Source organism: Dendrobates tinctorius, unplaced genomic scaffold, assembly GCF_039654945.1.
Source record: "Dendrobates tinctorius isolate UK_male_01 unplaced genomic scaffold, ASM3965494v1 ptg000031l, whole genome shotgun sequence".
In the NCBI taxonomy this organism is placed as follows: domain Eukaryota; kingdom Metazoa; phylum Chordata; class Amphibia; order Anura; family Dendrobatidae; genus Dendrobates; species Dendrobates tinctorius.
This window is the reverse complement of record NW_027361699.1, coordinates 8,759,316-8,831,404: the sequence shown is the minus strand read 5'-3', so window position 1 is coordinate 8,831,404 and position 72,089 is coordinate 8,759,316.

The window sequence follows — 72,089 nt, the reverse complement described above, 5'->3', positions numbered from 1 at the left end:
GGGGTGGAGGCGGGGCTAAGGTGAAACCTGGGTGGAGTCTAAACGGGGCCCCGAAAATTTTAATTTTACCAGTATGGGGCCCCGAAATTCGTAGTGGCAGCCCTGCTTGCAGCTGTAAAGCCACAAAAGGAGGCTCTACAAAATAGTGACTGTAGGGGGGTGAATAGTTATACACACTGAAGTTTTCAGTTATTTTCTCCCATTTGCTGTTTGCTTCACAATAAAAAGAAAACCAAATGTTCACAATTGTAGGCATGTTCTTTACATGAACTGATGCAAATCTTCAAAAAACGCATTGAAATTCCAGGTTGTGAGGTATCAAAATGCAAAAAAAGCCAAGGGAGGTGAATACTTTCACAAACCACTGAATCTCTGTATAAATCATGCATCTCATAGTAATTCTGTCTGTGATGATAATGAGATATGTAACCACTGAAAAGTATTTTCTTCAGAACAAAATTAGTAATCCTAAGATTAGATTCATTTAAGATTAGTGATCAGATTGAAAACTGATTTTTAGGATTTTTTTAAATCTAAATACTGACAAAAATACAATATAAAGTCTCTAAAAACATGTTTAATGGAAAAACTTGAATGGAAGTTTTTTTTAATAAAACACATTCCCTTGAACCGCTTTTCCTCTTTTACTGCTCCTCTCCGCTGCTTAAACCCCTTGTATTCTACATAGATAATAAAAGAAGTACGGAATGTATCTACATTAGGGCCGACCCTGGAACGTTTTTAAAAAGTACAAAATAAATTTCTACAACATTTAAAGACGAGATCGTATTATCTTGTAACCATGTTTTTGTACAATGTTTACTAGTGGTAAATGGTCAGTCTATGATGTCATTGGTTATGTTGACACTACTATAAATGCAACAGTCAGAAAAAAAATTTCCAGCATGTATCCGGGATTAATTATTTGAAACTTTTTGTGCTCCTAAGTACATTTCATTTAGGATATTCATAGAATCTGGATGATTGCCTGCGCTGCTTAACATTCAGTACATTGCATCTGCCTGGGCAGCCCACAGTACTCAACTTCACAAGCGATATCACATTTAATACTGTATCGTATAATTCCATTTGTCATGTTGTTCATGGGCACTGATTCTTAGTAGACATTTGGCAATCAAAAGAAAAATATCCATTGTTTACATCATTATCTGTTGCAATCTTTCCACAATTGTCGTGATGAGAAGCCGGATCGGCCTTAACAATTTTCCAGACTTTTAATAATTTATTTTGCTTAATTCACTATCTCAAAACAATGAAGAAAAAAATAATACAATAATTACCGAGATAAAAGACAATTTGCATTTATTCATTTATTCGGAAGCTCTGCTTCATAAAAGCATGACATCTTTTCTTTTATTTCTGGAAAACAAAACAATGTGCAAAAATGATTAACCTTCTAGTTACCCCTAATGTATTTTATAGTTTATCTTTGACCTCATGTTGCATTTTAAAAATGGCTCTTTCCATGACCCTGGAGGAATTCTGAATTATTTTACGAAGCATTTTTAACCCTTCCGTGCCTTTAGGTATTAGCGTGGAATCATTTAATTTGTATTGTCCTTGAAGTTTCTAGAAATCTTATTTATTATCTTTAATCAGTATATTTGCTTTATATTAATGGCAGCTATGTTCGCTCTTGCAGAGTTTTTGGTCCACGTGTTGTCTTGTAGGAAATCCTTTGAAATTTTCCAGTGTGGTCCTGTAGAGGGCAGTGCGTCATCTGCTTCCTCGGATGGACATGTCATATTCACCCTAGCATTAATGAGGGCCTTTCTGGGTAGTAAACATTCTGCAGCAATCCTGGAAACCTGACACTGCAGACAGGTACATATTGCCTGCTGTGAGAGACCATTAGAGAACTAATAAAACTTTTCGCTGCTGGTGAAGCAATGGGAATCATTAGCACATTTCTGCTAGTAGCAATATTATGGTATTCAAATCTTTCCTTGCCTCTGGATATATTGAAACGTTATTAACCCTTCTAGTTTCTGCTTCCTAACCCTGCGTTTGTACGTATTTAGGAAACAGAGCTACATTTATACGTAAGTTTAAGTAGATGTTTATCAGAATACACGGTATAATTGGACCATAAAGATGTAGTACATGTGGTTAAATATGCAATAAAAACATTCTTGTCAGACTAAATTTACGTAATTAGGGCTCTGATATGAGAGCAAGCATAATACATGTTTGATACGAAAAAAAAAAACGAATTATATCACCTCTACTTTTTCCTATTTGGTAGCTTACAATAGTTCCAATTTAATTTCAATCACTTTCTGCTTCATAAATTATTGTTTTCTACAAAAGAAAATTACTTTTTGAATAATTACATCAAGAAAAAAAACCTTATAGGTCATATACAACACATGAAACAGTTCAAAGCTATGCCCTTCTTGTTCCTTAACCCTTAACCCCCAAAGGTGATTTGCATGTTAATGACCAAGCCAATTTTTTACAATTCTGACCACTGTCTCTTTATGAGGTAATAACTCTGGAACACTTCCATGGATCCCGGTAATTCTGACAATGTTTTCTCGCGACTTATTGTAATTCATGTTAGTGGTAAAATTTCTTGGATATGACTTGCGTTTATTTGTGAAAAAAATGGAAATTTGGTGAAAATTTTTAAAATTTTGCAATTTTCCAACTTTGAATTTTTGTACCCTTAAATCACAGAGATATGTCACACAAAAAACTTTATAAGTAACATTTCCCACATGTTTACTTTACATCAGCACAATTAGGAACCAAAATGTTTTTTGTTAGGAAGTTTAAAGGGTTAAAAATTGACCAGCGATTTCTCATTTTTACAACACCATTTTTTTTTAGGGACCACATCACATTTGAAATCACTTTGAGGGGTCTATATGATAGAAAATACCCAAAAGTGACACCATTCTAAAAACTGCACCCCTCAAGGTGCTTAGAACCACATTCAAGAAGTTTATTATCCCTTCAGGTGCTTCACAGGAATTTTTGGAATATTTAAAAAAAATGAACATTTAACATTTTTCACAAAAAATTTCCTTCATATACAATTTGTTTTATTTTACCAAGGGTATCAGAAGAAATTGAACCCCAAAAGTTGTTGTACAATTTGTCCTGAGTATGCTGATACACCATATATGCAGGTAAAACACTGTTTGGGCACATGTCAGAGCTCGGAATGGAATCAGCGCCGTTTGACTTTTCAATGCAAAATTGGCTGGAATTGAGATCGGACGTCATGTCGCGTTTGCAGAACCCCTGATGTGCCTAAACAGTGGAAATCCCCCACAAATGACACCATTTTGGAAACTAGACCCCCTAAGGAACTTATCTAGATGTGTGGTGAGCACCTTGAACCCACAACTGCTTCACAGAAGTTTATAACGCAGAGCAGTGAAAATAAAAAATCATTTTTTCCAAAATAATAAACTTTTCACCCCAAATTTTAATGTTTCCCAGGGTAACAGGAGAAATTGGACACCAAATGTTGTTGTACAATTTGTCCTGAGTACGATGATACCCCATATGTGGGGGTAAACCACTGTTTGGGCACATGGCAGAGCTTGGAAGGGAAAGAGCACCATTTGACTTTTTCAATGCAGAATTGGCTGGAATTGAGATGAGACACCATGTTGCGCTTCGAGAGCCCCTGATGTGCCTAAACAGTGGAAACCCTAATCCCAACCCTAACCTTAATACCAACCCTAACCATATTCCAATCCCTATCATAATCCAAACCCTAACCCTGACTCTAACCCCAACCCTAACCATAACTTTAACCCCAACCCTAACTGTAACCCTAATTTTAGCCCCATTCCTAACCCTAACTTTAGCCCTAACCCTAACCGGAAAAGTGAAATAAATACTTTTTTTTAATTTATTATTTTTCCCCATCTAAGGGGGTGATAAAGGGTGATTTGATTTACTATTTATAGCGGGTTTTTATAGTGGCTTTTTATGTTTGGAAGCTGTCACACATTAAAAGAAGCTTTTTATTGCAAAAAATAGTTTTTGCATCACCACATTTTGAGAGCTATAATATTTCATATGATGTCTTATTTTTTGTGGGACAAGTTGACATTTTTATTGGTACCATTTTCGTGAACATGACATTTTTTGATCTCTTTATTATGATTTTTGGGAGACAAAATGAGCAAAAACCAGCAATTCATGAATTTCTTTAGGGGGGGCATTTACACCATTCCACGTGTGGTAAAATTGATATGGCAGATTTATTCTTTGGGTCAGTATGATTATTGTCGCTGTTTTGGCGCTTTTATATAATAAAAACTATTTTATAGAAAAAATAATTGTTTTTGCATCGCTTTATTCTGACAGCTATAACTTTTTTATTTTTTTTGCTGATGATGCTGTATTGCACCTTTTTTTGTGGGACAAAATGACGTTTTCAGCAGTACCATGTTCATAGCAGTATGATGATAAAGTATTGTTTCTTGCTTTGTTTTTTTCTTTTATGGGTTCACTAAAGGGGTTAACTAGTGGGACAGTTTGATAGGTCGGGTCGTTATGGACGTGGCAATACCAAATATGTGAGACTTTTATTGTTTAGATTTTTTTTCATTCAAATATTTATTTAGTGATCAAATAAATATTGATTTTTTATTATTATTTTTTATATTTTTACAATTATTAATAAACATTTTTTATTTCATTCTAAGTTTTACACTTTGTCCCACTATGGGTGACTCATTTTGTGCAGGCTGATCGCTCCTAAAGCATGCAGATCTTTATACTATAGAAGATGTCAGCGCTGCAGCTTCTATTACATTGACCTGAGAGGCTGCCTGGTCATCACTGCACATGACAGGAAGTCTCTCAGGTCTGGAGACCCAGATGTCATCATGACAACATCGGGTCTCCATGGCAGCGATCGGGACCCTGGATCATGCCGCGGGGTCTTCGATCCAAAGGCAGAGGGGCTACGAGCCCCTCTGCTGGCTCTGGAATGCTGTGATCATGTTTGATTGCAGTGTTCCGGAGGATAAAGTGCCGGGAGTGGTTTGTAACTGCTCCTAGCACTTAGTGTCAGGTGTCAGCTGTGAGAATCAGCTGACACCCGGCCGGGATCAGCCACGTTCTCCCCGTGAATGCGGCTGATCGCACATGATGTACTATCCCGTCCATGGGCATACGGACCCAGGGCACATGGACGGGATAGTACAGCTGATGTCTGAAAAAGGTTAAAGGCATTGACTGCATTGTGCCTGATGTTCCCCGCACTACAAATGAGCAGGAACAGCCAGTGTTTATATCAGAATTATAAGACTGGGCTCACATGTAACATAGTCACATAGGTTGAAAAAGACCTAGGTCCATCAAGTTCAATCTTTCTCCATCAATTGTACAGTTTATCACTGATTTAACTATAACCCCTACTCATGTACTCATCCTTTTTCTTCCTCCAAACACAGCGAGTAGAGTTCATACCCAAAAGTTCTATTTTGTTCTCATCTGACCACATGACCTTCTCACATGTGTTGCACCCGCCAGCGCTCACCTGGGGTCCTCCTCCTGCCGGTGCCCCCCCTCTCCGCTCTCACGCCGTCCCCTGTCTGGCTTTGCAGGGGTTCGGCGCGTCGGAGGTCCGCGCATGCGCGCTCGCCCTTCCTCGGCCTCTGTGCATCCTGGGGGCACGTGACCCGGTGGCTCCGCCCCCATCATGGCGGCGCCCACCGGGTATTTAAGCTGGGCATCTGGACAGGTAAGATGCCTGTTTGTCTTAGCCCGTGGTGCCCGCTATCCTTGCGCAGCATCACCCTTGGCCATCAGGTCCCCGCGCACCCTCTGTGCTGCGCTCTCCTGTATCTCTGCCTTGGTCCCCGTCTGTAGCCTGCTCCCGTGTCTCCCTGTCTCTGCCTACCATCCTCCTTGGTTCCTCTGTTTCCTCCTCCTGTGTTCCCCTGTGCCGGTCCCTCTCCTGTACCTCTGCCCTATTGTTGCTTGCCTCCTGTATATTACGCTCCTTCCCCTGTCTCATTCCTTGTCTCATTTCCCAGGCCCAGCCTTTCCTAACCCCCTTTCGCTCATCTTCCTTTCAGCTTCTGGTCCCGGTTCTGTCCTGACCCTTCGGGCTTCCACAGCCTGCCTCCTGTTACTTTGGATCTACTCTATCCCTCGTATACCTTCCCACACTCTGATCTGCTCTCCTGTATTTACCCTGGGTCATCCCTTTGGTTCCGGCTATCGTGGTTCCATCTCCCTTGGACCTGCCCCTATCACTCCCTGTATAGGGGGTGGTCATCACCTGGTCCGCTCGCCCTCGGGGGCTCTGGAGCCACGACCCAGAGGGTCCACTCTCGGGTTTTCTACCTAGAAACCTTAACAGAACAAACAGGCCATGGACCCCGCCGGAGCCGCTGCGGTTCAAAAGGAGCTGCTCCTTTTACGGGAGAACCAAACCCGTATCATGGCGTTCATGAAGTCCATGGATTCCCATCTCTCTGCGCTCCAGGCCTCCGACCCAGGGAACCCTTCCCAATTGGCTGGACTGCAACAAGAGCTGGCACAGCAGAGAGATTCCCAGGCCCATATTCTTAGTTACATGGCCTCTATAGACGACCGCTTACACTCCCTGCAGGCGGCCGCCGCGTCTCCCATCTCAGCTTTAGCTCCTCACCCACCGCCCCGCCTAGCTAGGCCACCTCGTTACAACGGGGACCCCAAGCTGTGTCGGGGTTTCCTGAACCAGTGCCATCTCCACTTCGAACTCCTGCCCCAGCAATATCCCACTGAGCGGGCCAAGGTGGCTTTTATTGTCTCCCACCTCGAGGGAGACGCTTTGGCATGGGTTAACCCTCTCTGAGAGCAGGATGACCCTGTGGTCTCCCAGTTAAGTACCTTTTTTGAGACGTTTCGTGGAGTATTCGACGAACCGGGCCGTCTGGCCTCTACCACGGAATCCTTATTCAACCTCCACCAAGGGTCCCAAACCGTGGGTCAATATGCCATCTGGTTTCGGACCCTATCCTCGGATTTGGGGTGGAACAATGAGTCATTGGTAGGGGCCTTCTGGCGAGGTCTCGCGGGTCGTATTAAGGACGAGCTGGCTGGTCGTGATACACCCACCGCCTTAGAGGAACTGATTTCACTGGCCACATGTATCGATCTACGATTCCAGGAACGTGCTCGTGAGAGGAGGCTCCCGCGTTCTTCCCCAGCCGTCCGTGGACCACCCTGCCCTCAGTCCGGGATATTCGCTTCAGCTTCTATGCCAGAACCCATGCAGGTAGACCGGCTTAAACTATCGGGACAACGCCGAGAGGAGAGGCGTACCAATGGTCTCTGTTTCTATTGTGGCAGCGACTCCCATCTGGTCCGTGCCTGCCCAGAACGTCCGGAAAACTCCTCCGCCTAGGTCAGGTAAGAGAGGCCTCCCTAGGTGTATGTGATACCTCTCCACCCCTCACTCTGTCCGTTTTGTTGCACGTTGGTGGTAAACGTTTTTCTTTGGCGGCCTATGTAGATTCCGGCGCAGCAGGAAATTTTATTAGGCTTAAGGAGGTTCTTAAATTCTCGGTTCCTGTTAAGACCCTAGAAACTCCACGGATCCTCGCTTCCGTGGACGGTAAACCTCTTCAAGAGGCAGTTACCCTAATCACCCAGGAGGTAGAACTCCAGGTAGGGGCCTTGCACAAAGAGATCGCCTTTTATGTCCTGGTGGGCATCTCGCACCCTATTCTTCTTGGTCTTCCCTGGTTACGGGCCCACGAGTCTACCTTAGACTGGCATAAGGGCCATATCCTTCGCTGGGGAGAGTCCTGTGGGGCAGGGTGCCTGCTGCCGGTGCGTCCCATGGGTGGTTCCCATTCCCTTCCCCCTGGTCCCCAGGTTGCCCATCGCTTACAGCTCTTTTTCGGACGTCTTTAGCAAGAAGGAGGCCGAGAACCTCCCGCCGCACCGACCCTACGATTGCCCCATCGACCTCGTCCCTGGAGCTATCCCTCCGAGGGGTAGGATTTATCCGCTCTCGCCGGCAGAGACGCAAGCCATGTCTGAGTACGTTCAGGAGAACTTGGCCAGGGGTTTCATACGGAAGTCTTCCTCTCCTGCGGGCGCAGGCTTCTTCTTTGTCAAGAAGAAGGACAGGTCGCTCCGCCCGTGCATCGACTACAGAGGTTTAAACAGCATCACGATAAAGAACAAGTACCCATTGCCCCTCATCCCCGAACTCTTTGATCGCCTTAGAGGAGCCCAGATATTTACCAAACTTGATCTCCGAGGAGCCTATAACTTGGTCCGAATTCGCGCTGGGGATGAGTGGAAGACCGCGTTCAATACGCGTGACGGTCACTACGAGTACCTTGTTATGCCTTTTGGCCTCTGCAATGCACCTGCAGTATTCCAGGAACTCGTCAACAATATTTTTCGAGACCTCCTCTATTCCTGTGTCGTGGTTTACCTTGACGACATCCTTGTCTTCTCCCCGGATCTCTTTACCCATCGGCGGGACGTTCGGCAAGTGTTGCTACGTCTAAGGGAGAACCACCTGTTTGCCAAGTTGGAGAAATGCGTCTTCGAGCAACCGTCCCTGCCGTTTCTAGGATACATCATTTCGAGGTCTGGTCTGAAGATGGATCCTGAGAAAGTGTCCACTGTCCTGAACTGGCCTCGTCCCCTTGGACTCAAAGCCATCCAACGCTTCCTCGGCTTTGCTAATTATTATAGGCAATTTATTCCTCACTTCTCCACCTTAACCAAGCCTATCTCTGCCCTCGTACGCAAAGGGGCAAAACCCCACCTCTGGCCTCCTGAGGCAGAGGACGCCTTTCAAGCTTTGAAGAAGGAATTCTCTACAGCGCCTGTTCTCCACCGTCCGGATGCCGATAGACCCTTTATTCTTGAGGTCAACGCATCATCTGTTGGAGCTGGAGCAGTTCTCCTGCAAAAAACCTCCACTGGTCGGACTGTCACATGTGGATTTTTCTCTAAAGCCTTTTCCTCGCCTGAGCGCAATTATTCCATTGGGGACAAGGAACTACTTGCGATAAAACTGGCTTTAGAGGAATGCCGTTACCTTCTCGAAGGAGCTGTCCATCCCTTCACCATATTTACCGACCACAAGAATCTGGCCTACGTCCAGTCTGCTCAAAGGCTCAACCCCCGGCAAGCCAGATGGTCCTTATTCTTTGGAGGCTTTGATTTCGAGCTCCACTTTCGGCCGGGTAATAAAAATACCAAAGCAGATGCGCTATCGAGGTCATTCCTCCCTATGGATGAAGAGGAGGTTCCTGCTCACATTATCGATCCAGCGAAGGCCGTCACTTTAGCTCCTCTAAGTTTGGTTAATCTACCACCAGGCAAGACCTTGGTATTGGACCATGACAAAGTAAGGATTCTGCGTTGGGGGCACTCCTCTAAAGTCGCCAGGCATGCTGGAGCCAAAAGGTCTCTGTCCCTCATCTCCCAACTCTATTGGTGGCCATCGCTCAGCCAGGACGTCTTGGAGTTCACCGCTTCGTGTCCCTCCTGCGCCCAAAATAACGTTCCAAGACAGTTACCCTCTGGTCTCTTACATCCGTTGCCTATACCTTCGGTCCCTTGGAGCCATATCGCCATGGATTTTATCATGGATCTACCTCCATCCTCCGGCTGCACTGTCATTTTAGTGGTGGTGGACCGTTTTTCCAAGATGGCCCATTTTATCCCTCTGCCTGGCCTGCCTTCGGCACCCGAGTTGGCGAAGATCTTCTTGCAACATATTTTCCGACTTCATGGTTTTCCCCAGCACATCGTGTCTGACCGTGGTGTTCAATTCACCTCCCGTTTCTGGAGAGCCCTCTGCGGCTCAATGAAGGTAGCCCTGGATTTCTCTTCTGCCTACCACCCGCAGTCCAACGGCCAAGTGGAGCGATTCAACCAGGTGTTAACCTCTTATCTTCGGCATTTTTCTAATGCACACCAGAGCAACTGGGTCTCGCTGCTTCCTTGGGCTGAATTCGCCCACAACAATCACCCCAACGAATCTTCTTCTAAGTCCCCCTTTTTTGTGGTTTTCGGACAGCACCCGGGCATTCCCCTTCCCGTTTCCCTCACCTCGGGCGTGCCGGCAGCAGACTCCTTGTCCTCAGAATTCTCTAAAATTTGGGAGGAGACAAAAGGGGCCCTTGAGAGAGCTAGCGATCGGATGAAGAGGTACGCCGACAAGAAACGCCTTGACGCTCCCCCTTATCAGGCGGGCGATAAGGTCTGGCTATCCTCGCGTTTCGTTCGCCTTAAGATCCCCTCTTATAAATTGGGTCCACGTTATATTGGTCCTTTAGAGATTTTGAGTCGCATCAACGACGTGGCCTATAAACTAAAGCTACCTGCCTCTCTGCGAATTCCCAATACCTTCCACGTCTCGCTCCTCAAACTTACAGTATTTAATCACTTTCACCCAGCCTCATCCCGCGCCCATCAACCTAGCACTGCAGAAGACATCTTTGATGTCAAGGACATCTTGGCAAAGAAGACCGTCAGGGGTAGGACCTTTTTCTTATTGATTGGAAAGAGTTCGGTCCTGAGGAGAGGTCGTGGGAACCCCGAGAAAACATCAATGCCCCTCATATCATGAGAAAATTCTTGTCCCGCCTTAAGAGGGAGGGGAGTAAGAGAGGGGGTACTGTTGCACTCGCCAGCGCTCACCTGGGGTCCTCCTCATGCCGGCGCCCCCCCTCTCCGCTCTCACACCGTCCCCTGTCTGGCTTTGCAGGGGTTCGGCGCGTCGGAAGTCCGCGCATGCGCGCTCACCCTTCCTCGACCTCTGTGCATCCTGGGGGCACGTGACTCGTTGGCTCCACCCCCATCATGGCGGCGCCCACCGAGTATTTCAGCTGGGCTTCTGGACAGGTAAGACGCCTGTTTTTCTTAGTCCGTGGCGCCCGCTATCCTTGCGCAGCGTCACCCTTGGCCATCAGGTCCCCACGCACCCTCTGTGCTGCGCTCTCCTGCATCTCTGCCTTGGTCCCCGTCTGTAGCCTGCTCCCGTGTCTCCCTGTCTCTGCCTACCATCCTCCTTTGTTCCTCTGTTTCCTCCTCCTGTGTTCCCCTGTGCCGGTCCCTCTCCTGTACCTCTGCCCTATTGTTGCCTGCCTCCTGTATATTACACTCCTTCCCCTGTCTCATTCCTTGTCTCATTTCCCAGGCCCAGCCTTTCCTAACCCCCTTTCACTCATCTTCCTTTCAGCTTCTGGTCCCGGTTCCGTCCTGACCCTTCGGGCTTCCACAGCCTGCCTCCTGTTACTTTGGATCTACTCTATCCCTTGTATACCTTCCCACACTCTGATCTGCTCTCCTGTATTTACCCTGGGTCGTCCCTTTGGTTCCAGCTGTCGTGGTTCCATCTCCCTTGGGCCTGCCCCTAATACTCCCTGTATAGGGGGTGGTCATCACCTGGTCCGCTCGCACTCGGGGGCTCTGGAGCCACGACCCAGAGGGTCCACTCTCGGGTTTTCTACCTAGAAACCTTAACAACATGCCTACCCTGGATCATCCAAATGGTCAATGGCGACCTTCAAACAGGCCTGGACATGTGCTGGCATGAGCAGGGAGACCTTGCATGCCCTGCAGGATTTCAATCCATGACGGTGTATTGTGTTATTAATGGCAATGTTTGAGGCTGTGGCCCCAGCTCACTTCAAGTTATTGACACAGCCTCTCATTCTTACCCCACGAGGTGCATGAAGACCCAGACCAAGAAAGACTGACAATCGTCTTTTGTTTCTTCCATTTTCTAATAATTGTGCCAACAGTTGTTGCCTTCTCACCAAGCTGCTTGCCTATTGTCATGTAGCCCATCCGAGCCTTGGGCAGGACTACAATTTTGTCCCTGATATCTTTAGACAGCTCTTTGGTCTTAACCATGGTACAGAGTTTAGAGTGTGTGGACAGGTGTCTTTTATACAAGTAACAAGTTCAAACAGGTGCAATTAATACAGGTAATGAGTGCTGAGTATGAGAGCTTCTTAAAGAAACACTAACTGGTCTATGAGAGCCAGAATTTTTTTGGTTGGTAGGTGGTTAAATACTTATTTCATACAATAAAATGCAATTTAATTATTTAAAAATTATACAATGTGATTTTCTGTGTTTTATTTTTAGATTCTGTTTCTCACAGTTGAAATGTACCTATGATAAAAATGCAGACCTTTCCATTTTTTGTAGGTGGGAAAACTTGCAAAATTGGCAGTGTATCAAATACTTAGTTTTACCACTACTAAATAAGGAGATTATTCTAATAATGTGTCCAATATGGATATCCCACTTGGGAAAGCTATAAGAGGACCACATGTTGCATTAAAATGATGTTCCTAACCTATATCATACCTTTATATCCTGTGAATTTAATAATTGTATATGGGAAATGCTGTGGGCCATCAAACAGTGTGGAGGGAATAATGGGGGCCATCATACAGACTGGGGGGGCTATTGAGGGCCATCATACAGTGTGGGAGGACTACTGGGGGCTATCATACAGACTGGGGGACTATTGAGGGTCATCATAAAGTGCTGAGAGACTACTGAGGGCTATCACACAGTGTGTGGTAATGCTGGGGCCATCTTACAGTGTGAGGAGACTACTGGGGGCCATCATACAGAGTGGGGCGCTACTGAAGGTTGTTATACAGTTGGTACAGTCGGGGCTACAGGGGGCTACCATACAGTGGGTGGGGGCTATTATGGGGTCCATCAAGATGTGTATAGAGAGCTGTGGGCCCAATATGTTGTGTATTTGGGAGCAGTGGGGGCATCACGTTGTATAAAGGGGAACTATATTTGGGGGACTCGGGACATTATTAAATGCGAAGTAGATACTTAAGAATCTTAATTATTATGGGGAAATTATAGCTCAATCAGCCTGAAATGGCCTTGTCCATTCATGCTTTCCACACTTCTCCCCAGCTGCATGTTTTTTTACAGATGTAATAAAAGTCTTTTGACAGGAATGGTGAGTACTACTTTTTCTTTCTTCTCATGAACTATTATCATGCGTTTTTCTCGGCGAGCACCCCGTCCCTTGTAGATACAGGTGCAGACCCATTTGACTGCTCAGGAACTCATATACTGTAGCAGTACTTTATGTTGATGTCGGATTTATTCCCTTTTTCCTATGCAAACTCAGATGTCCCCCCACGAGTTGAACTAGCTACACAGGAGTTTTGTGAAATACTGTAAAGGTTGTGGACAGTGCTGATATGGAGGAGTTGAAAGACTAGAAAGTAACTGTTGATGAACTTTGCATGAATGGGAGATCCCCTGTTCTATCTGCGCTAAACACAGTTCACAGATAGAAGAAGAAATGTCCCTTGACACTTCATGTTGAGAGGTAAATTTATCGAAACAATTATGACCATATAATGTATCATAAAATTCACAGGAAGAGCAATATAGTGCTAATTGTGATTTTTTAGTTGCTAATGTTATATTTTTTTCTGCAAATTTGATTTTATATTTTTGATCTGTAATATGATCTGTAAAAGCATACTATTAAAAAAAGAAAATAATCTATTTTCATTTACAACAAGAAAAAACTTAATTTTTATCCTAAATTGTTATCTATTTAATACCATAATGTAAACTAGTTTCTAATATATTTGAATGAAAAATTCCTTATCCTTCAATGATTACACTATCTGTGTTTCTTTTTTATTTTTCAATTCTTTTTTGATGATGCTTTGCTTGAGAATCCAAATTCATGCTGGGACACTCAAAGTGTCAACAGGTGAAATGACATGTCATCAGTGATGTTTGTTTCAGGGGCTGGGCTACACCCTGCATACTGTGCACTGTGCACAATGACAGTGCACTCTCTGTTGCTTCCTCAGATCAGCAGTTACAAGCCATCAGGAAAGCGCATTGTCAGAATACCCACCTGTGATGATTCCTGCCAGGGCCGCGTGGGTCTCTGCCTGCTGGGTATTCAGACAGTGTGCTCAGTTGTCAGCTCATTATTGCTGATCTGAGTCAGCAACAGAGCGCGCACTGTCATTGTAGACATTGCACAGTGCACTTCATGCTGGGACTAGCTCAGCCCGTGAAATGAGTGTCACTGATGACCATTCGTTTCATGGAGGGAGCAGGGGCTGCCTTAGTGACCACAGCCTTTGTCCATTGAAGGCGCTTCATTTGAGTATTCCAGCATCAACTGTGATTTTCAAGCAAAGCATCATCAAAGAGGAAATAGGGAAAAGATATTGTCTTTTGAGACGGATAGGGACTTTTAATTCAAGTATATTTGATAATGATTCTTGAATTGGTCTTCAGGCCACCCCTTTAAATTCATTTATTTACACATAGTAAAAATAAATCTAACAAAACAAGACAACCTAACCCAATAGATCAATTGGCTATATGTGAAATCATCCAATAAGACTGAGATATAAAACTTAGATTGTGAATAGAGATGAGCAAATATGTTCGGAACCCGACTTCCTGGATCATGCCGGCTGAACAGCAGATCGGCGCCGCAGCAGCTGCATATGTTGCGGCTGTGTCAAAGTCACAGCACATGCGACAGTGAAACAGCCGAGACACATGCAGCTGCGGCGCTGATCTGTTCAGCCGGCATGATCCAGGAAGTCGGGTTCCCTCTGCAGCTTATTCGGCAAGCGCTATAGCTTGCTGAGTAAGAGAGAACATGAACATATTCACTCATCTCTAATTGTGAGTTCCTTTGGGGGAAGGAATAACATGTATGATAACAACCACTGCATACTGTAGCACTGAAAAGTGTTGTACATGTAAGTGGAAATAAAATAAATTATTTTTTTTAACTGTATAAGTTTACAATGCAGACTCACAGACTTGGAATTGCTTCTTACATTTGCAGCTTCCTGTCATGAATCCTCTTTATTGTCTCTTTTATGTACTTTATGGAATTGTTCATAGCACATTACTTCTGTTCACTGCTGTGGATGAGATGCGGACTGCAAGCAGAGTTCATAATATTGTATCTTCTTCCCAGATTTACTACTTCCCGTGTATACCAGTAGGAATATACACAAGGTTAATCAACCATGTGAGTATAGTCCTTCCAGTATTAACAATCCCTATTTCCCTCATTATTTTGGTGTGGTATAAATGAATTAGAAAAACTTCTCATAAAATCTTACATATGTGCAAAGCAGATGTGCCGTATGTTTATTATACAGTCTAGTTATGAAGAACACTTACTATTTTAGGATTGAGTGTTGAATTTTTAACAAGACGCCCAGTTCATTGGTACATTGATGTTTATTTAAACATGTTGCTGCACTTGTGAGAGTCCAGATCTTCCTTTCACACGCTTTTACTTAGATATTTGGTTAATGTCATATGGTAGCAATAAGAACAAAGAAGCTTTGTTTTTAGACTGGAATTTTTCCAGAATGTACAGTATTTTAAATACAGTGAACTGTCAACAAAGTGTTTGGGCACCACATGGTTTTACAAAAAGAAGCTACTGTCCTTGCATGATTTGTCTATCTTTTTGGCCGAGCACGTAATTATATCTTTTTTTATTTAAAAAAATAGGAATGAGCAAACAATTATCACAGTACTCGGATGTACTCGTTACTTGGCGAGCAATGGGTGGTGCTCGAATTCAAACTCGAATCCCCGCCCCACATCTTTGGTGACTGTTACGCAGCAAATAAAATGTGAATTTAGCCTAGGGAGAGAGAAAAGAGTCACAGGAGCAGGATGGGTGACAGAATCCAGACTGTAGACAGGGATTAGGCCTGTGCATTTTGGTTGACAAATATATAGCTTCAGGGTTTTTTTTAAAGGGCTCAAAAAATGAATATATTTTGATCCATCAAGTATTACATGCATTGAGGTCCTTTTTTGTGTTTTATTCAGTAAAGGAAATTATTGCTTGCTGATTTTGTAAGTTTGCCCATTGACAACGACATGAACAGTCTATAATTTTAAGGGTAGGTTAATTTTAACAATGAGAGATAGAATATCAAAAACAAAATCCAGAAAATCACATTGTGTATAAATTATATAAATTATAATAAGTATTTGATCTTCTACCAACCATTAAGAGTTCTGGCTCGTACAGACCAGTTACATGCTCCTAGTCAACTCATTACCATTAAAGACAGCTGTCTTACATAGTCACCTTTATAAAAGACTCCTGTCCACAGACTCAATTAATCGGTCAGACTCTAACCTCTTCAACATGGGCAAGACCAATGAGTTTTTTAAGGATGTCAGGGATCAGATCATACACCTTTATAAAGCTGGAATGGGCTACAAAACCATAAGTAAGATGCTGGATGAGAAGGAGACAACTGTTGGCGCAATAGAAAGAAATTGGAAGAAACACAAAATGACTGTCAGTCAACATCGATCTTGGGCACCATGCAAAATCTCACCTCGTGGTGTATTCTTGATCATGAGAAAAGGTGAGCGATCAGCCTAAAACTACATGGGGGAACTTGTTAATGATCTCAAGGCAGCTGGGACCACAGTCACCAAGAAAACCATTGGTAACACATTACGCCGTAAACGTTTAAAATCCTGCAGTGTCCGCAAGTTCCCCCTGCTCAAGAAGGCACATGTGCAGGCCCATCTGAAGTTTGTCAATGAACACCTGGATGATTCTGGGAGTGACTGGGAAAAGGTGTGGTCAGATGAGTCAAAAATTGAGCTCTTTGGCAATAACTCAACTTGCTGTATTTGGAGGAAAAGAAATGCTGCCTATGACTGAAAGAACACCGTCCCCACTGTCAAGCATGGAGGTGGAAACATTATGTTTTTGGGGTGTTTCTCTGCTAAAGGCACAGGACTACTTCATTGCATCAACAGGAGAATGGATGGAGCCATGTACCATAAAATCCTGAGTGACAACCTCCTTCCCTCCGCCAGGACATTAAAAATGGGTTGTGGCTGGGTCTTCCAGCAAGACAATGACCCAAAACATAAAGCCAAGGCAGCAAAGGATTGGCTCAAAAAGAAGCACATTAAGGTCATGGAGTGGCCTAGCCAGTCTCCAGACCTTAATCCCATAGAAAACTTATGGAGAGAGTTGAAGCTCCAAGTTGCCAAATGACAGCCTCAAAATCTTAATGATTTAGAGATGATCTGCAAAGAGAAGTGGACCAAAATTCCTCCTGACATGTGCGCAAACCTCATAATCAACTACAAAAAATGTCTGACTACTGTGCTTGTCAACAAGGGTTTTGCCACCAAGTATTAAGTCTTGTTTGCCCGAGTGATCAAATACTTATTTCTCACTGCATAATGCAAATAAATTTATATAATTTAGACAATGTGATTTTCTGGATTTTATTTTTGATATTCAATCTCTCAATGTCAAAATTAACCTACTTTTAAAATTATAGACTGTTCATGTATTTGTCAGTGGGCAAACTTTCAAAATCAGCAAGAGATCAAATAATTATTTCATTCACAGTAACTCACTCAAAAATCATTGAAACATTTTCCTGGGCAACATTTCTCAGCCATACACGATTCCATAGAGTTATTATTGCACAAAAAGGTCCTTAAGCAACCCCAGATAAATTAGTCCACTCAGAACAATTTATATAACAAAATCAGATGCTTCAAAAAACTATCCATTTGTTTTTTTTGAAGAAAAGAGAGTGAGACATATATGATATAAAAATATAAATCTAAATCTTTATTAATCCATCCATATACATGTTAAAAATAAGAAAGGTTTAGGAACAAAAAGAAGAGGGACAATGGGTCTAAGATAATTTATGCCACCTGGTAAGTGCCATGTTCAAAAATAGTTCCATGAGTTCTAATTAGTATGTAGAGTAGCCATAGAGTAAATTTAAAGCAAAGTGACACATTTACCATTTAAAAATCTATAACAGATTAACATTAATCAGGTATCTCAATGCCTTGAAATATATTATACCAAAAATTGCATCATCGCACACTATTAGATATCCATTTCTACTGTGCATTTAAATAGATTACTAAGACTCATGACTAACCGCTGTATCTCTCTTATAAACTAGCACATAAACGCTCCCATAAGCATGGGGGAATTAATGATCACGGACACATTACCTGGATCCTGGTGGCTAAATAATTGTAAACGAAAGCCCAGTCCCTCTGCCCCAGAGGGACTGGGCTTTCGTTTACAATTATTTAGCCACCAGGATCCAGGTAATGTGTCCGTGATCATTAATTCCCCCATGCTTATGGGAGCGTTTATGTGCTAGTTTATAAGAGAGATACAGCGGTTAGTCATGAGTCTTAGTAATCTATTTAAATGCACAGTAGAAATGGATATCTAATAGTGTGCGATGATGCAATTTTTGGTATAATATATTTCAAGGCATTGAGATACCTGATTAATGTTAATCTGTTATAGATTTTTAAATGGTAAATGTGTCACTTTGCTTTAAATTTACTCTATGGCTACTCTACATACTAATTAGAACTCATGGAACTATTTTTGAACATGGCACTTACCAGGTGGCATAAATTATCTTAGACCCATTGTCCCTCTTCTTTTTGTTCCTAAACCTTTCTTATTTTTAACATGTATATGGATGGATTAATAAAGATTTAGATTTATATTTTTATATCATATATGTCTCACTCTCTTTTCTTCAAAAAAAACAAATGGATAGTTTTTTGAAGCATCTGATTTTGTTATATAAACGATTCCATAGAGTGCAAGGAAATTTCCGTGATCTCTAAGAACTGCGAAAAAGTTTTCAAAATTTTGTAGGCCTCGATTTCTCAGACATACAGTATTACTTTGTCTGTGAATATTTCTGTGATCTCTAAAAGTGAACAAAAGCTTTTAAAAATTTTGTAGGCTTCCATTTCTCAGATATACAGTATTACATGTTCTGTGAACATTTCTGTGATCTGTAAAACTGCTAAAAATTATTTTAAAAATTTGTAGGTCTTCATTTCTCAGATACAGTTTTACATGGTCTTTGAATATTTCTGCGATCTGTAAACGTGAACAAATGCTTTTGAAAATTTTGTACACTTCCATTTCTCAAACATACAGTGTTACATGGTATGTGACTATTTTTCTGATCTGTAAAACTGCTAAAAAGCTTTGAAAAATTTTAAAGGTTTCCATTTCTCAGACATAAACAGTTATTTTTCTGTGAATATTTCTGTGATCTCTAAAAGTAAACAAAAGCTTTTAAAAATGTTGTAGGTTTCCATTTCTCAGACATACAGTGTTACATGATCTGAATATTTCTATGATCTGTAAAACTGCTAAAATGCTTTTAAACATTTTGTAGGTCTCAAGTTCTCAGATATACAGTGTTACATGGTCTGTAAATATTTCTGTGTTCTCTAAAAGTGAACAAAAGCTTTTAAAAATATTGTTGGCTTCCATTTCTCAGACATACAGTGTTACGTGGTCTGTGAATATTTCTGTGATCTATAAAACTGCTTAAAAGCTTTTAAAAAATTTGTAGACCTCCATTTCTCAAACATACAGTATTACGTGGTCTGTGAACATTTCTGTGATCTGTAAAACTGCTAAAATTTGTAGGTCTCCATTTCTCAGACATACAGTGTTACATGGCCTCTGAATATTTCTTCGATCTCTAACAGTGAACAAAAGCTTTTGAAAATGTTGTAGGCTTCCATTTCTCAGACGTGATGCCATTGTCAGCGCAACTATCCTGCTTCTGTATCTACTTAAACAGTCGCTGCTCACAATTAAGGATGAGGCTTTTCATGTGGACCAGGTGGAGGAAGACAAAACACAGAGAAATTGTAGCCAGCCCAGCCTCATCTCATCTGCTCTTCGCAGATTAGGTTACAATGAGGAATTGGACCCTGAGGAGGAACAGGAGCTGGTGGTTGGTTCAACAGAGGCTAGTAGCCACACAACCTTCATCCCGTTTCTCTTACATGGATGGGCTGAGGATGGGAATGAGGAGGAAGAGAGGGAAGAGGAAGAGGAGAAGAAGAGTCATTATCGCATCATTGTAGTGGAGAAAACAGGGAAGTGTTGGCTGTTTGTAGCTTGGCATATATGGCTGATATTATGTACTGCTGCCTTTCTCATAACCCTCAGGTTACATTCATCTTAGCCTAAAAAGAGTATTGGTTGTTGACCCTGCTAGACCCATGCTACAAGGAGAACTTTGCATCTCTTCTTCCTGAGGTGGAGAGGTTGTCATGGTTTGCTCAGCTTGTGGGATTAGGTAGTTCAGGACTAATGTGGACAGCCTCACTCTGAGATTCTGGGAGGCTTTTTATAGCCTCATTGTGGGCTCATTCCTCGTCACTTATACTCAGACCCTTGGCCGAGTGTGTGACACTGGTGTGCTTTGTGACTGTGATACTTTATGCTTGCTTGGTTTTGATCCGGTTCTGTCCCTGTTACGAGTTCTGCCTGTTCCTTTTGTACTGCTCTGCTATTCCCATGTATGACTCTTTTGCCTTGGACCTGACTACTCTCTGACTGCCTCCCTTGTACCACGTTGCTATCTCTGTGTATGATTCTTTGCTTACGTTTTGACTATTCTCTGCTTGTCTCTCTGGTACCGCGCCGCCCTCCCCGTGTATGACCCCCGCTTGTCTGACCTGAGTTTCCCTAGCCTTTACTCCAGGATTCTTGTAATAGAACCCTATAGCCCTCTACTGCAGCAGGACGCTAAGCCACGCCCCCTGTGGTCACATGATCGTAGGTCCTTGTACTGCTAAACTACTTTCAGTGTCGCAGGTCCTGTTATCTGAACTTTCCCTGCAGTATCGGACCCCGGGTCCTCCCGTAGCCTGGGTGAGTTACCCTGTTCAGCCGCGGCAGTCCGCCGGCGCTGACAGGACCCTGATATTATAAGCGACCGCACATTTATTAGGGTTGGGGAAAGTTGTGTATATTTTCTGGGCAAATTAGCACTATGGATCCCCTGCAGGCTTTGGCTGATCAGGTCAAACAGCTAACCCAAATGTTCCAAAAACTCAATGTGGAACAACGCACGATGGCCCATACACAACAGCAGTTGATGGACACCGTGCAGGGGGACATGGCAGCAGGGTCTCCTGGTCCCGGCAATAGGGACGTATCTGTGGGATCCCGTGAGTCTCCGGTCAAACTGCCCGACCACTTTTCAGGGGATAAGAAGGAGTTTAGGTCCTTCAGGGAGGGATGTAAGCTTTTTTTTTCTTTGAGGCCCCGTTCCTCTGGGGACGAGTTCCAGAGGGTGGGGATATTATTTCTCTGCTGCGGGGTGCCCCCCAAGCTTGGGCTTTCTCTCTGTCTCCCGTCGCCCCCGAGAGAATGACAGTGGATGCCTTCTTTGATGCCCTGGGCCACATATATGATGAGCCTGACAGAGTACGTGTGGCTGAAGATATGGTCATGAGTGTGTGTCAGGGTAAACGCTCGGCTGAGTGGTTTTGTGTGGAGTTCCAACGCTGGGCTGCGGAGGTCTCATGGAATGATGCCGCCCTTCGGGGCTTATTCCGCAGAGACCTGTCTGAATGCCTCCAAGATGCTCTGGCCCTCCATTTCCGACCTGACACCTAAGAGGATGCCATTACTCAGGCCATGCGTATGGACCGCAGACTGTGGGCTAGGGGTGTCATGCATTCCGAGACATCCCTATTATCCGGCAGCAAAGAGACCAGTGCTGCTCATGAACCCATGGAGATCAGCGCCACTTCGGTCAAAGAGAAGGAAAGGAAACGCCGTAGTGAGAAGCAGCTTTGTTTTTATTGCGGGGAGTCTGGTCATTGGAAAAAGGATTGTCCCTCATGCCCATCATCCTCCAAGGCGACGGGAAACGACTAGGTCTGGGTAGTGATCGAGAAGGCTGCCCAGACCTTCAGATACTTTCTTCCTCATGTTCTAAAGTTTTGCTAAGGGTTGAACTGTTGATAGACAATGTCTGTTTTTGTTCTACAGCACTGGTGGACAGTGGTTCATCATTCAACCTGGTCAACTCTGAGGTTGCTTCCCAATACCAGATAGGAACAGTCAGGCTTTCCACACCACTTAAAGTCGTGGCTATCGACTCATCTCCTCTTACCCGAACTGTTACAATTTCGGTTTCTGAAAAATTTACGTTGAAAATCGGTTCTTCCCATGTGGAAGAAGTTAAATGTTTTGTCATGGACAAATTATCAGCAGGACTGGTGCTGGGCATGCCATGGCTTCGTTGCCATAACCCAGTGATTGACTGGGAATCTGGGGAGATTGTTAAGTGGGGGTCCAAGTGTGCTGATTGTTACCATAAATCAATATGTTGCATGAAAATAGCAAAACCTGTCTCTGTGTCCTCTACTAGTCTGGAGGGTATTCCGGAGTGCCTGAAAGACTTTGAGGACGTGTTTTCTGAGAGCGAGGCCGAGGCATTACCCCCTCATAGGCCATTTGATTGTGCCATCAATCTGATTCCTGGAGCCAAATTGCCCAAAGCTCGCCTGTTCAATCTGTCAGGCCCCGAGCACCTATCTATGAAACAGTACATTTCTGAAAGTCTCCATAAGGGGCACATAAGACCCTCGGTTTCCCCGGTTGCAGTGGGATTTTTCTTTGTTAAGAAAAAAGATGGCAGCTTACGTCCCTGCCTCGACTTTTGTGAACTAAATAAAATTACTGTCAGGAACACATATCCCCTACCGTTGATTCATGATCTCTGTAACCAGCACTCCGGTTCCAAATGGTTTTCTAAACTGGATCTGAGAGGGGCTTACAACTTAATAAGAATACGAGAAGGGGACGAATGGAAAACTGCTTTCCTTACATCTGAGGGGTTGTTTGAAAATCTAGTAATGCCTTTTGGTCTCACCAACGCACCCGCAGTGTTTCAGAATTTTGTCAATGTGGTATTTTCGGATCTTATCGGCCGTTTTGTAGTGGTATGCCTAGATGATATCCTGATATATTCTGTTGACAAAGTTTCCCATTTCTTGAATGTTAAAACAGTGCTTCAGAGGCTCAGAGAAAACCAATTGTTCGTCAAACTCGAGAAATGTTCATTTTTTGTTCAGGAATTGTCATTTCTAGGTCTGATAATTTCACCGCAGGGGTCTCACATGGATCCCAAGAAGGTGCAAGCTATTGTGGAGTCGGTCCAGCCCCAGGACCTTAGGGGACTCCAGCGCTTCTTGGGATTTGCTAATTATTATCGCAAGTTTATTAACACTAGAACTACTGTACTCGTGACACCTACTAGAGCTACTGAATGTAGTCATTTTGACTACTGACTTGTTTTCGTTTATTATTAGAGTTTCATTTGTGGTTATTTATTAATAATTATATTTTTTTAATGTATTATTATTGTGAGATCCAACAGTAATGCTTTGGAATGTTTTTTTTCTGATTTTTTTTCATATTTTTCTACAGGAAATAACAAAAGTAAACTAAGTAAAACAATAATAATAGACGTTTTAAAATAATTTATTATTAAAGTGCACACATATAAACAACAACTCAAGAACAACAAGCAGAGAAAATGTAAGTGAAGGAGAAGAAAAATGAAAATATGGCGCAGAATCTCAATAAAACCGACCAACCGTTATTATGAAGTACAACCGGTAACTTTCTAAACATTTGTTGATTCGCATTTCTGGCATCGTCTTTCAATTACAGCGGTACATTGCCCACACAAAGACTTATGGCAAGTCATACAATTTCCAACAGATCGATTATTTTTGCATTTTGCTTTAATCTGGCAAAATTTTTTTTGAGACATCACATCTGAAGATGTAGCAACTTGGGACATGCCACCCTTTCCCCTAGATACAACATACGAACCACTCACCTCTGTGACAACCTTTTGCAAAAATGCCTTGCGTGACATTTGTCCGGTGGTCATCTCCTTGTATAATATCCAAGCATTTATACTCGCTAAGTTTAAGGTATTTTCAAATGCCTGAACAGGCCATCTCCTAGTACCTGTTCTTGTGCTGTTGAAAAAAAACACGTAATTTTTATCGTTTTCGCCTCATAAACCATTACATTGCATATTGCCCATTTGCAGATAAAAAAATATTCTTTCTAGCTGTAAACTATAACTAATAACATCAAGCTGTATGCAAATTAGTTTTTCCCCAAAAAATTGCTGCTATACAGTACAAAATAATCGAATAATATGACAATAAAATGTATATACCTGTAGGAGTTTTCAGAGCTCTTATGTCTGCATCTGTTGTCTTTGTCTCTCCAAGTGAAATGAAAGTAATTTACTATCCAGACTTACTGTCTACTGCTAGGACCAGAGAAAAACACCTCCCTTCGTTAGCATAAGATAAGAGCCTACAGTTTTACAAAAAAGCTCTATTCAGATCAGCATTACACAGTAATACAACCTGGTAACACAATGAAAATGTGAAAAGTTGACATCTGAATTGAACTACATCTATATGAACATCAGGGTAAATAAGATACAGTGAAAAAATTATGCACAAAACTTTACAGCAACTTTTTGTGACAAAAGGACAGCAAAATATAGCAGGTAGTCAAAATGACTACCTTTAGTAGTTATAGGTGAATGTTGAAATAAATGCGCAATTTTTGCACCTAAATTATTTATTGCCACAAAATCTTTTTTAACATCCTATTTGAGGAAAAGTCACCGAGTCTCAAGCCGGAATTCTGAAAAATGTAGTCACAGAGGAGAAATACATAGTGCGAAGTAGTCAAAATGACTACCTCAGTAGTTCTAGTGTTAAAGGGTTTTCTCAGGTAACTAACCCTCTCATGGACCTCACTTGTAAGGGGGCAGATGTCAGAAACTGGTCCTCATCAGCTAAACAGTCCTTTCTGATGCTAAAAAACTGTTTCTCATCTGCTTCTATCCTGGTCAAACCGGATCCTTCTAAACCATTCGTGGTCGAGGTGGATGCTTCCGAGGTGGGGGTGGGGGCAGTTTTGTCACAAGGACCAGCTTCTCTGACAAATCTCAGGCCCTGTGCCTATTTTTCTAAGAAATTTTCTCCAGCGGAGAAAAATTATGACGTAGGCAACAGAGAGCTTCTGGCTATTAAATTGGCGTTTGAGGAATGGAGGCACTTTTTGGAGGGGGCGGCTCACCCTATTACAGTTATCACTGACCATAAACATTTAGAATACATCAAATCGGCTAAAAGACTGAATCCCAGGCAAGCCCGCTGGTCACTTTTTTTTTCCAGATTTCAGTTTTCAATTACCTTTCGGCCAGGGTCTGAGAGTATAAAGGCTGATGCCTTATCACGTAGTTTTGAGCCGCTATCCGCCCTCGATCCGCTGTCCCCCATTCTTCAACCCAGTCTTGTGGTTGCCGAGGTGTCGTCGGAATTGGAGCGAGAGATTGTGGGAGCTCAATCTTTGGCTCCAAGCTCCAAACCTGTAGACAAATTGTTTGTCCCGCAGCATTTGCGCAACAAACTCTTGTGGGAGTTCCATGATTCAAAATTGAGTGCACACCCTGGTATAGCTGCCACACGGGAAGCAGTGGCAAGGGTCTTTTGGTGGCCTCAGATGTCAAGAAACATGTTGCATCATGTGGGATATGTGCCCGTTCTAAGAGCTCGAGTTGCCGGCTGGCCGGGGAATTGTTGCCTTTGCCAGTCCCAAGAAGGCCAGGGACTCACTTGTCCATGGACTTCATCACCAACCTTCCATCATCCCGTGGGTATACTATTATTTGGGTTGTGGTGGACAGGTTTTCTAAATTGGCACATTTTGTACCCATGACAAGTTTACCGTCAGCAGAAACGCTCTCCAGACATTTCCTGTCCCAGGTGGTACGCTTGCACGGGGTTCCCACTAATATTGTGTCAGACAGGGGGACTCAGTTTGTGTCTAAGTTCTGGCGGGCCTTCTGCAAAAAATTGGGGATATCTCTGTCTTTTTCCTCAGCGTATCACCCAGAAACCAACGGACAAACTGAACGCACCAACCAGTCGCTTGAACAAATTCTTCGGTGCCTGACTTCTACCCTGCAGAACGACTGGTCTGATGCCTTACCATTAGCTGAATTTGCCTTCAACAATCGGGTAAACCAATATAATGGTAGGTCACGATTCAATACTAATTATGGGATCAACCCTCATTTTGGCGAATTTTCTCGGATAGATTCTGGTTGTCCAGGGGCAGAGGACGGGGTTCAATCGTCTCAAGGACCTTTGGACAAAGGTTCATGTAAATATTTCTAAGGCTCAGGAGAAATCTAAATGTTTTGCAGATAGGAAAAGGGACGCTGCTCAGACACTGGCTTGTGAGGATAAGGTGTGGCTGTCCACACGAAACATAAATCTTCGATTGCCCTCCGCCAAACCGGGGCCTAAATTTATTGGCCCCTATGAGGTCATCGAAGTGGTGAACCCGGTAACGTACCGCCTCCATCTTCCTCCCTCCTTAAAACTCCATAATGTTTTTCACAGGTCTTTACTTAAACCCTTGGGGTCGGTGAGGGAAGGTACTGACACTGTTCCTTCTCCAGTTTTGGTTGAGGGACATATGGAGTTCGAGGTACAACATATTGTGGACTCCAGGCGGGTTCGGGGCTCTTTGAAGTATTTGGTACATTGGAAGGGGTACGGTCCGGAGGAGCAGTCATGGGTACCAGCCAGGTCAGTACACGCTGACCGTCTGGTTTGTGCGCTTCATGCCCGGCATCCTGGGAAACCTGGGGGTCCGGAGGCCCCCCGTTGAGAGGAGGGTACTGTCATCGTTTGCTCAGCTTGTGGGATTACGTAGTTCAGGGGTTAATGTGGATGGCCTCAATCTGAGATTCTGGGAGGCTTTTTATAACCTCATTGTGGGCTCATTCCTCGTTGCTTATATATGGTTTTGATCCGGTTCTGTCCCTGTTACGAGTTCTGCCTGTTCCTTTTGTACTGCTCTGCTATTCCCGTGTATGACTCTTTTGCCTTGGACCTGACTACTCTCTGACTGCCTCCCTTGTACCGCACTGCTATCTCTGTGTATGATTCATTGCTTATGTTTTGACTATTCTCTGCTTGTCTCTCTGGTACCGCGCCGCCCTCCCTGTGTATGACCCCCGCTTGTCTCACCTGAGTTTCCCTAGCCTTTACTCCAGGATTCCTGTAATAGAACCCTACAGCCCTCTCCTGCAGCAGGACGCTAAGCCATGCCCCCTGTTGTCACATGATCGTAGGTCCTTGTACTGCTAAACTACTTTCAGTGTCACAGGTCCTGTTATCTGAATTTTCCCTGCAGTATCGGACCCTGGGTCCTCCCGTAGTCTGGGTGAGTTACCCTGTTCAGCCGCGGCAGTCCGCCGACGCTGACAGGACCCTGATAGAGGTCTTCTAAAATGGTGCTATACCAGAAGGCTACTGTGGAAAATATGTTGAAATAAATTCCCAGCAGACAATAATAGTAGCAGGTGGCAAGCTTCCCTGACCAACCAAGAAGGATAGGCCAGGGAGAAACATAGCAGATGAAGAGGTATACTGTCAAAGGCATGGGCCAACATAATGATACCAGCCCAGCACCCAGGACCTGATGACTAGGTATTTTTGACAAGTAGAGAACATTTTTTAAAGTTGGTCAAGCAATACCTGGCTGACCATACCAGCGTACTCCCTAATTCCGCTGCGACTTTCAACTATTGGGTCTTAAAGCTGGACACCTAGTATTAGCTGTCCTTCTACACCTTGAAGGTATTGAGCTGCTCTGCCACTAGCATCTTGTTTGTGTAGATTTTTAGTGCCTGGGGGGGTCATAAAAGACAGGTGCTTTTGCCTGTCAATAAAGAATGCAGACAGGCTCACTCTGATAAAAATGAATAAAGCCTAGATTAGCCCACACTTTTCTAGACTATCACATGATATCAGCACATAAACTGTTAGTGATATTCAATATTTTAAAATTGACATGCCAGTTGTTGCCTTTCAGGCATCTATGGATGACCCTAGTCATAGGGTTCTGTTTGGCTTTGCACTTTCTGCAAAGCCTTTATGACTTTATAAGTACATCAACTACACTTTCAAAATATTTTCTTTCAAAATATTGTTATGTATTCAATGACTCATCCATACAGTTTAACACTGTTATTGGTGCATTACGATGTTATGTAAATCTTACAAAAAGTGTAGAAAAATAGTTCAGGATTAGATTATTCATTCATACAGTACTGCGTGCTTTCTATCACATGTAGTATAGTGGACGTAGTGTATATGGACTTTTCAAAAGCTTTTGATACGGTGAATGAGAACAATGGGGATAGGGAAAAATATGTGTAAGTGGGTTAAGAGCTGGCTCAGGGATAGGAAACACAGGGTGGTTATTAATGGAGCACACTTAGATTGGAATCAGTTAGCAGTGGGGTACCACAGGGGTTAGTATTGCGCCCACTTCTTTTTAACATATTTATTAATGACCTTGTAGGGGGCATACAGAGTAGAATTTCAATATTTGCAGATGACACTAAACTCTGCAGGGTTTTTAATACAGAGGAGGACAATTTTATATTACAGGAGGATTTATGTAAACTAGAAGCTTGGGCTAATAAATGGCAAATGAGCTTTAATAGGGATAAACGTAAGGTCATGCACTTGGGTATAACAAACAAGATGTATAATTATGTGCTCCGGGTTCCGGAGTTCCATATTAAGGAAGGATATGGGTTCTTGAAGGAAGAGTTCACCGCTGATCGGGTCTACATCAGCCGTGACACAGTAAAATGAAACTATCTGCCCTTCAACCTGTACCCAGGGGAGATAGTTTATTTTGCAAAGTGTGAGTGCCAGAAGGGGTGGTACGCCGCAGCTTTGGAGTGGCCATATACGTTGGAGGGTAATCAATACAGAGGAGGACAATTTTATATTACAGGAGGATTTCTGTAAACTAGAAGCTTGGGCTGATAAATGGCAAATTAGCTTTAATGGGGATAAATATAAGGTCATGCACTTGGGTACAACAAACAAGTTGTATAATTATGTTCTTAATTGTAAAACACTGGGCAAAACTGTCAGTAAAAAAGACCTGGGTGTATGGGTGGATGACAAACTCACATTTAGCGGCCAGTGTCAGGCAGCTGCTACAAAGGCAAATAAAATAATGGGAAGCATTAAAAGAGGCATAGATGCTCATGAGGAGAACAGAATTTTACCTTTGTACAAGTCACTAGTGTGACCACACTTAGAATACTGTGTACAGTTTTGGTCTTTGGTGTATAAGAAAGACATAGCTGAACTAGAGCGACCAAGGTCATTAGAGAACTAAGGGGTCTGCAATACCAAGACAGGTTATTACACTTGGGGTTATTTAGTTTGGAAAAACGAAGGCTAAGGGGTGATCTTATTACAATGTATGAATATATGCGGGGACAGTACAAAGACCTTTCTAATGATCTTTTTACTCATAGAACTGAGACAGGGACAAGGGGGCATCCTCTACGTCTGGAGGAAAGAAGGTTTAAGCATAATCACAGACGCGGATTCTTTACTGTAAGAGCAGTGAGACTATGGAACTCTCTGCCGTATAATGTTGTATTGAGTGATTCCCTACTAAAATTTAAGAGGGAATTGAATGCCTTTCTTGAAAAGTATAATATTACAGGTTATATACACTAGTTTCCTTGATATTGCGTTGATCCTGGCAACTAGTCTGATGCTGTATGTAAAGTTGGGAAGCTTACTGTTTGCCACATGGGTTTTTTTTGCCATCCTCTGGATCAACATGTTAGGGCATGTTAGGTTAGGATATGGGTTGAACTAGATGGACTTAAAGTTTTCCTTCAACCTTAAAAACTATGTTACTATGTTAGATTTTGGAGGTATAGAACAGTAAAAAAAAGTGTTTGACAATATTGTTTGTTTCTTCACATTTCTTATCCATACAGTAATTTTCTATCTGGGGTCTATTTTTGTGAAATATAAGACTCAAAAAAAATTTAAAAATTTTAATGGGTTCTCAGTCATACAGTATTACATATTCTTGGGCACATTTCGTTGGTATATAACCCTACAAAAACTTTTTCAAAATTTTAGCATTGTTATATTGATCACCCATAGACTATTCATGGTCTGGAGTACATTTCCTTGTTCTATAATCTTCAAAAACCTTGTTCAAAATTTATCGGTAATATATTGCTCATCCATAGGGTATTACATATTTTTGGGTACATTTAATTGCTATATAAGCCTCCAAAATCTTGTTCCAAATTTATCGGTATCGTATTGCTCACCCACAGGATATTACATCTTCTTGGGCACATTAGGTTGCTATATATACCGCAAAAAACTTGTTAAAAAATCTATGAGCCTTATATTGCTCACCCACAGGGTATTACATCTTTTTGAGTACATTTAGTTGCTGTATAAACCTCAAAGAACTGGTTACAAATTTATCAGTATTAAACTGCTCGCTCATAGGGTATTATATCTTCTTGGGTGCTTTTCGTTGCTATAAAAGACTAAAAAACTTGGTAAAAAATGTATCGGTATTACAATGCTCACCTATAGACTATTCCGTGGTATGGAGTACATTTCGTTGGTATAAAAGCCTCAAAAACCTTCTTCAAAAATTTATCAGTATCATATTGCTCACCCATAGCATATTACATCTTCATGGATACATTTAGTTGCTTTATAAGCCTCCAAAAAAACTTGTTCCAAATTTATCAGTATCATGTTGCCATCCCCATATGGTATTACATCTTTTTGGGTACATTTAGTTGCTATATAAGCCTCCAAAAACTTGTTACAAATTTATCAATATTATACTGCTCGTCCACGGGGTATTACATCTTCTTTGATACTTTTCGTTGCTATAAAACAGTAAAAAACTTGGCAAAAAATGTACTGGTATTATAATGCTCACCTATAGACTATTCCGTGATATGAAATTTCAATGGTCTAAAAGCCTCAAATACTTGTTCAAAAATTTATCAGTATCATATTGCTGACCCAATACATCTTCTTGGGTACATTTAGTTGCGATATAAGCCTCCAAAAACTTATTCCAAATTTATCAGCATCATGTTGTTCACCCATAGGGTATTACATCTTCTTGGCTACATTTAGTTGCTATATAAGCTTCAAATAACTTGTTCAAAATTTATCAGTATCATGCTGCTCACCCACAGGGATTAACATCTTTTTGGATACATTTAGTTGCTATATAAGCCTCAAAAAGCTGGTTACACATTTATCGGTATCATATTGCTCACCCATAGGGTATTACATCTTCTTGGGTACAGTTCGTTGCTATATAAGCCTCAAAAACGTGTTACAAATTTTAGGCTGTATGCACACATTGTAAAGTGGGTGCATTTTTTTCAGCATCAATTTCATAGAGTACTACTGGTAGAAAAATAGAAGGATAGTAACTGCAGGCCTGCTGGTCTGGGAGCGCTACTGCTATATGCAACACACAGGAAGGAGACTCAACTTGGAGTACAAACATTTAAAAAAAATATTTCCACACAACACTACAGTGGCATCAATTTCCCCAGAATAGAAATAGTATAAAGGGGCTCTGACATCCCTTCCACTAAAAGGCACCCCACCCACCAGGTGGAGACCCAATTTAGATTCTCCACATTTCAAAAAAAATATTGTCACACACCACTAAAGTGGCATCAATTTCCACAAAGTAGAAACAGTATGATAGGCCTCTGACATATCTTCTTCTACAGGGAACCCACCAAATGGAGAACCAACTTGGAGTCTCTACGTTTCAGAAAATTATTTGTAACATCAACAGCAGTAGCAACAGCAGGCGCAAAAGCCATGAAAAAAGTGTTACAGACTGAAATAACACGAGATCAATGCATGACACTAAAAACAACACTATCGTCTAGTTTGCACTGTCTGCGACTGAGGTGCAAAAGTCATTGGAGATTCATGACTTCTTCATTTTAGTGAACGTTAGGTAGTCTGTACTTTTAGGGGAAAGTCGGATTCGCTTATCCGTCAGGACACCACCAGCAGCGCTAAACACATGTTCTGAGAGAACAAGAGCATGACAAAGCCTCCAAGGCATGACAGCACAGGTGAGCTCTGGCCACTCTTTCATTTTTGAAGACCAAAATGCAAAAAAGTTCAAAATTACCCCTGATGGCAATGATATTGAGATTGAGATGCTCCTGCACTCTCTCCTGTCGTTCACAACATGTCAGATGTGTGAAATGACTCACAGAAATTGCTTATGCCACTTGCACAGCTGCTGCGGCTGCTAATGTTTTTGAGGTGATGCCTTGATGTTCCCAGGGTTGGAAGTGTAGAACTGCGATGCACACTGTGTGCCTCACTGCTACCTTGGGGAAAATCACTCTTAAGATTGTGTACAAGCATCTTTCGATGCTTCAGCATGCGCACATCCCTTTCCTTGGGGGAAGCATCTGGCAAAATTTACTCTTTACCATGGATCTAATAGAGTGGAAACCCAGTAGTCAGCACTATTTCTAAATATAACAATACTCTTGAGCTGTGTGACTGTGATTTCCAAGGAATATTAATTTTAACACTGCCTGATTGCGGTGAGCCCTGACTGCACAGTATGGAGGTGGGAGATTCTCTCTGCATTGTTGGAACACGTGTCTCATTAAGGGAGAGGTTGAGGGTGCAGGTGGAGGCCCAGACGCAGTGGAGGAAGTGTTAGATAAAGAGGTTTGTCCTGCAAACCTTATCCCAACAGTCACCAGAGTCATCCAGTGCCCAGTCAGCTAGATGTAATGCCCCTGCCCATGTTTGCTTGTCCAGGTGTCAATGGTGAAATTCACCCTGCTAGACATAGATTTTTTTTCAAGGAGCTGGTCATGATGTCTGCGACATGCTGGTATAGCGCAGGTGTAAGCAGATTGCGGGATGCAGTGACAGACTGAATGCAGAGCAAGGGTTAACAAATTCAACAGTTTTAGTTTAACAGGGGGTTAACTCCACACAGGGAAATAAATGGTTAAATGAGGGATAAACAGTTCAATGGCAAGCTATAGGCAAATTTAATGAGCAATAAACAATATAACGGCAATTCTTTAAATCACTTATCGTGTCAGTGGCTTCCCAGTCCACAACTGAAGCTTTGAAGGTAGTGGCGCCAACAATGGCTGGTGCGGTGCTGTTCCAGTGGGGTCCTGCAAACAACGGTCGATCTTCTGGCAGCAGCGGTTGTTTCCCTGAGTCCCTTCTCCATAAGTTGGTGCGGCCAAAGCAAACAGGATTGCAGCACTGACAGAGTCTAACGTGGACTGGCAAGGTAGGCCGCAAATGTCTGTCTAGTACTCAGCTTTCTCTATGCGGCATGTGCACTGTACTCACAGTCATGGAGCGCATGTGTCTCTCTCTGAGCAGCTGCCATCACCTGAATGGCTGCTCTGCATGGTTCTGCTCATTTTGCGCTGCTCTGGACATCCACCGATACCAGTAAATCTCTCACACAGTAAGTCTCTCACACAGCTGTCCCAGATCTGTGCCCTCGCTCGGAGTACTCTGACATACACGGGTGCTGCTATGCGTCTATCAGTCTTGGGGAACAACCATCAGGATCCTGCACCCGGCCCCTGCTCCTCCACGCGAGCACCGCACTCTGCACAGCCGAGCACACGGCGCTCTGCACACACACTGTCTCACCGGAGCACCCACTGAAGTTCTGCTGGAGCATGGCTCCGCGGTGCCTCTCTTGCTGCGGAGCGTGCCGCACACCTGCCTCCGCTCTCACTGCCGGTGGGGAACTGACTCTTTCTTCGCGTGCTTTCTCCTCACTGCCTGGCTAAGCTACACCCCCTCTTCCTGGGTCATGGGGCCTGTCCTGTCCCCTATTCTTTCCCCCAATCATCATGAGATGCATCCTCAGCAGTTCCAGACCCAGCATGATGCAGGCACCTGCAGCCTGGTCTTAATCGTTACACAGGCACAGCTTTCTTAGAGAAGTAATTGCGACCTGGCCACTGGTACTGGGGGACTGCGATGGCCATCACTTTTAGGAAACCGTTTGTATCCACCAGGCGGAAAGGCAGCATTTCCATGGCCAACAGATTAGAGATCATGAAGTTCAAGCTCTTAGCCTTGGCATGTGTAGGAGGAAACATTCTTTTACGTGACCACAACTGTGGGACCAAGACCTGACTGATGTGTTGAGAGAGGGTGGAGTAGGATCGACACGACAAATTGCTAGACTGTGAGAGAGGTGCAGGTGGAGATGTTATGGTGGATTGAGAAAGATGTGGTATGCTTGGTGAAACGAAAACAGCAGGCATCTCCACTTCCATAACAGCTGACAGGCTCTCAATCACCCCGACTGTAAGGAGTAAACAAGTGGAGCATCTGCAGCCAGAGACCTGTGTGAGAACACTTGGCACGGTGATGGAGGAGGAAGAAGCAGCAGATGTGGTTGATGGGACAGCCAATAGTTGGCGAGGCCACAAGTCCACATTTTAGCTCAGAGAAATTCACAGACTAAGGCATGTTGATCCTGCGTATGCTGGTACATGCATGTTGTTGTCAAATCATAGCAATTTTTTTCTATACAGAGTTTTCTTTTTGAAAATTTGGCAGATAAAGTAAGTTGGGTCAACCCAGCGGTCTCAAAAAAAGCCTAGGCTAGGCAACCATGAGTTGTGGCTAAGGATGAAGTGCTTGTCATGGTTGCATCACTCTTTGTCTGTGCAAAAAGCCACATTGTAACCACCTAGTCTTCCTTCTCCTCCACCTCCTCTGCTGAGCTACTCAGCTGCATACTTCTGGGATCTACAACCTGATCGTCATCATCTTTTTTCTCCCACTCCTTGCCCTGAGAGTCACCTTCCTCATCTTCCTGCCCTGACCCCACAGTATATTTTGCGTGCACTTCTGGTTTCTGAGTCTCATCAGGGTCACCTCCACCTCTGGTGTTTAACGTCTGGTGATGAGGGTCTGGATTCTGCTTGGGTCTGGCCCCGGATCCAACATGAAAACATTTTGGGCAGATGCTGTCCTTCTCTGGATTCTGTGAATCTTTGGAGCAGACCTCTGATGCCCATGGAATATAATGTATGAATAGCTCTGCAGAATGGCCAATCTGTGGTTCCCCACAGTCAGTTAGGCATTTGTAAATTTGTGACGTGGAGGGAAACAAGAGTGATTGGGGTGCTATATCTGAGGCTTGTACTGTGTGTGATGTTAAGGTGGAGGAAGAAAAGGAGAGGCCACTTGATGCAGCAGTTCCCATCCACTGGAGCACATGCACTTTCTAAGCCTCATGTACAAGATGTACTGCTGTGCGGCTGCCAAAGAAAGGGCATTAACATTAACACCAAACCCGTGTACACATCGAACACTAAGCCAATTCCCCCTTCCACCATAACTTCGCTTTTTGCCATGGATGTTGTATGTACCCTTCCCCTCTTTTAACCTGCTGTTTCACAGCCTTAGGCCCACACCTGTCAGTCACCTGTCACTAAATGAACAATCATTATTTATTTTCTTAGTGTCTCTGAAAAACACTCTTATACGTAACGATTTTGATGAGCAAATGCAGCCTTCTGATTCCTCATTCCAACACAGTTTTTGCACAAACGATTTGGAATAGTAAATGGGGCCTCCTGACTGTGATAAGCACGGCCTGGCAGCCAAGCACCAGCACATCAGCGTACGTCTCTGAATTCTTTATCGCCGACATCACGACACTACACTGACTGCAACACAGTTTTAGCACAATCTAGTTAGATGTTGGAAGATCAATTTCACACAGAACAGGATTCTATCTACCTAACTGACAAGTTCACTTTCAGCAGCAACTGGAGCTGCCTCTCTGCGCTATTACACTGAGAAAATGGCACCAGCAAAACAAAATGTCACTTTTTTAGGGACAGGTGACTTTGGCAGCCAATAACAGAAGACCTTGTGTCATGACGTTGTGGATCGTTTCTGCACCCTGATTTGCTGCCGGAATGTACACTCATTAAGTTATTAAATAAAAAAAATTCACTCTGTTGCTCCTCTAACCTAGACACATGCCCTCCCCTCATAAAACACGTCCCCCTACTCATCATACAGCACCGCTAGCCTAGCTAAAGTGAAAACTCATGCATTAGTGGAAACGCGATCATTTACCGATATTTGACCGAATTTTGTCAGATACGAATCCCAATGTGCTACCTTCATGCCGAACTTGAGATTAATAAACGTTTTCTGAACAATTTTGCTCATCTCTAATTAGGAATTACTCCTTCAAGCAATGAGCAACTGTGCATTTTAGTGCTCGTTCATCCCTATTAAAAAAACAATACGCAAATAGAAATGTTTCCTATATTTTGATGAATTAAAAAAGACAGTCAGTATAGTAAGGACCTGAGTTGAGTCCAAATGTCCAGTTTGTAAAATTTTGGTATGCTCAGCATCTTCCCTCAGGGCACCTGTCATGGGTTTACAGAGACAGAGTGGCCAGAAGACTGCGGTGTCTGATTTAACATACTCCTGAACTGATTAGAAGCAATTCACCATCATATTAAGCAGTGCAGGTTTCTGCTAGCAGTGCAGAGGTCTGTGTTCAGTTGAGAGATTCTGGAGCTTTCCTGCTTTGATGGTCTCAGCTGTTCAGTGTTGGCATTTGGAGTGTTGTTCAGAAGACTGTTGCTTGGTGATTTGTCTATGTGCATATACCCATCCTCTCATATTTGTTTTTTCCTACCTGTACTTCCTGTTGTTCCACTCTGTTGTTTGTGAGTGCATATATGTATAATTTAAATTTTTATTTATCCCCGTACGTCTTCCCTGGTTTGTGTATTCTTTTACATTACAACTCCCCAGTTTCCTGGGTGGAGATGTGGACAGATAATGGTTGATTTTGGAGCTAAGCAATGCACGTGGGCCTGGCGTCTTCTCCATTAGAAGTAATCCGGGGACCAGGGATAGTTAGGGTGCCTCTAGCTTTAGGGATAGGGTCCCTTAGCCTGGGGATATCCTGCAGAATTGCTATGACATTAACATTGGCCCAAACCATTTTTTAGCCATCATGAATACAGTGGTCTCTCTGGCAGGGCAATTGCATAAACTCAGCCTGGAGGTGGCAGACCTATGCAGTGTCTTGTTGCAACACTCAAACATGTCTGGTTTAGGGACCATAACTCCCAGGCAATCCCTGGTAGAGCCCAAGATTTCTTTGCATTATGGGTTCTCTGGGGATGACACAAGTTTTTTATTTTCATGGAGGCCTGTAAGCTTTACTTTAAATTACATCCTCACTCCTCAGGTACAGAGGAACAACGGGTGGGGATCATAATTTTTCTCCTTCAGGGTAACTCCAAGCCTGAGCACTTTCTCTCCTGACAGACTCTCATTTGCTTCAGATGGGTGAGGAATTTTTCAGGCTCTGAGTATGGATTAGTGAACTTGCTTGTTGATACTTGAATATTACTCGAGTATCTTGGTGCTCGGATGTGCTTGGCAGTCGATGGGCATTGGCTGGTGCTCAGATTTGAAGCCCGAATCCCAGCTCCGCATGTTTGGCACCTATTACACAGCCAATAAACATGTATGGATTGCCTGCCTGTCACTGTGATGTCGTAGCCATCTATGTAGTGACATTGCTGTGATGTTCTGGCCACATGACCTCATCAGAGGTTATATAAAAAACCTCCACCGCCATGCTCAGCACACTATTACCATTACACAGCTCAGGGACAGATGTGATTGGAGGGAGAGAGCAGTTAGTCAGGCCTGTGTGTACACAGCTTAACTAGTCAGAGTCCTCTAGTGTTGCTACTGGTGCTGATGGTGAAGCATCATACTAACAGTCCTTCTAAGGGCTAATGCTGTGCTTTGCTGTTTGCATCAGATATATTTTGCATGTAGACTAGTGACAGTTGCAGGAGCAGGCAGAGTGACAGAATACAGCCTCAAGGCAGGGCTTAGTAGTCCATTGACAAATATATAGCTGCTGCACGTGACCAGATTGAAAAGTTTGAAGGTGAAAAAATGACTATATCATCATCCATACAGTTGCTTAGTGTTACATTACGAGGCCCTGAGCAAGTGGGGTGACCACTCACTATGGAGGATACCAGCTCGCTATGGGGCCCATTTGTAGGGGGGGCCAGTGCCAGCACAGGGGCTGCCACAACCCTCCATCATGCTTTAAGCTTTAAACTGTTTAAAATACTTACCTCTCCCTGTTCCTCCACAGCTCCGGTCTCTTCCGCATCCTCTGACTCTGTGACATCTCAGGGAACAGGGCATGATTATGTCAGTGCAGTATGCTCTCTGCACTAAGCAGTGCAGACTGCAGAGGGCCCCTTCCGCGAGTGCCTTCTGCACGGGTCTTGGCGGCATTGTTAATTAAGCAAGTTTTTCGCCTACACGGTATGCCTGACAAAATTGTCAGTGCCCGGGGTCCCCAATTTGCGGCTCGGTTCTGGAGAGAGTTTTGTCGCCTACTCAGCATTGAGTTGAATCTCTCTTCAGCTTACCATCCTGAAATGAAAGGGTTGGTAGAGAGGGCAAACCAGACCCTGGCCACGTATCTGCCACATTTTGTTTCAGCCAGGCAGGATGACTGGGCATCCTTGCTACCGTGGGCGGAGTTTGCGCTGAACAACGCCGTAGCCGATGCCACTGGACAAACTCCATTCCTCCTTAACTACAGCCAGCATCCTCGGGTTCCTGTGCCCATGCCCGTATCTTCCACCGACTCTAGGGAGGCAGACTGAGCGGTGGAGGCATGTGACATTTGGGACCGCACACAGGATGCCATCCAGGCCTCCAGGGGGAGAGAATGAGGGTTTCCGCCGATGCTCACCAGTGCCCTGCTCTGACCTTTGCTCCTGGCGACTTAGTGTGGCTCTACGCCCGTAATATCAGGCTGCAAGTTGAGTCCAGTATATAGGTCCCTTCAAGGTCCTGGAACAAGTTAACCCTGTGGTCTATCATCTGGCTCTTTCTCCATACCTAGGTATCACCGATACCTTTCATGTGTTCCTCCTTAAACCCGTTCACATGTCTGTTGTGAGTTCATTCTCTGGTTCACCAGTTGTGAGTTCCCCTTCCAGACTCCCTCTGGTGGTGACAGGAGGTGGTGAGGCTGGTTTGATCAGTGGTGGTCTGCCACCGGAGAATGAGGATGATGATTGGACCTCAGGATTCTCAGATTGGATTTAAGATAGCCGACGCCCTATTCAGTTGCTGGTGATTCCTTCTGGCTTGTCAGCTCTTGGTTTTCAGCTCTGTTCCAGTCATCTAAAGCTAAGTTTTTCTGCTATTGTTCACACTTGATTTTGTTGGTCTGTTCAGTTTTTTGTGTGGTCAGCCAGCCCCGGCAGGGGGCTGTGCTGAATTTCCACTCTTATTTATCAGTATTCTGCCAATTGGCTTTTTGTCCCTTACTAGTTCAGTCTCTTTTTGCTCTGTCTCAGAATATTTCAGAGTGCTGATATAGTGGGAGAAGTCTAGTGACTTCAGGGTTAATTTTGCTATCAGAAGTGTTGGACGTGATTTTTGTAGGGTTTTTGGCAGGTTGCAGACAGTGTCTTTCCTTTCCTTTCCTGTCTAGTTAGTTTGGGCCCCATCATTTGCTCAGCCTATTTTCCTGCCTGTGTTTGTGCCTTCATCTTGTTTCACTGTCAATACATGTGTGGGGGCTAGCTATTCCTTTGGGGTCTGCTCTGGGGCAGTTAGTTTTCCCTTTTCTTGCTTTAGGCTTATTTAGTCCTCCGGCCGTGACGAGGCATCTATGAGCATCGTAGGCACACTCCGCGGCTACTGCTAGTTGTGTGGTAAGATCAGGTATCTGCAATCTGCATAGTAACCAACCTCTCTGGTTTTCTGTGACATAGCTTGTTTTGCTTTCTTTCTCCTCGGTGACCCATTCATAACAGAATCACTAGCCATACCACAGATTCTAGGGTACTCAAAAGCAGGAAGGAGTTGTTAAAAAAAAGAAAAGTGTCAGAATTTTTTTTTTTATATATACAGTTGTGGCCAAAAGTATTGACACCCCTGCAATTCTGTCAGATAATACTCAGTGTCTTCCTGGAAATGATTGCAAACACAAATTCTTTGCTATTATTATCTTCATTAAATTTGTCTTAAATGAAAAAACACAAAAAGAATTGTCCTAAAGCCAAATTGGATATAATTCCACACCAAACATAAAAAAGAGGGTGGACAAAAGTATTGGAACTGTTCGAAAAATCATGCGATGCCTCTCTAATTTTCTAATTTATGTAATTAGCAGCACCTGTAACTTACCTGTGGCACCCAACAGGTGTTGGCAATAACTAAATCACACTTGCAGCCAGTTGACATGGATTAAAGTTGACTCAACCTCTGTCCTGTGTCCTTGTGTGTACCACATTGAGCATGAAGAAAAGAAAGAACTCCAAAGAACTGTCTGAGGACTTGAGAAACCAAAGTGTGGGGAAGCATGAGCAATCTCAAGGCTACAAGTCCATCTCCAAAGACCTGAATGTTCCTGTGTCTACTGTCCGCAGTGTCATCAAGAAGTTTAAAGCCCATGGCACTGTGGCTAACCTCCCTCGATGTGGACAGAAAAGAAAAATTGACAAGAGATTTCAACGCAAGATTGTGCGGATGTTGGATAAAGAACCTCGACTAACATACAAACAAGTTCAAGCTGCCCTGCAGTCCGAGGGTACAACAGTGTCAACCCGTACTATCCGTCGGCGTCTGAATGAAAAGGGACTGTATGGTAGGAGACCCAGGAAGACCCCACTTCTTACCCCGAGACATAAAAAAGCCAGGCTGGAGTTTGCCAAAACTTACCTGAAAAAGCCTAAAACATTTTGGAAGAATGTTCTCTGGTCAGATGAGACAAAAGTAGAGCTTTTTGGGCAAAGGCATCAACATAGAGTTTACAGGAGAAAAAAAGAGGCATTCAAAGAAAAGAACACGGTCCCTACAGTCAAACATGGCGGAGGTCCCCTGATGTTTTGGGGTTGCTTTGCTGCCTATGGCACTGGACTGCTTGACTGTGTGCATGGCATTATGAAGTCTGAAGACTACCAGCAAATTTTGCAGCATAATGCAGGGCCCAGTGTGAGAAAGCTAGGTCTCCCTCAGAGGTCATGGGTCTTCCAGCAGGACAATGACCCAAAACACACTTCAAAAAGCACTAGAAAATGGTTTGAGAGAAAGCACTGGAGACTTCTAAGGTGGCCAGCAATGAGTCCAGACCTGAATCCCATAGAACACCTGTGGAGAGATCTAAAAATGGCAGTTTGGAGAAGGCACCCTTCAAATATCAGGGACCTGGAGCAGTTTGCCAAAGAAGAATGGTCTAAAATTCCAGCAGAGCATTGTAAGAAACTCATTGATGGTTACCGGAAGCGGTTGGTCGCAGTTATTTTGGCTAAAGGTTGTGCAACCAAGTATTAGGCTGAGGGTGCCAATACTTTTGTCTGGCCCATTTTTGGAGTTTAATGTGAAATGATCAATGTTTTGCTTTTTGCTTCATTCTCTTTTGTGTTTTTTCATTTAAGACAAATTAAATGAAGATAATAATACCAAAGAATTTGTGTTGCAATCATTTTCAGGAAGAAACTGAGTATTATCTGACAGAATTGCAGGGGTGTCAATACTTTTGGCCACAACTGTATATTCTTTCCTCTTTTTTCTCTGGGGCCGTTGGAGGATTTTTTTTCTCTTTCCTAATGGAGATTAAGCAATTGTCTGATCGTGTGGAGCAGCTGGCTGCTGAAGTGCTGGGAATTTCCACCTACCTCATTCAGTTACATGCTGCTGAACCTAAGATCCCTACTCCTGATTTGTTTTCTGGGGATTGGTCTAAATTTCTGAATTTTAAGAATAATTGTAAATTATTTCTGGCCTTGAAGCCTAGTTCATCGGGGAGCTCTGTGCAGCAGGTTAAAATTGTCATCTCCTTGCTGCGTGGCGATCCCCAGGATTGGGCTTTTTCTCTGACACCTGAAAATCCTATTCTGACTAATGTGGATGCATTTTTTCAAGCCTTGGGGTTGTTGTATGATGAACCTAATGCTGTTGATCAAGCTGAGAGAACCCTGTTGGCATTAAACCAGGGTCAGGATTCTGCAGAGTTATACTGTCAAAAATTCCAAAAGTGGGCGGTCCTTACTACATGGAATGATAGTGCATTGGCAGCTCTCTTTCGGAAGGGTTTATCAGAGACCGTAAAAGATGTTATCGTGGGATTTCCTGTTCCCTCTGGTCTGGATGATTCAATGTCATTAGCCATTCAAGTTGATCGGTGTTTACGTGAACGTAAAACTACACGGGAGGCGCTGCCACCTTTTGAACAAACGTCTGAACCTATGCAATGTGATGGGGTTTTGTCTAGGGCGCAACGTCAGGAGTTTAGAAGGCGTAATAAGCTGTGTTTTTTCTGTGGAGACGTCTCTCATACTATTTCTGTCTGCCCAAAACGAGAGAAACGTTTTGCACACACATTTGCTGTGGGCAGTATACAGCCTAAGTTTCTTTTGGCAATTACTCTGATCTGTTCCATATCCACATTTTCCACAAAGGCTTTTGTGGATTCAGTAGCAGCGTTGAATCTGATGGATTTGGACTTTGCTAAACGTTGTGGTTTTTCCATGACGTCTCTGCAGACGCCTATTCCTTTGAGGGGTATTGATGCTACTCCTTTGGTGGAGAATAAACCTCAGTTTTGGACCCAGGTGACAATGCGAGTTGCCCCAGACCACCAAGAAAATTGTAAATTTTGGGTGCTGCATAATTTGCATGATACTATTGTTCTGGGTTTTCCTTGGTTGCAAACTCATAATTCAGTTTTGGATTGGAAATCTGTGTCTGTGGTGAGTTGGGGTTGTCAGTGTGTTCTTAGGGACGCTCCTGTTTTCTCCACCTCTCCTCAGTCTCACGATATTCCTGATTATCTAGCTGATTTTTCTGATGTATTTAGTGAGAGCAAGTCTGCGTCTTTGCCTCCTCATAGGAGTTATGACTGTGCAATTGAATTGATGCCTGGGTGTAAATTTCCCAAGGGTCGGCTTTTCAACTTATCAGTACCCGAACATGATGCTATGCGATCCCATATTAAGGAGTCATTGGAGAAGGGTCATATTAGACCATCCTCGTCATCTTTAGGTGCTGGGGTTTTTTTTGTGGCCAAGAAAGATGGTTCATTAAGACTGTGTATTGATTATCGTTCCCTTAACAAGATGACGGTTAAATATCAGTACCCGTTACCTCTGATGTCTGATTTATCTCCAGAGTTAAGAGTGCCTGCTGGTTTACTAAGCTTGACCTCAGGGGGGCGTATAATCTTATTCGCATCAAGCACGGGGATGAATGGAAGACGGCGTTTTATACTTCGGAGGGACATTTTGAGTACCTGGTGATGCCTTTTGGGCTCACTAATGCCCCTTCTGTCTTCTAGTCCTTTATGAATGATATTTTCCGTGACTTTGTGGATAAGTTTTTGATCATTTATCTGGATGATATTTTGATCTTTTCTAGTGATTGGGATTCTCATGTGGAACACGTCCGGACTGTGTTCCGGATTTTGAGGGAGAATTCCCTGTTTGTTAAGGGATCGAAATGCCTCTTTGGTGTACAGAGGATTTCATTTTTGGATTTATCTTATCTCCATCGACTATTGAATTGGACTCGGCCAAGGTACAGGCCATTTATGATTGGGTTCAGCCTACTTCTTTGAAGGCCCTCCAGAAGTTTTTGAGTTTTGCTAATTTCTATCGTAAATTTATAGGTCATTTTTCTGGTATTGTCAAACCACTGACTGATCTGACCAAGAAGGGCGCTGATGTGCTGAATTGGTCTCCTGAGGCTATCTCAGCATTTCAGGAGCTTAAGCAGAGATTTACTTCAGCTCCAGTTTTAGGGCAACCTGATGTCTCACTTCCATTTCAGGTGGAGGTAGATGCTTCTGAGATTGGTGCAGGAGCTGTTTTGTCCCCAAAAGACCCTGTGACTTCTAAGATGAATCCCTGTGCCTTCTTTTCTCGAAAGTTCTCCCCATGTGAACGCAACTATGACGTGGGGAATCGGGAATTGTTGGCCATGAAGTGGGAATTTGAGGAGTGGAGACATTGGTTGGAGGGAGCTAGACATCAAGTTGTGGTCCTCACAGATCACAAGAATTTGATTTATCTGGAGTCGGCCAAACGCTTGAATCCTAGACAGGCTAGATGGGCCTTGTTTTTCACGCGTTTTAATTTTGTGGTCTCTTTTCTTCCGGGCACTAAGAATGTTAAGGCAGACGCCCTTTCTAGGAGTTTCTTTGCTGATTCTCTTAGTGCGACCGAGCCTACTACCATCCTAGGTGAGGGGGTAGTTCTTTCTGCCATTTCGCCCAATTTGAGACGTGCCCTGGAGGAATTTCAGGAGGATAAACCTGAGCGTTGCCCTATGGGAAAATTGTATGTTCCTGACCAGTGGAGAAAGAGAGTGATGTCTGAAATTCATTGCTCCACATTGGTTGGTCATCCAGGTATTTTTGGTACCAGAGATTTGGTGAGTCGGTCCTTTTGGTGGCCTGCCTTATCTCATGATGTCAGGAATTTTGTACAGTCCTGTGGGACTTGTTCTCGGTCTAAACCCTGTTCTCGTTCTAGTGGGTTGCTGATGCCCTTGCCGGTGCCCAAGAGGCCATGGACCCATGTCTCAATGTATTTTTTTTCTGATCTTCCTGTCTCTCAGAGAATGACTGTTATCTGGGTGATTTGTGATAGATTTTCGAAGATGGTCCATCTTGTACCACTCCCAAAGTTGCCATCTTCCGCTGAGTTGGTGCCCTTGTTTTTACAACAGGTGGTTCGGTTACAAGCTATTTCTGAGAACATTGTGTCCGACAGAGGAGTCCGGTTGTTTCCAGATTCTGGAAAGCCTTTTGTTCCAATCTGGGAATTCAGTTATCCTTCTCCTCCACGTTTCATCCCCAGACCAATGGACAGACTGAGAGAACAAACCAGACCTTGGAGTCTTATTTGAGATGTTTTATATCTGCTGATCAGGATGATTGGGTCTCATTTTTGCCCTTGGCCGAATTCGCACTGAACAATAGAGCTAGTTCTGCCACTTTGATGTCACCCTTTTTCTGTAATTTTGGGTTTCATCCTCGATTCTCTTCAGGGCAAGTGGAATCCTCGTCCTGCCCAGGTGTGGACACTGTGGTTAAGAGAATGCAGCAGATATGGGACCAAGTGGTGGATAAGTTGTCACTCTCTCAGGAAAAAGCCCAGCAATTTTCCAACCGGCATAGGACCATTGGTCCCCGGTTTAAAGTGGGTGATATGGTTTGGTTGTCGTCTAAGAATATTCCTATGAAGGTTGCATCTCCTAAATTTAAGCCAAGATTTATTGGTCCTTATAAGATTTTGGAAATTCTTAATCCTGTTTCGTTTCGATTGGCTCTTCCAGTTGCGTTCAAGATCCATAACGTATTTCACAAATCCCTGTTGAAAAGGTTTGCTGAGCCAGTGGTTCCTATGGCAGCACCTCCTGACCATGTGTTGGTCGAAGGCAATGTGGAATATGAGGTAGAGAAAATATTGGACTCTCGTTTGGTTAGACGGAGACTCCAGTATTTGGTCAAATGCAAGGGTTATGGTCAGGAGGATTATTCTGGGGTCTCTGCCTCCGATTTTCATGCCAATAGATTGGTTTGTGCTTTTCACCGAGCCCATCCTGATCGGCCTGATGGCGTGGATGAGGGTTCGGTGACCCGTCCTCAAGGGGGGTACTGTTGTAAGTTCATTCTCTGATTCACCAGTTGTGAGTTCCCCTTCCAGACTCCCTCTGGTGGTGACAGGAGGTGGTGAGGCTGGTTTGATCGGTGGAGGTCTGCCACCTGAGAATGAGGATGACGATTGGACATCAGGATTCTCAGATTGGATTTAAGCTGGTGATTCCTTCTGGCTTGTCAGCTCTTGGTTTTCAGCTCTGTTCCAGTCATCTAAAGCTAAGTTTTTCTGCTATTGTTCACACTTGATTTTGTTGGTCTGTTCAGTTTTTTGTGTGGTCAGCCAGCCCCGGCAGGGGGCTGTGCTGAATTTCCACTCTTATTTATCAGTATTTTGCCAATTGGCTTTTTATCCCTTACTAGTTCGGTCTCTTTTTGCTCTGTCTCAGAATATATCAGAGTGCTGATATAGTGGGAGAAGTCTAGTGACTTCAGGGTTTATTTTGCTATCAGAAGTACTGGACATAATTTTTGTAGGGTTTTTTGCAGGTTGCAGACAGTGTCTTTCCTTTCCTGTCTAGTTAGTTTGGGCCCCATCATTTGCTCAGCCAATTTTCCTGCCTGTGTTTGTGCCTTCATCTTGTTTCACCATCAATACATGTGTGGGGGCTATCTATTCCGTTGGGGGGCAGTTAGTTTTCCCTTTTCTTGCTTTAGGCTTATTTAGTCCTCCAGCCGTGATGAGGCGTCTAGGAACATCGTAGGCACGCTCCACGGCTACTGCTAGTTGTGTGGTAAGATCAGGGATCTGCAATCTGCATAGTTACCAAACTCTCTGGTTTTCTGTGACTTAGCTTGTTTTGCTTTTTTTCTCCTGTGTGACCCATTCATAGCACATGTCCCAGGTTTCCGAGTCATCTGCCGGGACATTGGGCTCGTCTACGGACGATTATGAGGTGAACGCCATTGTTTGGTGGCACATGGCAAAAAGTAATATCTGGTGGACTGGAAGGGTCATGGTCCAGAGGACAGGACCTGGGAACCTGCTAAGCACATTCGTGTTCCTCAGCTCATTTCATCTTTTGAGCGAATCGAGGCCCAAGGATGGGGGGGCCAAGGAGGGGGGGTAACGTTAGGCGTCGAGTTCCCGCCACTGCACAGGGGGAATCTCAAGCCATGTCCTCTGCAGTTTCCCATTCTTCTTCAGCCGCAGAGGTTCCTACTCAGCAGAGACATCAGTCCCAGCATCTTGCTCAGGCTAATGCTATGCGCCTGATTGCTGCTACCGCCCCAGGTTCAGCTATAGCATTCAGCATTAGTCAGCGGTGAGCTGACACTCCTGGCACTAAGTCTTGATTTTCTCCATCTGAGCATGCCCGTGAGATGACCTTTCATTGGTGGTCGGAGGTCACATGCTCAGGTCCTCAAGCAGCTCGGATTGGGCCATCAGCAAGGTCCTGGAAGGCTGCAGTTTTAAAAGGATCGCACGGCCGTGTGCTAGTATAGTCCAAGTGGAGTGAGTGTTGTATGCACATATGAATGTCTCTGGTGAATGACTCATTATGAAACCCCTTCCCTTGGTATGCATGTGTTGATCAGCCTTGCCAGTTAGTGCCTACGCCTAGAGAGGGTCTAGAGAGGCTCTTACCCAGCGTCCTTGGAGCCGAGTGTTGTGACTGTACACTAGCACTTACTCAGCTGTGCCGTGTGACGGTCAACAGGGTACGGCATCTGTGTTATGCGGTTCCGTGGCTCTGTGATGCAACAGAGTCCATCGCTACTACATACTGGGTGGCGTTTAATCCACGTGTGTCCAGTGTGATACCACCATTTAGTGTCCGCCATTACCAAGCAGCAGTTAACATCTCTTCACGGTGGACCCCGGGCTGCGAACCTTATTACCATCTCTATATTATTTTGTGCATTCCGCCAGCCCTACCACTGTGTTTCATCAAGGCCAAAGTCAGCGCAGCGGTCTACCAGGAAATTTTACAGCAATTCATGCTTCACTCTGCCGACAAGCTTTTTGGAGATGGAAATTTAATTATCCAGCAGGTCTTGGCACCTGTTCACACTGCCAAAAGTACCATTACCTAGTTTAAAAACAACAGTATCTCTGTGCTTGATTGGCCAGGAAACTTGCCTGACTTTAACCCCATAGATATGGGGTAACCCCATAGATATGGGGTATTGTCAGGAGGAAGATGAGAGACACCAGACCCAACAATGCAGATGAGCTGAAGGCTGCTATTAAAGCAACCTGGGCTTCCATAACACCTCAGCAGTGCCACAGGCTGATCGCCTCCATGCCATGCCGCATTGATGCAGTAATTGATGCAAAAGGAGCCCCGACCAAGTATTGAGTGCATTTACTGAACACACATTTCAGTAGGCCAACATTTTGGATTTTAAAAACATTTCTCAAGCTCATGTTATAAACTAATTTACTGAGATAATGACTTTTGGGTTTTCATTGGCTGTAAATCATAATCATCAACATAAACAGAAATAAACACTTGAAATAGATCACTCTGTTTTTAATGACTTTATATAATATATGGGTTTCACTTTTTGCATTGAAGAACTGAAATATATTAACTTTTTGATGATATTCTAATTTTGTGAAAAGCAACTGCATGTCATCTGGGTTGCTGCCTATGCAGAGCACAGGACCCATGATAAACTCATCTCTGCTGATGTGAAACATTTGAGAAGACAAAGCAGCCACTGTCTGCTGTACTTATTGAGCTCACCGCTCCAAGGAGTAGGAGGGGATAAATTATTAATAGCAGTAATATGGCCATGAATACAAATGCATTCATTTTTATTAAACTTTACTTACAAAACACACTGGGTTGGGTGGAAAGATGAAAAGCTCCTGCTCTGGTGATGTGCTGGGAATGTCTGTTTTCAGTCAGTAAAGACGCTCCCAGAGCATATGTGTTTTCAGTTAGCTGGATGAGGTTATAGAAACTTTCCAGAAAAAAAATCTCCTTTGCATGTTAGATGCGACTGCATTATCACTTCGCGCTGCCATTGAGGGCAAGGTAATGCACAACTTGTGTGATACCATCCCACATGGTACAGCTAATATTCTTCTTACTTTATGACAGCTTGTCACTGTTACTAATGTGGCTAATGTGTATATATAACCACATGAAATTACAGCATATATACAGTGTATATCTATATATATAAATGTATATATCCATATATATTTAGCTTGTATGTATATACTTATATGATGTTACTTGAAGGTGCAGCTATGAAACTATGAGAAAATAGTTTGGGATAGTATTGTAGTATTTCCTGGTTAACATACTTATTATTTTTAATGTATTTAATCTTATGTATAGACTCGTTAAATCATTTAGAAAGCATAGTTCTACTCAAAGTCAAAGGTAAATTCAAATATCTTTGTGCCTATTAGAAGTCAACATGATTTATGTTCCTGCAGTGGTGTATCAAGGGATCCAAATCCAGTTTGCCTTGGAACTCTGCATTGGTTTCTTGTGAGGCCTGAAGCTTAGAAGGTCTAGTTGTTTTTGTCTCAGCCCCAGATTAATTCCAACCATTTGTGCCCTGACTACGATTTAATCGAGTGTTTTGAGGTCTGGCATGCCTCCCTAGTTTGTCCAAATACATTACTTACAGCTGCTGAAATGCCTCTGTAGAATAGTCATAACAGCGAGAAAATGTCATGCAAATGTTATTATGCTACTCCAAGAGTAAGGAGGAGCAAATGAGGATACCCAGACCGCGCTGCGGGCTGTGATGTTAGTATACAGCAGCCAAAATGGTGAAACAGACTTGTACACTTAACACTACGTTTTAATCCACATGACCTTTCTGTGTTTGCTGGGTGGCTGTAACCCACACTCTCTTCCTCAGCAATAAATCTAACAAGAAACAGTTTGGAGAAAGTATAAAAGGATGCTTTCTTTAGCCATTGTTGATCCAAACCCAATAGACATTTGACCTTTCCAAACCTTTTAATCTATTTACATTAAGTAAATTGTGAGGTATAGTGTCACCAACACCCCAGCATATTAGGACTGATTATGAAACACAATCTGTTTCTTCTATGTAAAGTATACAACACTTAAACAATAGAATATAACTCCAAGTAAATCAAACTTCTGTGAAATCAAACTGTCCACTTAGGAAGCAACACTGATTGACAATCAATTTCACATGCTGTTGTGCAAATGGAATAGACAACAGATGGCAACAGATGGAAATTATTGGCAATCATCAAGACACCCTCAATAAAGGAGTGGTTTTGCAGGTGGGGACCACAGACCACATCTCAGTACCAATGCTTTCAGGCTGATTTTTTTGGTCACTTTTGAATGTTGGTTGTGCTTTCACACTCGTGGTAGCATGAGACGGACTCTACAACCCACACAAGTGGCTCAGATAGTGCAGCTCATCCAGGATGGCACATCAATGTGAACTGTGGCAAGAAGGTTTGCTGTGTCTGTTAGCGTAGTGTCCAGAGGCTGGAGCCACTACCTGGAGACAGGCCAGTACACCAGGAGACGTGGAGGGGGCCGTAGGAGGGCAAAAACCCAGCAGGAGGACCGCTACCTCAGTCTTTGTGCAAAGAGGAACAGGAGGAGCACTGCCAGAGCCCTGCAAAATGACCTCCAGCAGGCCACAAATGTGCATGTGTCTGCACAAATGGTTAGAAACCAACTCCATGAAGATGGTCTGAGTGCCCGACATCCACAGATGGGGGTTGTGCTCACAGCCCAACACCATGCAGGATGCTTGGCATTTGCCACAGAACACCAGGATTGGCAAATTCGCCACTGGCGCCCTGTACTCTTCACAGATGAAAGCAGGTTCACACTGAGCACCATGTGATAGACATGACAGAGTCTGGAGATGCCATGGAGAGCGATCTGCTGCCTGCAACATCCTTCAGCATGACCGGTTTGGCAGTGGGTCAGTAATGGTGTGGGGTGACATTTCTTTGGAGGGCCGCACAGCCCTCCATGTGCTCACCAGAGGTAGCCTGACTGCCATTAGGTCCCGAGATGAGATCCTCAGACCCCTTGTGAGACCATATGCTGGTGCGGTTGGCCCTGGACTCCTCCTAAGGCAGGACAATGCCAGACCTTATGTGGCTGGAGTGTGTCAGCAGTTCCTGCAAGATGAATGCTTTGAAGCTATGGACTGGTCAGCCCATTCCCCCAACCTGAATCCGAATCTGAATGTCTCACTCCATCCACCAACATCACGTTGCACCACAGACTGTCCAGGAGTTGGCGAATACTTTAGTCCAGGTGTGGGAGGAGATCCCTCATGACAACATCCGCCGACTCATCAGGAGCATGCCCAGGTGTTGTAGGGTGGTCAAACAGGCACGGGGAGGCCACACACACTACTGCGCAACATTTCCTTGTCTTGAGGCTTTTCCACTGAAGTTGGATCAGGCTGTAATTTGATTTTCCACTTTGATTTTGAGTATCCTTCCAAATCCAGACCTCCATGGGATATTAATTTTGATTTACATTGATTGTTTTTCCTATGGCCCCAGTGTCTCCTATGTGATGGATCTGCACCAGCCCCAGTGTATCCTATGTTATGTACTGTATATGCACCATAGGTTAACCCCTTAACCTCCAGAGGTATTGTCATTTTTGCGCTCCCGTTTTTTGCTCCCCTTATTTCCAGAGCCATAAGTTTTTTATTTTTCTGTCAATATGGCCATGTGTGGGCTTGTTTTTTGCGAAACGAGTTTTACTTTTGAACGACACCATTGGTTTTAACATGTTATGTACTGGAAAACGTTAAAAAAAAATTCCAAGTGCAGTAAAATTGCAAAAAAGTGTAATCCCACAGTTTTTTTTTGTTTTACTTTTATACTATGTTCACTAAATACTAATACTAAACTGCCATTATGTTTCTCCAAGTCATTACGAGGTCAGAGACACCAAATATGTCTAGGTTCTTTTTTATCTATGTGGTGAAAAAAATCCAAACTTTGCAAAAAACAAAAAAATTGCGCCATTTTCCGATACTTGTAGCGTTTCCATTTTTCGTGATCTCGGGTTGAGTGAGGGCTTATTTTTTGAGCGTTGAGCTGACGTGTTTAATGATATAATTTTGGTGCAGATAAGATATTTTGATGGCCCATGATTGCATTTTAATTCAATGTCGCAGTGACCCAAAAAAAGTAATTATGTCGTTTTGACTTTTTTCTTGCTACGCCATTTAGGGATCAGGTTAATCCTTGTTTTTATTGATAGATCAGGCAATTCTGAACGCGGCGATACCAAATATGTGTATGTTTGATTTATTTTATTATTATTATTATTTTGAATGGGGTGTGATTTGAACTTTTATATACATATTTTTTATATTTTTAAAAACACTTTTTTTTACTTTTGGCTTGCTTCAATAGTCTCCATGGGAGACGACTAGAAGCTGCCATAACCCTATCGGCTCTGCTACATACAGGCGATGATCAGATCGCCTGTATGTAGCAGAATTGCTGATTTGTTATGAGTGCCGACCAACGGGCAGCACTCATAGCAATCCGCATTGACAACCATAAAGGTCTGCAGGAGACCTCTGATTGCCGGAAGCGCATGTTAAGTGCCGCTGTCAGAGTTTCAAAATAGTTGACATGTGCTGGGAAAGATGTGTGCTCACCGCTGGAGCCCACAAAAAAGAGAAGGTGTCCAACGTTGGCATATTTTTACACCTGATGTCAGAAAGGGTTTAAGATGTATATACAGTAGAAGTTAGGACCTTCCTGATTGGGTACACTGATGGGATGGCTGTTATGCATTTTTTGATAAAAACAGTGCGTTACTAAATACCCTATGCTATTTATAGCACTATTGCTTTTTACTTAATTATGTTAATTTTGTTTTTATCTAAGGCCTTGGCCAGTGGGAACATGTTCCTACGTGTTACCTGCATGCATATCAGCTTATACTCCAGTTCATTTCTTTCAGTTTTGCTTTAGATTCTTGCACTCAGTGTACACAAGGGCATTGCCTCCATTTCTTTTGGCTGGGCATTGCATTTATTTAGCTTTCCATTCCTGTGTGTCCATAGTCAAACCCTGGCCCTACTTGGCCCTTTTTCACATTGAAGTAATTTTTCACACATGTTTTAATACTAGAAGTTAAGGCTGTCCCAAATGGGTACACTTTGAAGCTGGTGGGAGGGCTTTTATGTTTTTTTTATTTCGAAAGCAATGTCTTATGTACCCTATGTTATTTATATGCATTATTGCTTTTTACTAGTGATGAGCAAACGCGCTCGCCACTACTGGGTACTTGCCCGAGTATCACTGTGCTCAATGTACTCGGCCCAGTATTTCTGGGATTACTCGGCAGGAACTCGGGTCTCCACCCAGCAATTTTGGCGAACTTTAGAGACCCGATCACGGTGCAGGGATTGTCTGCCAGGCAATGAAATGCCACAGCTATCTTTGTTGTGGTTCTGCAGTGATTGGCTGGCCGCACAGAATCATCAGGTATATAAGGGACTGGACGCTGCCCTACTCGCCGCATTCAGCTCCGGATTGAGAGAGTGTAGGGAGAGCGGCTGCCTTGATAGGGTCAGAATTGGGGATTTATTAGTTAGTGTGGGGTCTACCATCCTAAATACTGACATTCAGCTAAACCAACAGTCCATCTAAGGACTAATTCTGAAGTATATAGGTTCCAGTGTTAGGCAGGCAGGGGAGTGTACGTCGCTGTACACACATCAGTGCAAGGCCTGCAGGCACTGTATGTATTTATATAGATCATTACATACATCAACAGGATCCATTCCCTTCCTGTGTTCTGGTGCTGCTGCTGCTACCTGTGGGATATATTAACCGTATATAGCTAGCCCCAAGTGTAATTGGAATACAGGCCAAACATTTTTTGGTGTGGTATCTCCGTGCCAGCTAATATCTGTGCGTGCGCAAAGCTTGGCCAGTTTACGGCACTTTTCTTTATTTTTCCTGGGGGAAACTGTACTTATATACAGCACTAGTTAGGCCAAAAATCCCACCCCAAAAAAACCACGTTTGTCGTAGTGGTATCTCCATGGCAGTTCATATCTGTGTGTGCTCAAACCTTTGCCAGTTTACGGCACTTTTCTTTCTTTTTCCTGGGTGAAACGGTACTTATATACAGCAGTGGTTAGGCCAAAAATGAAAAAAAAAATACACATATTTGTCGTAGTGGTTTCTCCACGGCAGCTCAAATCTGTGTGTGGTCAAAGTTTTGCCAGTTTACGGCACTTTTCTTTATTATTCCAGGGTGAAACTGTACATATACACAGCACTATGTTGCATTCTTTTAAAAAACAGGCCACATTTTAGAGTGGGGTCTATCTCTGACACACCTCATTCATCCATGTGCCAAAAATTGAGGCATTTTAGGCCTAAATTCCCTTTTTGGGCCAGTCCGTCACTCTCGTTATATCCAGCAGTCTTTTGCATCCACCATAAAACAAATAAACATATTTGACAGTGTGGTATATCTGTGACACGCCTCATACGTCCGTGTGATAAAAATTTGGGGATTTTAGGATGGTAGTCCATTGATTTCCTGTCTGGTACTCAAGTGATATACAGCATTATGTTGCATTCTTTTAAAAAACAGGCCACATTTTAGAATGGGGTCTATCTCTGACACGCCTCATACATCCGTGTGCCAAAAATTGAGGCATTTTAGGCCTAAATTCCCTTTTTGGGCCAGTCTGTCACTTGTTATATACGCGCAGTGCCTGGGCGAGCACAGGTTTATAGATATGAAGCCATAATGTGTCCAATGAGATATGTATGTCCCTAGCATCAGCTCAGAGACAGGGATATAAATTAAAATATAATATAATAGTATTTTAAATGTTTTTCTATTGGAGAGCTATACACTAGGTCTTAGGAGGATGGTCCAGAGATAGCAAAACTGGAAAATGTAATAATAAATGGGAAGAATATATGTACATCTCATTTGTATGACAGTTCCCCCTGGGAGAGCAACATTTATTTTGGTTTCAAATTTGTTACGGGCATCATAAAAACACCCTTTCCCCAAAATTGAGTGACTTTTGCATCACGGAATACGCTCACCCGGGTGTTGTACTGGTTGTGGATGATGAGGATAAGGAGGAGGATAACACCAAACAGACCATATCAGGAGCGGATACCCATGTGTGGTTGTGAAGAGGTGCATGAGAATACTCCTCCACAAAAAAGACAATGTATTTTAGGTTATGTTTCGCTGCTTTCATTTGGTGGGGTACAGAAGTCTGTCCCAATCCAGTTCTTGTTCATTTTTATAAAAGTCATCCTGTCAGCATTGTCAGTTGACAGGCGGATGTGCTTATCTGTTGTAATTCCAATAGCGGCACTAAAAACACCCTCTGTCAGAACGCTAGCAGCAGGGCAGGCCAGGACTTCCAAGGCATACAGAGCACGATCATGCCATGTGTCCAACTTGGATACCCAATAATTTAAAGTCACAGAGGAATCCCAGCTGAGGTTTGTATGATCTGCAAGGTACTCCCTCAGCATATTCCCAAACATTGCACTTTTTGTGCCAGCACCCCTTGCCTCTGCTCGATGGGAGGGTTTGAGAAAAGTGTCCCAGAACTTTTCCATTGTTCCCCTGCCTGAGCTGGATTGTACATCTGTCTCTGTCGCTTGGACTCTTTGGTTGTACAACAAACTCAGATGTCTGCTGCCAGCGTTCTCACATGGGAATTTTTTGCAGTCATTCCGCTACAAGGGGCCTCTGGTACAGCAACATTTTTGTACACCTCTCTGCCTCTGTAAGAAAAGATTGAAAGTTCTTCTTGTAGTGTGTGTCTAGTAGTGTCACCAACCAGTAATGAGTGTCACCGAAAATATTTCTAATGCGAGGGTCACAGGAAATGCAGCGCAACATAAAGTCAGCCAAATGCGTCCCAGACTGCTACCAGTTGACACTTCCATGTCCTCACCAATAGGATGTCCTCCTCCTCCTTGTCCTCATGCCTACAACATATACAACGAATCTCAGTAAGATAATAGTACAAACATCAATGTAAATACCTTCTTGTAAATACACCCCTGTAGTTTTATGCTCCCCCACCGCATTTTTGATTGTAAGTTGTCTCGAGCACAATTGTTATGTTTGGTTTAAATTATTGTTATTATTGTTACTTAGAGTAGATTGTAAGTTGTCACGAGCACAATTGTTTGGTTTGGTTTAAATTATTGTTATCATTGTTACTTAGTGTAGATTGTAAGCTGTCACGAGCAGGGTAGTTTTATTTGGGTTTCAATTTTGCATTATTGTTATCGTTATTTAGGGCTGTTGTTTTTGAAACTGTTAAACTGTAAATATGTTTTCGCTCTATAATAACTTTCAATATTCAAATTAGAACACAGATAAGCAGGATGGAGTCATTAGTTATGTTGTCATAGACGTTCACTCTCTTGGTGGATTTCTTAAAGTTTTGGAGGATGTTACACTTGTCAGTCATCCATGTCCACACCTCAGATGTTATGTGTGAACACAGAATTGAATACTGACAATCTTGCTGATGCTGGATGCTAGATTTGTCACCAACTGCCCTCTTCTGCTCACAAATCCTTTCCTACATCTGCAGTGTAGAGTTCCAAGGCCAGGGGGCATCACACACCAGTCGGTGATCCAGAACCAGCAAGCACTGCTGAATCACAGCAAGGGCGGATGAAGCTGTAGCTGACTTTCTAAAATGGGTACGCAGAGCGTTGTATTTTTACCAGCAGATCTGCCAACGCCATGTCGTTTTTCAAAAAACATTGACCTATTTGGTTAAGTGCATGAGCCAGGCATGGCACATGTGTGAGCTCGCCTCGCCAGAGAGCAGTCACCAGGTTACACCCATTGTCACACACAAAACATGCCTGACTGTGGGTTCACCGGTTTCATCCACTGATATGCCTGCTGTTTCATAGCTGTCCACAGCGTCGGACTGGAGCACCTTGGGCCCACCAGAGAAAATCATTCTTGGGGCCCACTATGTAGCCACATAGAAATAAATATAAGGCCACCAACTGTGCGATATAACACGCTAATATCAGGGAATAACATAAGGTAGTACACGTCTTAATGATATAGCAGGGGTTGGCGCCCACATTTTGGATCAAACGCAATGATAAATGTTCCCTGGTGTTTATTAACCACTAGGCCAATGTGTTATAGCACCAGTGTAGTGGAGGGGATTTTATGACATCTCATCTCATCTATACGCTGAGAAAATCCACGGTGGGAATTGACCAATGCAGTTTTAAAGGGGATCTGTCACCCCATTTTAGCCCTATCAGCTGCCGGCACTGCCATCAGGGGCTTATCTACAGCATTCTGTAATGCATTCTGTAATGCTGTAGATAAGCCCCCGATGTAACATGAAAGATAAGAAAAAAGAGTAAAGCTCCCGTTAAACACTGCATGTGATACTTACCTCCGACCGGCTCCCCCGCTGGTTATCGCTGATCGCGCGAGAAGCTGCTGAATCATTTCTCGTCGCTCACTTCCTGCGGCGCTTCCTGCTGTGGAGACGAGTGAGGCGTGGAGGCGGGCGGGAGGACGCAGGATCGCCGCGCCTGACAGGTAAGTAGCGACCCCCGTCCCCAGCGATGTCGCTGGTGAGATCTGCCTGTGTGGCAGCTCACTAGCGACCACCTAGCGATGTACCAGCGTTCCTGACTGCGTCATATCGCTAGTCAGGATCGCTGGTGCATCGCTAGGTGTAACGGTACCCTTAGATTATACTCACCCTGGCGTTCGGTCCGGTCCAATGGGTGTCGCGGTCCGGTCCGGTGCCTCCCCATCTCCATACGATGATGTCCTACTCCTTGCTTCTCCCTCGGCTCCTGTGCAGGCGTAGTTTCTCTGCCCTGTTGAGGGCAGAGCAGAATACTGCAGTGCACAGGCGCCGGACCTCTCTGACCTTTCCCGCCACCTGCGCACTGCAGTACTTTACTCTGCCCTCAATAGGGCAGACATAGTACGCCTGCGCAGGAGCCGAGGGAGAAGCAAGAAGGAGGACATCATCGTATGAAGATGTGAGGTGCCGGACCGCGACACCCACCGCGCCCACCCCCCGGTGAGTATAATCTAACATGTTTTTCTTATCTTTCAGGTTACATCGGGGGCTTATTTACAGCATTACAGAGTGCATTACAGAATGCTGTAGATAAGCCCCTGATGGCGGTGGCCGCAGCTAAAAGTGCTAAAATGGGGTGACAGATTCCCTTTAACAAATTCACCACCGATTTCATCCTTTGCAATACAAAGAATCAGGTCAGTGGTAAAGGTGCGACATTACATAGTAGTAAATGCAGCAATATCTGCACAATGTCTGTGTGGATGTTTTTGCTGTTAATTTGCTGTTTGATTTCTGCAGCAAATACATTATGTAAATGCCCCCTCTTCTAGTGGTGGGAGGTCCAAAATCACTTATATCTGACATTGGAGTAATATCAAAAGAGTTTTCCCTCACATCCCCCCATATACTTTTTACAGAAATTTCTCTGCCACCTATAAGACCATAGCGCTTTATGAAGAGCCTCATTTTGTTAGTAGTAGGGAAAGAAAAGTTTTAGTCAGGGGTGATAAAGGGGAGAGGGGCTCAATCAGGGTAATACAGGGGGAGGTGGCGCAGTCAGGCATGATAAAGGGGGAGAGGGGCTCAGTCAGGGTGATACAGGGGGAGGTGGTGCAGTCAGTCAGGGGTAATAGAGTGAGAGGGGCTCAGTAAGGGTGATACAGAGGGAGGTGGTGCAGTCAGGGTGATACAGGGGGAGGTGGCGCAGTCAGGGTGATACAGAAGGAAGTGGCGCAGTCAGGGTGATACAGAGGGAGGTGGTGCAGTCAGGGTGATACAGAGGGAGGTGGTGCAGTCAGGGTGATACAGGGGGAGGTGTCGCAGTCAGGGTGATACAGAGGGAGGTGGTGCAGTCAGGGTGATACAGAGGGAGGTGGTGCAGTCAGGGTGATACAGGGGGAGGTGGCGCAGTCAGGGTGATACAGAGGGAGGTGGTGCAGTCAGGGTGATACAGAGGGAGGTGGTGCAGTCAGGGTGATACAGGGGGAGGTGGCGCAGTCAGGGTGATACAGAGGGAGGTGGTGCAGTCAGTCAGGAGTAATACAGTGAGAGAGGGCCTCAGTCAGTGTGGTACAGGGGGAGATGGTGCAGTCAGGGTGATACAGGGGGAGGTGACGCAATCAGGGTGATACAGGGGGAGGTGGCGCAAACAGGGTGATACAGGGGGAGGGGGTACAGTCAAGGTGATTCAGGGGTGATTCCGGGGCGAGGGGGTGCAGTCGGGGTGATTCTGGGGCGAGGGGGTGCAGTCAGTGATGATTCCGGGGCGAGGATGTGCAGTCAGGGGTGATTCCGGGGGAGGGAGTAGAGTCAGGGTGATTCCGGGGCGAGGGGGTGCAGTCATGGGTGATTTTGGTGTGAGGGGATGCAGTCAGGGGTGATTCTGGGGTGAGGGGGTGCAGTTAGGGGTGATTCCGGGGCGAGGGGGTGCAGTCAGGGGTGATTCCGGGGGAGGGAGTACAGTCAGGGTGATTCATGGGCGTGGGGATGCAGTCAGGGGTGATTCCGGGGTGAGGGGGTGCAGTCAGGAGTGATATAGAGTGAGGGGTGCAGTCAGTCAGGAGTGAAAGGAGAGATGAGGTAATGGGGCCCTGATTTATCCCTAAGTAACTTAGCCCATCCCCCTTTCTCCCCCCAGACTAAAGGCCCCCCATTTACACTTACTTTTAGGCTGGCAGGGGGCCCTCCTTCAACCATTGCAGCTGTAGTAGGGAGTCATCTATCTCCCTCTGCTGCTTACACTGTGGGGGAGGGGCATTATAGATGACAGCAGCTCATTACCTGAGCTGTGCTGTATGGCTGGGGAGAAGAGGACACAAACTTAAGCTAACACTGATTAGCTGTGCTGCAGCCAATCAGTGTTAGCCTGGGCAAGAGCTGCTTCACTCTCTCTGCTTGCTCATTGCAGGGAAGAGCAGTAACATGAAAAGTCATCAGGACACAAGAGCGCTTACTACTTACAAATAGTGCTCCCCAGTCTGCAGCAGCCGAACATGTGATCCCGCCCGCACTGCTCTCTGAGCAGCTCTGAGCAGTGAGCACGGAGCTGGGAGTAGTGGTGGTGATGTCACGCAGGGAGGAGTCCTGCTCTGGGCTCCTCCCACAGAGCAGTGAATATTAATTTTTCTTTAGTAGCAGGGACAGCAGAAGCCGGCTTCTGATTCCTAGCACCCCCTGCTGCTCCGCTGGCACTGGTGGGGCCCCCATAGCAGCTGCCCACTGGCTGGGGGCCCCTGGAGCAGTGGAGGCCCTAGACAACTGCTGGCCAGTATGCCAGCAGCTGCCTATGCTTGGGCCCACCGGAGAATCCTCCGGTTCTCTGGTGGGCCAGTCCGACCCTGGCTGTCCACAACTCTTCATCATTGTCCCGTTTTCCACGGAACCATATTAGCTTCAGCACAGCCTGTTCCCGCTTTAATTAGGCAGTGCTGCAGTGTTTTCAGCTTGTGGCTGATGTGCTACGTTTTTGAGCTGGAGGCTGAAGAGGAGGCAAAGTGCGGCACTGCACTATGCACCCGAAGCACCGACACGGCGGCAAAATGCAGCAGACAGACCCGGTGACATAGAGGCATGGGGACAGCTTAAGAGAAATCGGGCAAGACATCAAAGATTTTTGGCGTGGACAAGCAGCGCATAGGAGGCTGAGTAGCGTGCTTCGTCCTTACAACAGTGGGGCTGCAAAGGACAGTTCCCATAGTCTACCGCCCTAAAGGCGGTACTGCCATTTCCAAAGGCACCATTTGGCCAGTAAACACCAGAGAGCGAGGCACCGTTTCTTCCTTGAACGTGAGTACAGCGCACTTGCGCAGTAGAAAGAGCCAGTTCATGCCGCGTGTTCAGCGTGGATAACCAATAATTAAAAGGCACAGAGGAATAACAGAGAATGTTGGTACGGTCAGCAAGGTACTCCCTCAGCATTTTCAAAAACTTGCACTCCATGTCAGAGTCCCCTGCGCCTCAGGCACATGGCGATGGGAGGGTCTGAGAAAACTCTCCCCGAACTGTGCCAGTGTTCCACTGCCTCTACTGGATTAGGGTTGTGTGTCTCTCACCTGTACTCCTTGCTTGGCCAATGAACTGTGACCTCTGCTGCCAGCATCTTCATATGGGAATATCTAATATATAAAGCTCAAAGTGTGTATGTATGTATGTATGTATGTATGTATGTATGTGTGTATGTACAGTATGTATGTGTGTATGTCCAGGATAGGCATCCGCACTGTCGCAGCTACAGCCACAAAATTTGGCACAGTCACACGTCTGGACCCCGAGAGCGTCCTAAGCTTTGTTGTGAGGCAAAATTTTAACCCCGCGCGTTCCAATTCACCAAACAATTTTGCCCCTATCTACATAATGGGGAAAAAGTGTGTGTGTGTCAAGCCCTGCCCCTCATTATGATGTCATAATGCCCCTATTTGCATACTGGGGAAACAGTGTGTGCGTATCAAACCCTGCCCCTCATTATGATGTCACAATGGTTGCCATGGCGACGCTGATTCATCATAGGTTGCAAGCCCCGCCGCTCATTATGGTGTCATAATGGGCGCGGGACTATGGGATGGAGAATATGTATGACAGGTATATGGGCACGGGACTATGGGATGGAGGATGTGTGATGGGAATATGGGCACTGGACTATGGGATGGAGGATATGTATGACGGGTATATGGGCACGGGACTATGGGATGGCGGATATGTATGATGGGTATATGGGCACGGGACTATGGGATGGAGGATATGTATGATGGGTATATGGGCATGGGACTATGAGATGAAGGATGTGTGATGGGTATATGGACACTCGACTATGGGATGGCGAATATGAATGATGGGTATATGGGCATGGGACTATGGGATGGAGGATATGTATGATGGGAATATGGGCACTGGACTATGGGATGGAGGATATGTATGATGGGTATATGGGTATGGGCCTATGGGATAGTGGATATGTATGATGGGTATATGGGCACGGGACTATGGGATGGAGGATATGTATGATGGGTATATGGGCATTGGACTATGAGATGAAGGATGTGTGATGGGTATATGGGCACTCGACTATGGGATAGCGAATATGTATGATGGGTATATGTGCATGGGACTATGGGATGGAGACTATGTATGATGGGTACATGGGCATGGGACTATGGGATGGAGGATGTGTGATGGGTATATGGGCACTCGACTATGGGATGGAGGATAATTATAATTTGCTAAAACTAGCCACAGTTAGCTACTATGCCCGGGCAGCACCGGGCTCTTCAGCTATTTTTAATAATTCCGCAAGATGGGCCCTCTGGTCCTCCAACACTTTAGTACACCTGTCTGCCTCTGTAATAAGAGATATAGAGTTCTCCTTGTAGCGTGGGTCTAGAAGTGTCACCAATTAGTATTGCCCATCACCCTGAATTTTGAGAATGTGAGGGTGACATGAAAGGAGGCAGCGTAACATAAACTCAGCCATACGTGCAAGACTGCTAACAGTCAATACTTCTGTGTCCTCACCAAGAGCATCACTGACCATGCTCTCCTCCTCGTCCTCAGGCCTCCACGACTTTCGACCAACCTCAGTAATAACATTGTAAAAAAATCATTGTTACTACATTTTTGTAAATACACCCCTGTCATTTTTATCTCCCCCACCTAATTGTAGTTTGTAAGTTGTCCCGAGCATTTTTATTTTTTTGGGGTTGAATTATTGTTATCATTGTTACTTAGTGTAGATTGTAAGCTGTCATGAGCAGGGTTGTTATATTTCTGTATAATTCTTGTATTATTGTTATCGTTGTTACTTAGTGTAGATTGTAAGTTGTCACGAACAGGGTCGTTTTATTTTGTTTAACTATTGTATTATTGTTATCATTGTTACTTAGGACTGTTTGGTTTGAAAATGTTAAACTGAAAATATGTTTGCGCTATATAAAGATCTATAAATATTATTATTAGAACACAGAGAAGCAGGATGGAGACATTAATTATGGCATCCTTGCCACTCACCATCTTAGTGGATTCCTCAAAGTTTGAGATGATGGTCCATATCATATGTCTGACATCCATATCCACTCCTGAGATCTTATGAGTGAAGTCAGAACCGAATACCGACAACCTTGTTGATGCTGATAGACTACCCACCAACTGCCCTCTTCTGCTCACAAATCCTTTTCCATATCTACAGTGTAGAGTTCCAATGCATGGGGACATCACACACCAGTCGGTGAGCCAGAAGCTGCAAGCGCTGCTGAAACACGGCAAGGGCGGATGAAGCTGTAGCTGACTTTCTAATATAGGTATGCAGAGCGTTGCACTTTTCCTACCAAATCTGGCAGCTACATGTCACTTTTCAGAAAACCTTGAGCAATGAGGTTATGTGCATGAGACAGGCATGACACATGTGTGAGCTCGCCTCACCACAGAGCAGCCACCGGGTTCCAGCCATTGTCACACACAACCATGCCTGACTGTTGGTTCAGCAGTGTCAGCCCCAGATCTGCCTGCTCTTTCAGAGCTGTCCACAACTCTTCATCATTATGCTGTTTATCACATAAGCATATTATCTCCACCGCAGCCTGTTGCCACTTTGATGAGGCAGTGCTGCAGTGCTTCAAGCTTGTGACTGATGTGCTACTTTGGGAGATGGAGGCTGAAGAGGAAGCGAAGGAGGAGGAGAAGGTGCAGGAGCTGTAGACGGTGGGGGCAACCCAGATTGACATAGGGCCCACAATACTCTGGATTGGGAGGACATGCACCATACCAAGGTCGGAGGGTGTCCCAGCTTCCACTATGTTAACTCAGTGTGCCCTCAGTGAGATGTACCGTCCATGACCACAAACACTAGTCCACGTGTTTGTGGTTAGGTGGACTTAACAAGTAACAGCATTGTGGAGGGCACGGGTAATGTTGTGGGACACGAGCCTGTGTAAGACTGGGACGGCACACCGGGACAAATAGTCCCGCTGTTCGTCGCCTTGGGGTGATTCTCCACTCTGCCCTTTCTTTCAAGCTACATATCCAAGCCCTTGCCTCCTCCTGCCCACTACAATTGTTAAACATTTCCAGGATCCGTACATTCCAAGAAACTTCAAAAATGTTTGGGCACACCCTCATGATCTCTGGCCTCGACTCTTGCAACCTTCTACTCTCTGGCTTCCCCTCTAGCACTCTTGCAATACTCAAATCTATCCTAAACTATGCTGCCAAAGTAATCCAACTGTCCCTCCATTATTCCCCAGCCTCTCCTCTCTGCCCGGCCCTTCACTGCCTTCCTATTGCCCATAGGCTACATTTCAAAAACCTAACTATGACATAAAAGCCTTGCATAACCTGTCTCCTCCATACATCTGTGACATGGTCTCCCATTGGCAGACTGGGTCATGACTTCTTCTACACTAACTCAGTGTGCCATCAGCGAGATGTACCATCCCTGCCCACAAGGACAAGGCTGTAACAGCATGGTTGAGGGCCCGGGAATGTTGTGAGACGCATGCTTGATTGCGTAATGTCATAACGGCAGACCGGGAGAAAGAGTTGCAGGTGTGGACCGAGTACCTAGTTACGGTCACCGCCATCAGGTTGCGGAAAGCTTCCATCTCCCATGAGCCTAAAATGCAACATTTCAAGTGCAAGTAGATGAGAAATGTGTGAATTTAGTACTGTGGTGTTGGCTGCGTATTTCTGCTTTTGTTCCAAGAACTGGGGTATGGACAACTGAACGCTGCTTTGGAACAAGGACATGGACGTGCTTGCTAATGGGCTAGTTGAGTTTGTGTGCAACTACAGATGCAGGGCAGGAGGCATCTTTGCATGCACCATGGACAGGGGATTGTTTTGCATGCACAACAGCGGAAGAAACAGTGGTATGACGCGCAGACACTGTTCATGGAGCATGTTCAACCAACAAAGTCGGGTGCTTTACTGTCATGTGCCTGATCATGCTGGTGGTGGTAAGGCTGGTGGTTTTGCTATCCCTGCTAATTAGGGCATGGCTGGTGGTGCAAATGGCCTTTTTGGGGTAATCGGCCGAGTCTTTAAAAAACAACAAGACTGTTTGGGGGACATTCATTGTCTCCCTCTCCCACACCACCTCCTCACCTCAACACCTGTCTTTCTGTGTTCCCTAAGCCTCAGTTCTAGGACCCCTACTCTTTTCCATCTACACCTTCAGCCTGGGACAGGTGATGTAATGGCATGGTTTGCAATCTCATAACTACACCGATGACATGCACATCTACCTATCTGTACATGACATCACCTCCTTACTGACCAAAATCACACGTCTTTCCACCTAATCATCCTGTAGGCGGCGCCTGATTATCGCTTTTGGTTCCTTGATAGGTCTGTTATGGAAATTTGGTTAGGATAAATCTAACCCTGTGTGTGCTGCGGCCGTTCCCAATTAAACTGAGTATTTTGAGCGCTCAAAGAATGATGACACTGTACACACATGGTGACAGGATAACATTCCCTCAAAACTCTGAAGGTTTATTGCACATACATGGTTTTATAATTACGTAAAGGAGTGGTTAGTTACCGTGTATACTCGAGTATAAGCCGACCCGAGTATAAGCCGACCCCCCCCTAATTTTGCCACAAAAAAACTGGGAAAACGTATTGACTCGAGTATAAGCCTAGGGTGGAAAATGCAGCAGCTACTGGTTAATTTAAAAAATAAAAATCAGTGATGTTCAGACTGCAGGGGGTGCGCGCACTAACCACATCACTGCACCCTCTGCTGTCTGAACGTCACTGACAGATGACGTGCCAGACAGCAGCAAGCAGCCATGGATGCAGGACAGGTGAGTATCGCTATACTTACCTGTCCTGGTGCTGTCTCTTCAGCCCCCAGCTTCTCCACGATCTCCCTTCCTGCCTTCAGCAGTCACATGGTACCTCTCATTAAAATGCATGAATATGCGCATATTCATGAGTGTAATGAGCGGTACCATGTGACCGCTGAAGGAAGAAAGGGAGAACGCGGAGAAGCTGGGGGCTGAAGAGACAGCGCCAGGACGGGTAAGTATGACCTGACACTCCCGCCCACCTCTTCCTCTGACCCCCTGGTGTATATGACTCGAATATAAGCCGAGAAGGGGACTTTCAGCCCCAAAAATTCAACTTAAGTTTTTTGTGGTTTTGTAAACTGAGATTATTGAACTAGTTTGATGTGAATCAAACTCAAGTTGAATTTATTAAAATTTGCAGGTCTTGGTGAATTTGAATAATATGCAATTCGTCTCCTGAGATCTCATTCTGCACATGCGCCACCTCCGGCAGCCATTTTCATGAAGATTAACTTTCACAAAAGGTCAGCGGAGCCCCCGCACAACCGATCATCTGCAAAAGTTGTGCGCATCAGCCCGGGATGGATGTGTGAGGGCTCCGGGATTTCCACAAATGCCGGCAGAGCCCCCGCATCACCGATCATCTGCCAAACTGCCGCATATCAGCCTGGGATGGTTGTGTGAGGGCTTTCACAAAATGGCAGAGCCCCCACACCACCGAACCTGCTGCACCAGCCTGGGATGAGCCAGACCACCAAACACCTCCTGTGACCCCGCTTCACCAGTGCTCCCTATCACACCCTACCCCCCAGGTAAGCTAAATAATTTGAACTGTAAGACAGACCCTCATTTGATGCATTCATTTTTTTCCCTAATTTTCTTCTGAAAATTTGGGGTGCATCTTATGGTCTGGAGCATCTTATAGTCCCAAAAATACGGTATGTAGGCACAATTCCTTTTTGAAAGCTCAATAACAGTTGCTGATGCCCCGTAGCTGGGGGGATGAACTCCACCAGAATGCCTGAAGGAAAAGTTAATTCACAATTTGGTCTGCACTATGGGAAATGAAGCTCCATGACCCAGTAATACAAAGGAGCAGTGCAAAATAAATTTACACATCACTTGTCTCAGTCACAGCGCAATGTTACCTTTGACAGCAACACTGTCAGTTTGAGTCAGATTAAGGCCGGGGTCACACTTGCAAGAAACTCACACGAGTCTCACATCTCAATACCCGGCAATGATGCTGGCATTCGGGACCAGAGTATGTGGCTGAATGTATTTCTAAGCAGACGCACACACCGGTCTTGAGTGCTGGCGTCAGTGCCGGGTATTGATGCACAAGTTTCTCGCAAGTGTGACCCTGGCTTAAGTCAGTGTTCTGCAATGAACGATCAGCCTGATCAAAAATGATTAAGATGGATAATTTTTGGACTGTTGTTTTTTATTTAAAAAAACATGAAAGCTCTGCAAGCACTGCGTTATTAAATAAGTTGATGGTTGCTACCAGGTTATTTTCCATTTCTTTGGTGAGGCCAGTACTATTTCTGAGGCTGTGTTTATGTTAAGAGCTTTGAGTTTGGACACAGCTTTAGGAGACCTCATAGTGTTACACATGCCTTTTAATGACAATTGGAGTATTTTCATATTGTGATTCACAGCTAATTGATTCACTGCAAATCACATTTTTGGGAAAAAATTAAAAAAACAAGTGAATTGAATTTGAAAATAAATGTTTAATCATCTGTAGTACTGTACGTACCATGCTTATTGTACCCTTTCTCAATTAAACGTCGTATATATTTAGCACAGTTTATTTGTCTTTTATTAGATGAGAATATAATCAAGATTAAGACATTATCGTGAAGCATTTCAAGCTTATTCTTCATTGAGTATAAATTGGCTCTTATCTGGAATTTAACAGTATGTTTAACTAATGCCAACATTACTTAATCAAGATTCCATGTTAATGAGATCTTTGTATTCTGTTTGATTCTGTTACTTAAGCCCTCGTTACACATAGCGATATCGCTAGCAATATCACTGTAACGTCACCGATTTTGTGACGTAGCAGCGATATTGCTAGCGGTATCGCTATGTGCGATACTTACCTCCGACCGGATCCCCCGCTGCTCATCGCTGGTCGCGCAAGAGCATCCTGGACCATTTCTCGTCGGCCACTTCCTGCTGGGCTTCCTGTGGAGCCGATGAGCGACGCGTGGACGCGGGTGGGAGGACATCAGGATCGCCGCATCTGACAGGTAAGTAGCGATCCCCAACCCCTGCTATGTCGCTGGTGAGATCTGCCTGTGTGGCAGCTCACTAGCGACCACTTAGCGATGCACCAGCGATCCATATCATTGTCGGGATCGCTGGTGCATCGCTAAGTGTAACGGTACCCTTACAGATAGGCCAGGGTCAGACTTGCGAGAAACTCGCACAAGTCTCGCATCTCAATACCTGGCACTGCCACCGGAGTGTGCGGCTGCATAGAAAGACATGCAGCTGCACACTCCTGCTGCGAGTTCCGGCGGCAGTGCCGGGTATTGAGATGCAAGACTCGTGCAAGTTTCTCACAAGTCTGACCCCGGCCATAAGCAGTACCTCTGCCTGACACCTTACTACTGCTCTTGATTCTCTGAAGCAGGGAGAATAAAATGAAATGGCCATATATATAATCCAGCAGCTGATTATAAGATTTATGAGAGTGCAGAGCTTTGATACATATATTATACATATATTTCATAGGTAAAATCATATTGCCACTTTGTATGTCCTTACAGAATACAAACTACATTCCATATCATACTGTCATTTGTGAAAATGTTTCTTTTAGTCAAATAAGTGATCCGTTATCAGAATAATGGAAATCAATAACATCTCTTGCTTCCCTACTGATCTGTCAGGCACATAGATCATTTTATGGCAGCCAACAATTAATTTGTCAGTTATTATTGTCTGTCGCACTTTTATATTTAGGAACTATGACTTTTTTAAAGGGGTGATAGACAAGTTGATAGGTTTTTTGGGCATAAATTATCCCTGAAAAATTAAAAATCTCAAAAACCTGCCAAAATACTCTATTTTAACCCCTTTCCGACATTGGGCGTAAGAGTACGTCGATGTCGGAATCCACCTGAGCCCGCACCTTTCCGGGCACATGACAGCTGATATATGCAGCTAACATGTGCCTGCAACAGCGGATGTTAACTAGTTAAATGCCTCACGTTTAACTCGCATTTAACGGAAGAATGTCACTAATCCCGCCCATCAATGACCCCGTCACATGATCGTGAGTCACCGATGGGTTGGCATGACAACCAGAGGTCACCAGCAGACCTCTATGGTTGTCATAGCTGGATCGCTATGAGCGTCGCCCGGAGGTCGGCGTTCATAGCAAGTGAGCATTTCTGCTATGCACAAGCGAACTGATGATCATCTGTGTGTAGCAGAGGCGATCAGACAACTGCAGCTTTTAGTCTCCCATGGAAACTATTGAAGTATGCAAAAATAAAAAAAAAGTTTTTAAAAATATATAAAAGTTCAAATCACCCTCTTTTGCAGCATTCAAAATAAAACAATAGAAAAATCAAATATACACATATTTGGTGTTGCCGCGTTCAGAATCGCCCGTTCTATCAAAATAAAAAAAATTAACCTGATCGCTAAACGGCGTAATGAAAAAAAAGTCAAAATTACTTTTTGCATGGTCACCGCTACAATAAAATAATATGCAATAATGGGCAATCAAAAGATAATATCTACACCAAAATGGTATCAATAAAAACATCAGCTCAGCGCGAAAGAAATAAGCCTTCACTCATTCCCAGATAACGAAAAATTGAGAAGCTATGGGTCTTGGAAAATGGTGCAATTTGTTTTTTTTTACCAAACTTTGGATTTTTTTTCCACCATTTAAATAAAAAAAACACGTAGACAAGTTTGGTGTCTATGAACTCGTAATTACCTGGAGAATCATAATGGCAGGTCAGTTTTAGCATTTAGGGAACATGGTAAAAAAAAAAAACAACTGTGGAATTGCAGGTTTTTTTTGTAATTTCACCGCACTTGGAATTTTTTTTCCCATTTTCCAGTTATCAACATGTTAAAACCAATGGTGTTGATCAAAAGCACAACTTGTCCCACAAAAAAACAAGCCCTCACATGACCATATTGGCAGAAAAATAAAAAATGTATGGCTCTGGGAAGATAGGGAGCAAAAAAACAAAAATGAGAAAACGAAAAGACATCTGGTCAGGAAGGGGTTAATAAGGTTATATACAGCTATGACCTAGGATTAGTAGGAAAATCGAATAAAATTCAAAGTGAAAGTATCAGTTTGTCTTTTTGGGGGGTTTCTGAACAGATTTATAATAGAAAACGGAAAAGCTTCTCTTATCAATTACAAGAATAATCTCAGAAAGCACTCGGATTACACACAGATGGCAATGTGAGCTGTCAGAGGATTTTTTCATGGACCCGTAGACTGGTATGGGTATTTTCATCTGTGTTTCTGATCAAACACAGACATGTCACCATGATTCAATATGCAATGAAAAATATATGGACATGTGAACAGTTCCATAGATTATGATGTGTCTGTCTACTATCTGTGAAAATTGGACATCTGAATGATGCCTTATAAATTAATATGGGCCTTCACCACAGCTTTTCTAATGTCTGTATACTTATATGTGTTCTATGGATTACATGGCCTAGAAATTACAGTCGGTGTAAATCAGCCATGGTCTGTATCCACCTCTGTATCTGTATTTTATTATTATTATTTTATATATCTATGCAGGATTCCTTCAAATAAAAAATGCTTTTCTTCTGCTCAATTTCAAATATATTCTATCTTCCACACATCTGCTATTCTGTATCCCTTCCAAACAAAAACCTGTTTAAATCCTGCAGGTGTGACACGCCGGGATGGAACATCTGTGAGTTATAAGCGGAAGTGATAGAGAGCACGGCGGATGAGATCAGCTGCTCTCAACTAGTGCATGGCATTTGTGCGCCTTTGCAAATTCAGCAATTACTCTGAATATACAGCTTTCAGATGAGTACTTTCTGCAGCTGCACCTCTCTGATGCTGGGCATGTGTAAGCTGCATTGATTCTGCTGTGCCAGAGCTCTCCCACGACCCCTTGGTGAATTTATCCCTTGTTCCTACAGTCTTTTTCATCACTGTTCACTGCACAAATAGAGCATTTTGTAGTTTCCGCCCCTTGACAAAATCGATTTCCTAAGTAATGGGTGGATGACTGATGCATTAGGTTAAAAGGCTGAAATAACTAGCTTTATCAGTTTGAGGCTATATAGCATTTCCAAAGTAAGGGTAATTTTAGAAAATACCCTTAATAAGTCCTTATAGTTGATAATAGTCCTTATTCAGTCACATTGCTAACACCCTTCATACACATGCTCATGCATGCACACACAGATTGTATTAATTGATTTAAAACCTCATGACAGTTTCATTTAATGCGTTAAGTAAAATAAATCATTATCTTGTTTTTATTTTTGCTGTAGAACGTTCTATATTCTTTAAACAAGAATGAAATAGCTCACATTATGCCCTAAATTTGTCAATCAAAATTCATACCTTAATTAGTGAAAAAGAGCCATATTTCCATGTTAGCGTCTATAAATGGTTACTTCTTTGATTGAATGTAATCAATTAGACTTAATAATTAGTATTTTTATAACTAAATAGAGACAAATTTGGCCCATAAGGCAAAACTATAGTGAGGGTATAACATTCATCTATGCAGAACGATTATTTTTATTTTTATATACATATAACATTTTATCAGTAAAGTTTCATTGATAATTTGTGAATTAAATTGTAATATAGACCCTAGTGAAAAGTGCTAGACAAAAAAAAAATGTATAGGCTCTGTGAGAAGCATGTTTGCTAAATATTAGATTTAGTGTCCCATCAAAGAAATTACGCCTTGTCATGGCTGGTGGGCTCTCTTGAATTGCATTCCAAATTTCATATATTAAATGTTTGCATACATTTCATCACTTACAATGTACTGTGGTATTCTTCTGTTTGTATATTATGCAGTCATAGCAGCTTGTACCTGTTCTCACTCACTTCCCCACTCGGGAAGTGCTGGTCAGTGTATTGTAGCACACTGTTGGAGGTGGCAAACTATCCCCATGTTTGGCTGTCACTCCCGCCATCAGCCTAAAGCTGCTCTTAATTATTGCTGTATTCTACCTACTGTTCAAATATATAGGATTTTAACCCAGGAGAGGCATATATTATAATTTTTAAGTTTAGGACCTTTCCAGAAAAAGGCCGCCTTGCTGTAGCTGATTGGCTTTTATGAATTGTCCAATATGAGCGCTAAGTACTTTCATATAGAATTAATGCGGTATAAATGTTATATATTCAATGTTTGCATACATCTTAGCACCTTATACATCTGCTATTTTGACTGTAAGTGATAAACAAGTCAGCTTCACATATAGGGCTTGATTCTTTAAGGTGTTTATGCCAGAATTCTGGCATACAACTCCTTAAAAAGTTGTAAAATATTTGCACACTTCAGAAATTGCACACAAATTTTGTTCTTGTTGCCATTTCCACAACAAGCACAGCCAGCTTTGCCACAGTATGGCCAAGATTGCAAGTAATTAAGCCCACCCACCTAATTCACAAATATTTACTTCTAACCTACACAAATTTCACCATATATGCATTCAATACA